Source organism: Acinonyx jubatus, chromosome C1 (genome assembly GCF_027475565.1).
Source record: "Acinonyx jubatus isolate Ajub_Pintada_27869175 chromosome C1, VMU_Ajub_asm_v1.0, whole genome shotgun sequence".
In the NCBI taxonomy this organism is placed as follows: domain Eukaryota; kingdom Metazoa; phylum Chordata; class Mammalia; order Carnivora; family Felidae; genus Acinonyx; species Acinonyx jubatus.
Window position 1 is genome coordinate 100,064,266 of NC_069381.1, and position 72,089 is coordinate 100,136,354.

Sequence of the window (72,089 nt, forward strand, 5' to 3'; positions counted from 1 at the left end):
TCCCATTGCTTATTTTTAAAAATTGTTTCCTACATCGTTAATACAGCAAATGTTTTCAACTTCTATTACATTTACTGCAATTTGTACTCATTAGGTAAAACTTCCTAGTAAATATTCCCAGCATTTCTGTAATATTGGCCATTACACGTAAAAAGGACTTTCATCCTGAACCGGTACAGGATCGGTGCTTTCTTTAGAGAAGCATAGCTAATTGCTATTCGATTGCCAGGAGCCTCTTCTCAAAGATAAAAAAAATACTTCATGACAATTAGAGATTTTTCCTTGGCTAAGACTTCCCTCATACTAAGAGGTAGTCCAGATAATAATAGCACACACTTATTTGGCACTCCTTATATACAATGTACTATTCTAAACTCTACATATATTAACTCATCCAATTTTCACAAGGACCCTTTGAAGTAAGTTCTCTTGTTATCTCCATTGCACACATGAGGAAACTGAGGCCCAAAAAGATTAAGGATTCTTTCCCTTTTTATATGGGAAGGGTAGGGGGAAGTGGCAAGAAGTAGAGTCACAGAGAGCTTAAATTATTTTTTGTTGTCGTACAAAAGAACCCTGGAATTGCCACCATGGAATGCATGGTTTCCAGAGCATAAATTCAAATTCAGTACCCTTGGTTCTCTATTTATACCCTTATGGGGTTAGTAGTACCTTCACATGTCTTCAGTATGTTTCCCTAAGAGACCTCATAAGAACCAGAGTTGCTAAGTCCCATGGCCAAATGTCTGTTGAATAATTTAAATTTGTGAAGCGTTTATAGAAATCAGGAACAAAAGATGGTGGACAGTGATCGATGTCAATAAGCACTGCAGTGATAAGAAAAGATCAGTCAAACAGCATCATCAACAAAACACATTATCTATCTATCACCCTGTTTGGGGATAAGTACAAAGTATACAGTCATAGTTCCTCTTTTTTGGGAAGTTTACAAAATAAAAAATGCATGAACATCAGTATTACATATGAAAATTAAGCGAACAATGGACGCAAAGAAGAAATAACCAATGTGTATTATGTTTCTGTTATGCCTGCACTTTGCTTCTAGTAGATGAAGGAGTCATTTCCTTACTACATGTTCAGACTAAGATCAAGTTGGTTACTGACATACTCTGTTAGCTCCAACACTTTGCTACATATCTCTAAAATGCCCTCACTCCAAAACAATGTTCAGCATGTTGCCTTTTCAAGTCTTACAAGTCACATGAGATCTTCAAGAATGGAAACCTCTAGTCTCCTAATTCTTCTGCACACCCTTTGAGGGTGACACCACTAGGGCCATATAAACTTCTCATCTGTGGCTCACAGAGTCTCCTTGTGAAATGTAAATCAGGAATTCTTTGGAAGAAAAAATGGGAAAAGGGAACGTTCTAGGCAATGGGCAAAGCAAAAGGGTAAAAGAGTTAAAAGCAGGATTAGGATAATGAAAGTATTGAACAGATTTGCCTAAAATTAGCTAAGAGAAAAGAAAACTACAAAAACTACAAAAACTTGGGTGCATACTAACATGGTACCTTGAAACAGAGCATGAAGAATTAAAACATCTGATTTATAGCATAATGGCAAGTCAACGAGGGGCCCTAGTCACTAGGCCTAGGACTGTGCCCTACAAATAGTAGTCATGCAATAAATATTTCCCTTTTTGAAAACAATGACGGTAATCATGATTTTAAAGAAAAGCAAGGAGGGGGGGCCGGGGTGGCTCAGTTAGTTAAGCTTCTGACTTCGGCTCAGGTCATGATCTCATGGTTCCTGAATTCAAGCCCCACACTGGGCTCTATGCTGACAGCTCAGAGCCTGGAGCCTGCTTCAGATTCTGTGCCTCCCTCTCTCTCTGCCCCTCCCCTGCTCACACTCTGTCTCTGTCTCTCAAGAAGTGAATAAACATTAAAAATATATATATTTAAAGAAAAGCAAGGATGATGCACTCTGGTGTCAAACAGAAAAGTAGCTTTGGCAGTGTGTTTGTTCCCTTTCATTGGGTTTGGAGTGCACTAAAGAAATAAACATTTAGCAGAAACATTTAACACACACACACACACACACACACACACAGGCCTTTAAATGTGCAAACAGGAGTGGTCAGAAATGAAGCTGGAGAGCTGTACAGTTGTGCCCATATCACAACTCGCTTGAACATCACATCTCTGAAGTCAGCCCCTCCTGCTCTCACATTCCAAATAACTCCCACCATACTCTCTGGTTCTCAGCATCTACCATGAAACCTAATTCTACCCTTTACATTCATGCATACATGAGTAGCACCCAACTTCCCCATCATACTGCTGTCATCTTCCAGCTCATCTGGATTTCACCAATGTAGAATGACTGATCATATCCCAGTGGATAAATCCCTAGAATTTTCAGAGAATGAAGGCAATATGAATGCAGTTCAAAGGCTTTTTGCATACAGCACTGTTAAAAATGGAGGAAAAAGATCTGTCAGGGAAGGTAAGATCAAGGCATTGGGTCTTTACCTGGCTGCTTTTGCATACCATAAAACCTGGATTTTAAAATAATGAAAACAGAAAATAATAATAATAATCTTACATCATAATTATGTGGTTGTGGAAATTTTTTATAAACTCAGCCTCTGTAGATACTTGAGGAAATAGTAATAAGGTAAATAGCCTGTTAGATATCAAAAAGAAGATGCCCCCTTGGGGTTGTAGATTACAAAAAACTGAGAGCTATTTGAATGTTAATTAGACCACTGACCCAAGAGCTTAATATATTAAAGAAGCTCACAGGAGTGCCAAGAATGGGACTAATTAAAGAGAAGAAAAATTCAAGCTAAGGAATAGCCATTGGCTTTTAACACATTCAGAGAATATAGAGAGCTGTGAACCATCAGAAGAAATAACTAGCAAATGATAGGATAATTGCAAACAGATGTATCTGAAACTACTGGTGGGATTTAGAATTGTGAATTTTATCAGATGGTAATTTATCCTGGAACAAATGTCAATCAATGAACTATCCCATTCCAAAACCAGGATTTATTTCTATGGTTTGCCAAAATATCATAGGAGAAAAATTATTATTCAGACAGTAACCACTCTCTCAAATAAATGGAATATTCAGGGAATGAGTCATTCTTTTTAAGGGATACTAACTAACTGGGAAACTGAAAATTATCCAGAGAACCCTTGCAATTCGCATCTATATTTTTGGAAATGATTCCCTATGATTTTCCATAAAGGATGGTGAACCTAATGGAGTTTTCCTGCTGTTGGGAAACGTGATGGCTCACTGTTTCTCACTGCCCAGGACTCCAAACGGAAGGTGTAAAGAACTGGGCTGCCTGTGTCCTGGTCCCAAGTCACGCTCGGAGAGCCCCAGCATTGCCCAAGCCCAGGGGAGACCATTCACACTGAAAACTTGGCTCCAGTCACATTGTGAATGAGGTCCCCTGGAGAAACCAGACTCTCTGGCAGTGTTACTGTTATTGTTTTAAACAAAAGCCTGATGTTTGTTTGTTTGTTTGTTGTCATTTGCTTTTTTCTCCATGAGTAGAGAGCTGAGGAGAGACAAAAAGGGATGGGCGTGGTTAATCCACTTGGTCTTCAGCAAGGGCTATTTTGTTCCCCTCAGGGGACATTTGGCAATGTCTGGAGATATTTTTGGATATCATAACCAGGGGGTTGCTACTGGCATCTAGTAGGTAGAGGCCAGGGATGCTGCTGAACATACCACAGTATCCAAGACAACCCCACACACAGAATTATCTAGCCCAAAATGTCAACAGTAATGAAATGGAGAAATCCTGGTCTACAGTTTTATTCATTTCTGGTTGTTTACTTTAATAGGCTATCAAGTGGTGTGTTTATTTCACATGTGAAGAGCCAATTAAAAGAAAGGGATAATCTTAGGAAATGTGGGAAGGTAAGAGTTGAAGGGTAAGAAAAGAACTGTTTTCCTCCAACATTTGAGTACCTGCTATATTGTGACAGTTGTGTGTGGTACATTGCTCGCTTTATCATTCATTATCACTAATCCAAATAACCATGAGACAGATTTTCCTACACTTTCTTTATGAGCAGACTCTTCAACCAAATAATTAACTTCAGGAATTTGTAAGCAGCACTATAGGAAAAGTGAATTTAAGAGGCGAGGCTAGAGGACATTATTTAGATCTCTGACAAAATAGTAAAAGAATCCACTCAATTAAAATCAAAAGGCACCTAAGACATGAACTATCACATGTAGCCTTCAGTCTGGTGGAATTAGCTCTTTTGCCATGTGGGAGAAAGTTCTTTTCATTGCTCAATCACAAGAACAGCCGGCTCCTCAATGCAGGAAGCCTCTAAGCCAGTTGCATACACATTCTGAGTCCTGTCTTGGATTTCTGACCTGTGGTCTAAGCTTGTGGTCTCAAGAAGACTGTTAGAGGAGAATGAAAAACACATTTGTTAATCTGCATGACATTACCCCTGACCACCCTGCAATGGGACAAATACTATCAGTGCCAGGCATCTGCAAACCCACAAACACCAGGATGCCACGATGTTTTTCTGGCTAACTAGGATGCTCTCAAGTTTTCAAATTTATGTCTGTAATGTGCCCACCAGCAATACTGGCTGTAGTGTTGTTCTGGGGATTTTTTAGGTTACTATCCTTTACAGGTTAGATCTACAAAGCAAACCTAGATATGTGCTGTGCTGGCTCCTATGTTCCTATTTCTCTAATTCTGAGGCCACCATAAGGGGCCAGGTTTTGCTGTTAGTGAGAGTCTAGATCCAACATTGCCACGATGGATGACCCAGAGAAGGGGAAAATACACAAAATCCAATTAGTAGTGTTTCTTCTATAAAACTGCTGGTTATTTTTCAAATGATTTTAAAATAGTCTACCTAACAGACCACAAGGAAGAAAGACTGAAAGAAAATACAATCTAGTCGTGGTTATATTCCGTATGCAATTTCTTATGATTAACTTTTAACTTTTATCCTTGCCTTGTCTCTGAGAAGCCTTTTCTTATATTCCTGGTATTGCTTACCTTCAGCTTCTGGATTTCTTTGAGGTTTCTGGGCTTCAGAGCTTTCTATGAAAGTTCAACATTTTAAGACTTCATCAAAACTCATAATGCCTTGTTTCCTTACTTCTTTAGAGAGGACCTTATCTGTTCCTGTGTTCCAGGCTGTCCTTTCCTCCTTCCACAGCTCAGAATTTCCCTTCACAGTCAAGAAAGTAGAGTCCCTCTTCCTTCATACTTCTTATACAGCTCAGTCCATCACACAAGAGATCTGGAGGAAGATGGACCTATACACACATCAGCAGGGCTTCCTCACTGAAGCTGCTGGAGTCCGGAAGTTCTCTGGCCGCCATCTTTCCATGTGGCTCTTCACCCTGATGCATCATGTAGCTAGCCTACTTTACTTCAGCCTTTCTTCTTTTTCTAAAACTGTAACCAATTTTGAGCAAAGCACGATACTTTTAAAACCTATATTAGAGTCCCATCAGTTTTTCAGCATGAACTTCATGTGAGAACTCTTTTGAGTTGGGAAATACAGATGCAATTTTTGAAAATCTAAAGAAATAATCACCCGTACATCAACAAATACATTGCAAATACATGAATAATAATAATAATAATAATAATAATAATAATACAACTCGGTTTCTTGGGGTTTCAAATGCAAAGTGTTTTTTTTTTTCCTTTTCAACAACTGCTAAATGAAAATGTGCAAGGGAAATTAGGTAATTTAAGCAGTTGCAAGTTTCTTTCAAATTGAATCCATGGGAAAAAAAAAACTAAATGAGTAGTGAATACGGTTAATTATACCTCTGAACAAAATAGGTGGCTGCCAACAGAAGTGTGATTTGAAGGATTCCAGAAATACACACTTACCTGAAAAACAAATCTCACCCCCTCTAATCTGCCAGAGTGTTTTTAATGTAGTATTTAGAGGTTTGGGGTTTTTTTTAAGTAAATATTGTCATGTATAAGATACCTATTAAAATGTAAATCACCTTGGTAAATAAATGAGTTAAATGGTTTTGATCATTAATATATTAATGAGATGAGGGGAGCAGGTTGTAACTCAATGGGATGGCATTGAAGAAATGAGACATTTGGGTAAGTGTGATTATGGGACCCCACTCCCACCCCAAAGGCCTAACTACAGCTTAAGAAAATAATGCTGGTACTGGGTAGTGTAGAGGAGAGAGTATAAAGGGCCTAGGTAAACAGGAAAAGACATGAAGGAAAAGGAATCAAGAAAGAGAAATAAGTAAAAACAAGGAGGTAAAAACAGCTAATTCACAATTTTGCACAATCTGGAAAAGTATTATTCTACTCAGCTTTCTCTCCTCTGTCTGACATTGAACCTCTGAGAGTTACTAAAAAAAAAAACGAACACTTTTCCTCCAACTCCTCTTAATACTCTGCTTAAACCCAGCTTAGCACAGTGCCTTTAACTTAGTAAACACTCAGTAAATATTTGATTGATTGATACTCACTCTCCTGTCAGACTTTCATGTTCTACAACTGACACCATATCTCAAGGGACTCTGAAAACGAAATAGAAAATGCTCTTGTTGAATATGAAAGATACAGATATATTCCCATGGTTAAAGCATGCAGCCACACAACTGGGTACGTACAGTGGGACAGAACACCACAATTGCCATTTATATAGTTTACTGAGATGAATGAGAAGCAAATGCAATCTTACCTCTCCTGGGAATAAATATCAGGAGAACTTCCTGACATACATTATTGTGGTCAGAAAAACAGGTTTAATAATCCTATGTTACAGATGTAAGACACCAGCTAATAGAAAATTACAGTATTCAAATGCGTTCTAAGTGAATACAGCCAATGAGCAACAAAACTTGGCCTCCTGAAATTATCCACCCAACTCATAGCTTAGCCTCAATGAAATGGACCAAGAGTCATTAAACTCTAGCTGCCCACATATGGAGGGCTCTGAAAGGATAATGCTGCAGCCCTTTAATATGCTGTAGCATTATGCTATTTGGGAAGTTCCAGACATTTTTCTCTAATGGTACAAATGAAACTGTAAACTGCTGTTGGTGAATAAAACCAGATTGCTCTGGGCACAGAGCCACACCAATCCAGGCCTAATGTGTCAACCAGAACTGAGCCTGGTAGGTAGCCTCTGCAGAGGAAGAAAGTTATATTAAAGAGATGAGAAGCCTACAGCTATTCTATGTGAGCAAATCAGTCTGGCTACTAAGTTGAAAAAGACTGTAAGGGATCCAGGGAAAAAGCATAGAGATCAGTCGGTGACAGCATTGCAGTAATCCAGGCAAGAAAGATATGATAATGGCTTAAACTAGGATGGTAGCAGTAGAAGTAGTGGTAAGACTTCTGGATAGTGTCTAAAGGTGGAACTGAGAGAACCTGGTAATGAACTGAAAGTGGGATAGAAAGGAAACAAGGATGACAACAGTTTTGACCATTTGGATGAATGGAGGTACAATATTTTTAGTGCATGGAAGTGCAAAATTCAAGAAAAAAAGACAGCTGAACTTGTTATAGTTGAAATGCCTTTTAGACATCCAAGTGAAGATGTCAAGTAGACAAATGGATTTACAGCTCTGGATTTCATAGAGGTTTAAACTGGAGATAAAAATGTGGGAGTCATTAGAATATAGATGGTGTTTAAAACTATGAAACTAGATGAAATCACTTGGAGGTTAAGTGTTATAAAAGAGAAGATGTTCAAAGCCTGATCCTGGGATATTTCAGATGAAGATCTTGGCCATATTGATGGAGTTTGCTAGAGGATGGGTATGAGGAGATATTCTAGGACCACTGACCCATAAAGGACCAAACGACAGTTACAACATAGGACTATTTCCATAGTTAGAAAATCAGGTAGGTTAAAAGCTCATAAATTCTCTAAATAAGCATTTTATTGTTTGTAATGCCTACATGGGGAAAACTTAATAAGGAATCATAATTCTGTAAGTAATTATTAAACATTACTAATTTAGCTAAATTTAGTCAATCCATAATCCTCACCTCTTCAAATATTTTTTTTTCATTCTATGTTTCTCTTAAGAAGAGAATTTGGAGACTGAATTGCCTTAATTCTCCATTTCATTTTTTTTGGTTTATACCTGGAGTCTCCATAGCCAAAAATCAGAGTTGATCTATTCATTATCTGGTTAATTTGAATTGTTCAAATTGAGAAAACTTTTAACTGGGACACCTGATTTTGCCTTCAAGCTTAATCATGTTAATCAGATACTATTTTACTTATGTTTTTAAATTCCTGAAAATCATATATCCATTTTACATGATTTAGGAATTGGGATAATGAGAACATAATGTTTTGACCACATAGAAGAGTATTCATCTCTTCGAGATAATGTTGACTGGATGGATGGATGAAAGAAGGAAAGATGAAGTAAAAATACATTGCATAAATTGTCTCTAATGATTAGCGTACATCAAGACCAATGAAACCGAGGTACTTTCTATGACCTTAATTTGAAAAAAAACTTTCTGGTGGCCACACCTACCTGTGGCTCATCTGCATCAATGTGCTTGCTAGTACACCTATAAAATTCATGACAGATAAATATTCAGAAACCATCTCTTTGATTATATCAACGACCTTGATTAAAAACCTCGTTGAGAATGACTTCAGCAAGATAGCAGAATAGGAAGACCTGAACTCTCCTTTCCCTCATGAACATACCAATTCAACAGTAGTACAAGATCAATTCCCTCTGTGAGAAATACAGAAACTAGTTGAAAGGTTCCTGCATCCCAGGCAAATGTGAAACCATCCACATCAAAACTGGTAGGAAAATTTAAGACACCCTCTCTTTCCACACCCAGAACAATAATCAGGAGGAATATAAACAGGAGGAAACCCCCAGCTCCCAGCTTCTCCTTGAGAAGGCAAAGAGTTAGATTGCATATGCGATATTTCAGATTTTGTAGATGATTCCCAAGGGACTAGATTTTATCTTGCCTGTCTTACAGCATTGATGGGACCTGGTAAATGCTAGATTCTTAAGGGCTACAGAGAACAAAGATGGTAGGTTGAACTAGGGAGCAGACACTTGCCACAGGAGGAGTCCTGTCTCAGCACAGAGCAAGCAGGTGGGAGGGAAAAAAGTCTCTCAACTTCTCTCAGGGGAGGAAAAGAGTTGGACCATATATCAAACATTCAGACTTCTGGAGATTGCCCAAGAGACATAATCTAGATGTTTGGAGGCCACTAAGAACAAAGATGGCAGTTTGGACTAGCATGAAGATTTGAGAGGCCCACACAAGCTCTGGCCAGGTTGATTGGTGAAGGTCTTCTGTACATGGCAAATGTGTGAAGACTGGGAGAAATGGCAGACTTTCCTAATATGTACATACCAACACAGAATCGAGGAAAATGAAGTAACTGGGAAACACAATTCAAACAAAGGAATACAATAAAATTCCAGAAAATGATTCTAATGAAACATAGATATATGAAACATTTGACAGAAAATTCAAAATAATCATCATAAAAATTCTCAAGAGGCTCAGGAGAACAATTTATGAACAAAATGAAAATTTCAAGAAAGAGATTAAAAAACATTAAAAAGTACCAAACAGAAATCATGAAGGTGAAGAATAAAGTAACTAAACTGAAAAATTCAATAAAGAGGTTCAACAGCAAACTAGAGCACAGAAAAAAATACTCAACAAATTCAAAGACAGTTCATTTGAAATATCCAATCAGAGAGCAAAAAGAATGAATAAAACTTAAGGGGCTTCTGGTCCATCAAGAAGACCAATATGCATATTATGGAAGTCCAGGAGAAGAAGAGGAAGAAAAAGGATAAAATTATTCAAAGAAATAATCACTGAAAACCCCAAATTTGGGAAGGAAATGGACATCCAGATTTAGGAAGCCCAAATGATCCCAAATAAAATGAACCCAAAGGAATCCACACAGAGATACATTATAATCAAATTGTCAAAAGATACAGAAAGACAAAACGCAAATTTTGAAAGCAGCAAGAGAAAAGCAACTTGTTAAGCACAAGGGAAATCCTATAAGATTATTAGTGGGTGTTTCAGCAGAAACCTTGCATGCCAGAGGGAATGGGATGATATATTCAAAGTGCTAAAAGGAAAAAACTGCCAACTGAGAATACTGTACCAGGCAAAACTGTCCCTAAAAAAAATGAAGAGGTGATAAAGATTTTCACCAACAAAAGCTAAAGAAGTTCATCACCACTAGACCTGTCTTACAAGAAATGCTAAAGGAAATTCTTTAACTTAACACTGTCCTTTCATTTCAAGTTGAAGAATTTCCTTTAGCATTTCTTATAAGGCAAGTCTAGTGGTGCAAATGTCTATTGACTGATGAATAGATAAAGAGATGAATGGAATATTACTCAGCCATCAAGAAGAATGAAATCTTGCTATTTGCTACAACATGGATGGAGCTAGAGGATATTATACTAAGTGAAATAAGTCAGAGAAAGACAAATACCATATGATTTCACTCATATGTGGAATTTAAGAAACAAAACAGATGAACATAGGGGGAAAAAGAGAGGGGCAAACCATAAAATAGATTCTTAACTATAGAGAACAAACTGAGGGTTGCTGGAGGAGAGGTGGGTGGGGGATGGGCTACATGGGTGATGGCTATTAGGGATGGTACTTGTTGTGATGAGCCCTGGGTGTTAGTTTCTACTCCTGAAACTAATATTACACTGTATGTTAACTAACTAGAATTTTTAAAAAACTTGAAAAAAAAAAAGAAAGAACACTAATGGGCAATATAGTAGCATTAGAAAGTATAAAATGTGTTGCCAAAAGTAAATATATAGACAGATATAGAATACTGTATTACTATAATGGTGGTGGGTAATTCTAGTTAGTGTATGAGTTAAAAGACAATTCTAGTATATAAGTTAAAAGAAAAAATTGTTAAAAATAACTGACTAAAAATATATTAATAGATATATAATATATACAGTATATGATATGTTTCATATATATGATATGAAACAGATATAAATTATAGCATCAATAACAAAGTATAAGAAGGATATTAGTAAAGTATAGAATTTTTGTTTACTATTGAATTTAAGTTGATATCAGCTTTAGATAGACTGTTATATTTTATGTAAGCCCTATGGTAACCACAAAGAAAATACCTATAGATGTTATACAAAAGAAAAAGAGGAATCAAAGCATATAAAATACAAAATATCAGCAAAACACGAAGAAAAGCATCAAGACAGGAAAAAAACAAAAGACCTATAAGACAAAAAACAATGAACAAAAATGACAATAGTATATTCTTCCCTATCAATAATTACTTTAAATGAAAATGGATTAAACTCCCAAACTAAAAGATGTAGAGTGGCTGAACGAATTATAAAAATAAGGTACAACTATACTGTCTACAAGGTATTTATTTCTAAACACATAAATAAAGACACACATAAGCTTAAAGTGAAGAGATAAGAAAAGGTATTCCATGCAAATAGTAACCAAAAGAGAACAGACATTCTTATATTCTTATATCAGACACAATACACTAAGTCAAAACTTGTCACAAGAGATAGAAAAAGGACATTACGTAATGGTAAAAGGGCCAATTCATCAGTAAGATATAAAAATTATAAATATACATGCACCCAATATCAGAGCACCTAAAGATATAAGGCAAACATGACAGAACTGAAGGGAGAAATAAACAGCAATACAATAACAGTAGGAGACTTCAATACCCCACCTTTAATAGGGATAAAAGAACCAAACAGAAAATCACCACCACCACCACCAACAACAACAACAAACAGCAGACTTGAACAACACTGTAGACCAAATGGACCCTAACAAACATGCAGAACATTCCACCCAATAGTAGCAGAATTCAAATAGACAGTGAGGGGTGGGGAAGGGTGGGGGAGAGAGAGAGAGAGAGATTGAACTTCCATATGATCCAGCAGTCCCACTTCTGGGTATTTATGCAAAAGAAATTAAATCATGATTTGAACAGATACTAGCACTCCAATGTTCATTGTGGCACCATTCACAATAGTCAAGGTGTGAAAATAACCAAATGTTCAATGGTAGATGAATGTATAAAGAAAATAAGCTATATACATACAATGGGATATTATCCTACCTTTAAAAAGAAGGAAATCCTGGGGCGCCTGGGTGGCGCAGTCGGTTAAACGTCCAACTTCAGCCAGGTCACCATCTCGCGGTCCGGGAGTTCGAGCCCCGCGTCAGGCTCTGGGCTGATGGCTCAGAGCCTGGAGCCTGTTTCCGATTCTGTGTCTCCCTCTCTCTCTGCCCCTCCCCCATTCATGCTCTGTCTCTCTCTGTCCCAAAAATAAATAAACGTTGAAAAAAATCATTTAAAAAGAAGGAAATCCTGCAATATGTGACACAATGGATGAACCTGGAGGAAATTATATGCCGAATGAAATAAGTTGATCACAGCAGGACAAAACTGCACTTTTACACATATACGATGTATCTAAAAGAGTCAAACAGATGAAGAAAATAGAATAGTGGTTTCCAGGGGGTAGTAGGGAGGGAGAAATGGGGAGGTACTCATCAATGGGCATAAATTTTCAGAAGTGCAAGATGAGCAAGTTCTAGAGATCTGTACAACATTAGACCTATAGTTAATACAATATTATACGCTTAAAATTTATTAAGAAAGTGAATCTCATGTTGTGTTCTTAGCACAATAAAATTTAAAAAATTTAAATTAAGAAAAATACATCGACTTCTTCCAACTGACTTGAAAAAAATGTTTAAATTCTCTCACCTAGTGTTCAAAGCCCTCTACAGCCTGTTGGCATTCTTCCTCACCTTACTTAGCTCCCACTATTTCCCTGGATGTCTCCTCCCAGGAAGTCACTATCTACTCATCATTTCTGTCTCACCTTGAGCTTTCCTGTGTCTTTGCCTTTACTCATAGCATCTAGGTTCCACTGAAATGACCTTCCTACTCAACTCCATCTGTATGCATTTAGGCTCACTGAAGGCCAAATTTAGCCCTTTTTTACCCACAAAGTCTCTTCTGAACATCACAAGTAAAGTAAATCTCTTCTGAATGTTGGTAGCACAGTAACTATACTCTTTTCAAGGCACTTGTCACTTTCTACCTTGCTCTATACTTATTTCCTCTATTATACACTAATCTTCTTGAAAACAAAATGCACCTATAATTTATATTTGTACCATCTTAAGTAGTAAAAATAGTGCTTGAATGTAGTGGATGCTCAAAAAGACATTTGTTTAGTGAATGAAGCCATCTTGGAGAACTTAACATAAGGAATATATTGGACAAAACAATTGCTAATAGAAAATAATTTATGCTTGGCTTTGGCAAGCATAGATAGGTACATAAGCCAAATTTGTGAGCAATAATTTTCTTTCCTCAGAAACTTCTTTAACTTCTTCAACCATCTTCAGTCCAAAAAAGCCAGGTCATCTGTACAGCCTCTGTGTTTAGTAGTTATAATAGCCAAAAACTGCAGATAAACCATTTTAGATTCCACATTTGCTCTCCTATAGATATAGCCCATATGTCTCAAACTAAGAAGCTCAAGTTCACAGCCTTACCTTTCTGTTGGAACCCACTTCCATCATTTTGTTCCTACTTAGTGTTGCTTCAACCACAGGAGGGGGTCCTCAGATTACTAAAATAATTAGCCAAGTAAACAGTCAATTCTGATGTAAGGAATAACTGACCATTGTGCTTTTCAACAATGTACACAACCATCACACAAAGCCTCAGTGTAAAATGTTAAAAGCCACTGGTTCCAGTCTTTTTCCTTCTTTACTCCTCCACCTTTTCCCGGCCCTGCCCTAGCACCTTTTCCTGCCAAGGAAGCTTGCAGAAGGATTTCCTTACTTCTATTGTATGTGTTATTTTCCATCTTCTCATTTGGAACAAAGGCACGCTATGGTCTTGTTTTAAATTTTGTGTTGGACCAAGGTGGCCATTGGTTGAAGTGGAACAAAGTGAAATCCAGTCTGGAAAATGATAATGCTGCTTTCCAACTTCTCATCACTGCATATTCTGCCCGCCTTGGCTCCAGAAAATTCTCCAGTTATTTCCTTTTGGCAGCACCATTTTAATGCACTTAATAAATCTGGACTTATGAGGGCGTAGAGTAGCCTTCCCAGCAGTTTTTTTTTTTTAACTGTTATGGACATTGCTGTTTCCCTTAGAGAGAGCTAAGTAAAACACCTCCTGCTCTTTGTCATTTCTGGCTCTGCTGTCGGCTGCAGGTTTTGCTGCTCTTGGTGCTGTTCAAGGCAGGCAGAATAAGGGTTCTTCTACCCAACATGATTCAGTAGGGTCCAAGGGAGTCCTGAGGCTCAAAATTCTTTCCCCTCTTGGAAGACAATCAGCTTCACCCTTTAAATGTATTGGGTGCTTAAAATTCCCCCATTATTTATTACCATAGATTATTTATCTCGACTGTCACTTTCTACATGAAGTCTCTCATGATTTCCTCTATTCAATTCAGCCTCCTACTCCAAATACAATAAATCAACCCATTATCTTGTTTTCATGATTAAAACTCATCATATTCTATTACATAATTAGTTTTTTTATGTTTCTGTCTCTCCTACTGGACAGTGGAAGTCTCAAAGGTTAGAACCACGTCTTATTAATCCTTGTTTTCTTAGCATCTGAACAGTAATTAATGTCCCATGAATGAATATGGAATTTTACCACACATCATTTCTTTGGATTCCTTTCCTACAAAGCTTCTTCTTAAATCCATATACTCTTGGGTAGAATATCATGATGTAATACTAATTAGGCAATTGTTACTGGTAAACTATTAAAGCATTTCTCTTGAGAGGGACCAAGATCAGGATGAAAATACTGGAGGCTGGAGAGTCTGCCAAAAGATGATTTAAAAGGGAGAGAAAAGGGCCACAAAGTGAGGCATCAAAGATTATCTACTTGATGATTTTGGTTTTTAGGCCAAATCTATCTCTCAGCTCAAGGCTAATTTACTACAGAGAATTATGCTTTCAAAATTTTTGCCCATAGAAGATGAAGGAGTTGACTGTCACAATTAATCTAGAGATGCATTTGTATCTGCAATATAATAGGGTACATGAAACCTTGCCTAGAGTCAATATGCCTTTAGGCTGGAACTCAATAATGATGCGCCTATAAAAATGTTCCAGCTATTACCAAAAACCCTGGCAAGCTGAGGGTCTCTTTTCACAGCCAGCCCTCTGGGGTTCTCCAGTGACTCAGTGTGCCCCTGCTACACCCCAGCTCATTAAGTTGCTGGGTTATATAGACAGACATTAATTACTCAGAATTAAGTGCCTGTGTCTAAATGCTTATTTTGGATAATTCCAAAGGCTATTCTAAAGAAGTACTATTAACTTCCTAGTAATTTTGACTTACATTCAAAAAGCTTTACTCGGGAAGGCCAGTCACCCCTTGACTGAAATGTTTGCTTTCCAATCTTCTTCCTGGATCTCTTCTCCATAGAATCCTTAACATCTAAAAGGATCATCTTCCCAGAGATTAATTTACACATATATTTCAGGACCCCTGAAAAAAAATGTCTCAATAGATATCTGAATCACTCTCCGACTGGCTGTTGTGTTGCTGGTACAACTTTTGTGAGTAGCCATGTTAAGGTGCTTCCAACAGAGGGCTCACTTAAGAAGCAAGACAGAGGTAAAACTGTGCATACTTCTCTCATCACCACCAGCTACTGCTCTTGGTGCCAGCAGGCTTCCTGAGATGAGACAGTTTTAGGTGTTTGAACATAATCTTTTTGAAAAAGAAAATTCACATTTTAATTTTTCCCCAAAGATACAGTGATTTTTCATTAATATTTGCTTCAAATTTAAAGTTTCCTATTACATGGTGCCCCCCACTCCACCTCACATACTCCCTTTGCCAAGATATTAGCATTAAAATTAATATCTGAGAATTAAACTGTAGAATTCACATATCACATATTCACATAAAGATCTGAAAAGTCATCTTGGTGAGATGATCACTTCCATGATGATGAGACTCTAAACCTGATAGTGGCTATAACCACTACATCATTACACTCAGAAAGCTCATCTTGCTCCTTTACCTTACCTTTGATATGTTACATAACTTTTTGTACCTCAGTTTATTCCTCTTTAAAATAATAATAATATCTATATCATACAATTGTTTGGGGTGTGTGTCAGTTAAAGGATACACTTAACGCAGTATCTGGCTCATAATAGGCACTCAGTAAATGTTAGGAATTATTAACCTCCACTGATAGAATACGTATTCAAATTGAAGCACTGACATGTGCCTTGTACTATGGCTGAAAAAGGCATATAATCATGAAATTTGAGAATGCCAGATATAAAGAAAGGAGTCTAGTAGAAAGGGGAAATCTAGATAACTTACAAGGAATTGGAAATCAGAATAATCTCAGACTTCTCAACAATAACCCTTGAAGCTATAAAAGGATGCCTAATGCCTTAAAAATGTTGAGAGAAAGTGATTTAACTTGGAGTTCTGTGTAGGAACAGTCTACCTATCTAGAGTGATGGGAGAATGATACATTACCATCAGTAGCCTTAGAGAGAAAATATAATGCCTCTGTAAAACAAAAACAGGATGCCATGAAAATGGGAACTAAGTGAACAAAAGGGAAATAGAAAGAACACTTGAAAGGAATTTTTAAGAAAGTTAGTAGGATAACTAAAAATAACTACTGGAACATAAGGTCAAGAAAATATCTTAGAAAAGAAGGGAATTATTAGTCAAAAGAAAAGGCAATAGTGGAAAGAAAATTAACAAATTCAGGAATAACAGTCAACTAATAGTAGCTTCAAAGAAACAGGAGACAGAAAAGGAGGGGGATAAAATTATCAAACAAAAATATACAACTTTATTTATTTATTTATTTATTTATTTATTTATTTATTTATTTATAATTTACATCCAAGTTAGCTATCATGTAGTGCAATAATGATTTCAGGAGTGGGTTTCAGTGATTCATCCCTTATGTATAAACACTCAGTGCTCATCCCCACAAGTGTGTTCCCTAATTCCCCTTACCCATTTAGCCCATCCCTCCTCCCACAACCCCTCTAGCAACCTACAGTTTGTTCTCTGTATTTAAGAGTCTCTTATGTTTTGTTCCCCTCCCTGTTTTTATATTATTTTTGCTTCCCTTCCCTTATGTTCATCTGTTTTGTATCTTAAATTCCACATATGAGTGAATTCATATGATATTTGTCTTTCTCTGACTGACTTATTTAGCTTAGTGTAATACCTTCTAGTTGCATCACATTGTTGCAAATGGCAAGATTTAATTCTTTTTGATTGCCAAGTATACTCCATTCTATATATATACCACAGCTTATTTATCCATTCATCCTTTGATGAGCATTTGGTCTCTTTCCATACTTTGGCTATTGTCGATAGCGCTGCTATAGACATTGGGGTTCATGTGCCCCTTCAAACCAGCACACCTGTGTCCCTTGGATAAATACCTAGTAATGCAATTGCAGGGTCGTAGGGTAGTTCTATTTTTAACTTGTTGAGGAATCTCCATAATGTTTTCCAGAGTGGCTGCACCAGTTTGCATTCTCCCCAGCAGTGCATAAAAAGATCTCTTTCTCTGCATCCTCGCCAACATCTATGTTGCCTGAGTTGTTAATTTCAGCCATTCTGAATGGTGTGAGGTGGTATCTTATTGTGGTTTTAATTTGTATTTCCCTGATGATGAGTGATGTTGAGCATTTTTTCATGTGTCTGTTAGCCATCTGGATGTCTTCTTTGGAAAAGTGTCTATTCATGTCTTTTGCCCATTTCTTCACTGGATTATTTGTTTTTTGGTGTTGAGTTTGATTAAGTTCTTTCTAGGTTTTGGATACTAACCCTTTATCTGATATGTTATTTGCAAATATCTTCTCCCATTCCGTTAGTTGCCTTTTAGTTTTGCTGATTGTTTCCTTCACTGTGCACAAGCTTTTAATCTTGATGAGGTCCCAAGGTGCTTTTGTTTCCCTTACCTCCAGACAAGACACATGTTGAATAAGAAGCTGCTGCAGCCGAGGTCAAAGAAGTTTTTGCCTGCCTTCTCCTCAAGGGTTTTGATGGCTTTCCTGTCTTACGTTAGGGTCTTTCATCCATTTTGAGTTTATTTTTCTGTATGGTGTAAGAAAGTGATCCAAGTTCATTTTTCTGCATGTCACTGTCCAGTTTTCCCAACACCATTTGCTTAAGAGACTGTCTTTATTCCATTGGAAATTCTTTCCTGCTTTGTCAAAGAGAAGTTAGCCATACATTTGTGGGCCCATTTCTGGGTTCTATATTCTGTTCCACTGATGTGAATGTCTGTTTTTGTGCCAGTACCATACTGTCTTGATGATTACAGCTTTGTAGTATAGCTTGAAGTCTGGGACTGTGATGCCTCCAGTTTTGGTTTTCTTTTTCAGGATTGCTTTGGCTATTTGGGGTCTTTTCTGGTTCCATACAAATTTTAGGATTGTTTGTTCTAGCTCTGTGAAGAATGCTGGTGTTATTTTTATAGGAATTAGATTAAATATGTAGGTTGCTTTGGGTAGTATCAACATTATAACAATATTTGTTCTTCCAATACATGAGCATGAAATATTTTTCCATTTTTTGTGTCTTCAATTTCTTTCATAAGCTTGCTATAATTTTCCATGTATACATTTTTCACTTCTTTGGTTAGGTTTATTCTTAGGTATTTTATGGTGTTTGGTGCAATTGTAAATGGGATCGACTCCTTGACTTCTCTTTCTGTTGTGTCATTATTGGTATATAGAAATGCAACCGATTTCTGTGCATTAATTTTATCCTGTGACTTTTCTGAATTCATGGATCAGTTCTAGCAATTTTTTGGTGGAATCTTTTGGGTTTTCTGCATAGAGTATCATGTTGTCTACAAAGACGTGAAAGTTTGACTTCCTCCTTGCCAATTTGGATGGCTTTTATTCCTTTGTGTTGTTTGACTGCTGAGGTTAGGACTTCCAACAGTGGCAAGAGTGGACATCCCTGTCATGTTCCTGACCTTAGAGGGAAAGCTCTCAGTTTTTCCCCATTGAGGATGATGTTAGCAGTGGGTCTTTCATATATGTCTTTTATGATCTTGAGATATGATCCTTCTATCTCTACTTTCTTGAGGGTTTTTATCAAGAAAGGATGCTGTATTTTGTCAAATGCTTTCTCTGAATCTATTGAGAGGATCATGTGGTTCTTGTCCTTTCTTTTATTGATGTGATGTCTCACATTGATTGTTTTGCAGATACTGAACCAGCCCTGCATCCCAGGTATAAATCCCGCTTTGTTGTGAATAATTCTTTTAAGGTATTGTTGGATCCGGTTGGCTACTACCTTGTTGAGGGTTTTTGCATCCACGTTCATCAGGGAAATTGGTCTATAGTTCTGCTTTTTAGTGGGGTCCGGTTGGATCCGGTTGGCTACTACCTTGTTGAGGGTTTTTGCATCCACGTTCATCAGGGAAATTGGTCTATAGTTCTCCTTTTTAGTGGGGTCTTCATCTGGTTTTGGAATCAAGGTAATGTTGACTTCATAGAAAGAGTTTGGAAGTTTTTCTTCCATTTCTATTTTTTTTGGAAGAGCTTCAAAGAAATATGTGTTAACTCTTCCTTAAATGTTTGGTAGAATTCCCCAGGAAAGCCATCTGGCCCTGGACTCTTGTTTTTTGGGAGATTTTTGATTACTAATTCAATTTCTTTACTGGTTATGGGTCTGTTCAAATTTTCTATTTCTTCTTGTTTCAGTTTTGGTGATTTACACATTTCTAGGAATTAGTCCATTTCTCCCAGATTGCTTAATTTATTGGCATAAAATTGCTCATAATATTCTCTTATTATTGTTTGCATTTATGCAGTGTTGGTTGTGATCTCTCCTCTTTCGTTGTTGATTTTATTTATTTGGGTCCTTTACTTTTTCATTTTGATCAAACTGGCCAGGGGTTTACCAATTTTGTTAATTCATTAAAAGAAACAGTTTCTGGTTTCATTGATCTGTTCTACTGTTTTTTGTTGTTTTGTGTTGTTGTTGTTTTTTTATTTCAATGGCATTGATTTCTGTTCTAATCTTTATTATTTCCCATCTTCTGCTGGTTTGGGGTTTTATTTGCTGTTCTTTTTCCAGCTCTTAAAGGTGTAAGGTTAGGTTGTGTATCTGAGACCTTTCTTCCTTCTTCAGGAAGGCCTGGATTGCTATATACTTCCCTCTTATGACCATCTTTGCTGCATCCAGAAGTTTTGGGCTGTATCAATTTCATTGGTTTCCATGTACTTTTTAATTTCCTCTTTGATTTCTTGCTTAGTCCATTCATTCTTTAGTAGGATGTTCTTTAGTCTTCAAGTATTTGTTGTCTTTCCCAATTTTTTCTTGTGGTTGATTTTGAGTTTTGTAGTGTTGTGGTCTGAAAGTATGCACAGTATGATCTCAATCTTTTTCTACTTTTTGAGGGCTTATTTGTATCCCAGTATGTGATCTATTCTGGGGAAAGTTCCGTGTGCACTCAAGATGAATGTGTATTCTGCTGCTTTAGGACAAAATGTTCTGAATACATCTGTTAAGTCCATCCAATCCAGTGTGTCATTCAAAGTCATTGTTTCCTTATTGATTTTCTGTTTAAATAATCTGCCCCTTGACATAAGTGGGGTGTTGAAGGCCCCTACTATTACGGTATTATTATCAATGAGTTTCTGTATGTTTGTGATTAATTGATTTCTATATTTGGGTGTTGACATTGGGGGCATAAATGTTTACAGTTATAAGGTCTTCTTGATGGATAGACCCCTTAATTATGACATAATACCCTTCTTCATCTCTTGTTAGAGTCTTTATTTTAAAATCTAGATTGTTTGATAAGAGCATGGCTACTCCGGCTTCCTTTGGCGACTATTAGCATGATAGATGATTCTCCATTCCCTTTCAATCTGAAGGTATCTTTAGGTGGAAAATGGGTCTCTTGTAAACAGCATATAGATGGAACTTGTTTTCTTATCCATTCTGTTATGCTATGTCTTTTGATTGGAGCGTTTAGTCCTTGACATTTAGAGTGAGTATTGAAAGATATGAATTTATTGCCATTGTGTTGCCTGTAGAGGTGGAGTTTCTGATGGTGTTCTCTCATCCTTTCTCATCTTTGTTGCTTTTGGTCTTTTTTGTTTTGTTTCATCTTTTCTCCCCTCAGAGAGTCCCCTTAAAATTTCTTGTAGGGCTGGTTTAGTGGTTACAAACTCCTTTAGTTTCTGTTTGTCTCAGAAACTTTTTATGTCTTCTTATATTTTGAATGACAACCTTGCTCGATAAAGAATTCTTGGCTGCATATTTTTCTGATTCAGCACACTGAATATATCCTGTCACTCCTTTCTGGCCTCCCAAGTTTCTGTGGATAGGTCTGCTGTGAACCTGACCTGCTTCCCCTGTAGGTTAAGGACGTTTTCCCCCCCTTGCTGTTTTCATGATTCTTTCCTTGTCTTTGTATTTTGTGAATTTGACTATGATATGCCTTGTTGATGGTCGGCTTTTGTAGAATCTAATGGGAGTTTTCTGTGCTTCTTGGATGTTGAAGTCTGTGTCTTTCCCCAGGTTAGGAAAGTTTTCTGCTGTGACTTACATAAACCTTCCACCCCTTTTTCTCTCTCATATTCTGGGACCATGATTCAGATGTTATTGCTTTTTAATGAGTCACTGAGTTCTCTATTTCTTATATTGTGCTCTTTTGCCTTAGTTTCCTTCTTTTTGTCTGCTTCATTATTCTCCATAAGTTTGTCCTCTATATCACTGATTCACTGCTCTGCTGCCTCCATCCTTGCTGCCATGGCAGCCATTCGAGATTGCATCTCAGTTACAACATTTTTAATTTTGTTCTGTCTAGATTTTACTTCTTTTATCTCCGCAGAAAGGAATTCTATGTTTTTTTTCAACCCCAGCTTGTATACTTATCGTGATTCTAAATTCTGGTTCAGATATCTTTCCTGTATCTGTGCTGATTAAGTCCCTGGCTGTCATTTTTTCCTGTTCTTTCTTTTGGGGTGAATTCCACTGTTTTATCATTTTGCAGAAAGAAAAAGAATTAACAAAATAAAAATTAAAATTAAACAATTAAAAACAGTACAAAAAATCAAATAAAGGTTGCTAGATCCTAGGTTTGTTTGGTCTGGTTGTTGAAAGAAGCCTGATAGATTTGAGAAAACAAGTAAAAAAAAAAAGAGAGAAGAAAGAAAGAAAGAAAGAAAGAAAGAAAGAAAGAAAGAAAGAAAGAAAGAAAGAAAGAAAGAAAAGGAAAACATTTGAAAACTTAAAAAATGAATACAATAAAGTAGAACAAAATGAAATGATGAAAGTAAAATAGAATGAAAAAAATTAACAAAAAATAAAAAATATAGTAGAAAAATTTTAAGAAAAATCTTTTTTTAAATTTTTTTTAATGTTTTATTTATTTTTGAGACAGAGAGAGACAGAGCATGAGCAGGGGAGGGGCAGAGAGAGAGGGAGACACAGAATCAGAAGTAGACTCTGGGCTCTGAGATATCAGCACAGAGCCCAACGCGGGGCTTGAACTCACAGACCGTGAGATCATGACCTGAGCCGAAGTGGGATGCTTAACCGACTGAGCCACCCAGGCGCCCCGAAGAAAAATCTTTTTTTATAAAAATGGAAAATAATGACTTTTTTCTCTTTCTTTGTTCATGAATAAGAAAAGAAAAGGGAAAAAATTAAATAGATCAGTGAACAGAATGGAATATAATTGAAATTACATCCAGTTTCCCCTAGAAGTCAAACTATGAAGCACTTTATAGTACATAAACTAAGCAGGTGGATAGACTTGTGGTGTTCGTCTAGAGAGTGGTTGGTGCAGCTGGATGGGGCTTGGTGTAGATGCTCTGTTCTCCATTAGATGCTGCTGCTTAGCTTACTGGGGTGGGTCATTGTGGTGCTTGTAGGTGTGTATGCACATGCATGGGAGGGGTGAAAATGGCGTCACCCAGCTACCCAGTTCTCTGATATCAGAATTCTGTGCTCCTGCTGACTGGCAATCAAGAACCCCTCCTTTGTCTCTGGCCTCCATCCACTCCCCACTTCTACCTTGTCCCCAACGAAGTCATCAGCCTGCCAGGCGGCACCTCCCTCCCAAGTTTTATCTCAGATGGGGCTGTGTTTCCAAACCCCTCACTTCTGAGGGCCCTGTGGCTCTGACCCACTCAGACCCTCTTGGGGAGGCTTGCCAAGCAATGGCTGGATACCGGCCCACCCTCAGGAACATTCACACGACCAGCTGCTGCAGATGCCAAGAGACTGCAGCCGGGTGGCAGCCTACCCCAGAAAAAGTTCACAGGACTGTGTAGCAGCAGCATTTTGGGGGGTTATGATAAACCACAACACACTCTGGTGCCAGGCTTCACTGCCCCTTAATGTCCTTATTCCAACACCAGCAAATGTGGCTGTTCTCCGAGGTCCGCTGTGACCTTTGCCTGTGGGGAAGCTGCACAGCCTCTACCAGATGTCCTCTCATCAGGGGAACGGCCTGTCTCCATGTGACCTGAGGCCCCCTCAGACCTCACTGTATGCTCCTGGAAATTCGCCCTTCCCACCAGAGCTCCACCAGGTATTGAGCTGCAGAGTTTCAGACTCCGCACTCCCCTGTTCATAGAGTCTTAAGTGTATCCAAACCCTCTCCTTTCTCCTTTTTCCTTTTTCCTTTCTCCTTTCTCCTTTCTCCTTTCTCCCTTGCTTGTTAAGTCCCTTATGGGTATTTCCACTCTTTCTCTTTCTCTCCAGCTCCTTTTGAGGGGGGCACTTTTCCTATACTTCCCCCCTCCCTGTCTCCATCCTCTCTCTTCAAGCAAAAATAGCTCCCTACCCTCTGTGGCTTCTTTTTCCCCAAGTTCACCTCTCTGAGCTGTGTACATGCTGAGTTCTGTGGTTCAAGTTATGCAGATTGCTGTGTTAATCCTCAAATCAATTTTCTAGGTGTTCATGATGGTTTGGTGTTCATCTAGCTGCATTTCAGTGACAAGAGACACAAAAACCTTCATGTTGCTCCACCATCTTGGCCCCCTTCATCAAAAATATACAACTTCTTAAACTGAAGGACATGAGCCTCTAGGTTAGAACACTCCATCTGTGCTTTATTGTAGATAGAAAAAAACCCAATGCTATGAATGAAAAATGCATGTAATCAAGAAAATTCAGAAGCATTGGCAGAGGAAAAAAAGCTACATGAATACTGCAATGACTTTAGTTCAACAACTGCTAGAGATAGAGGAAAATGTAATAATACAATAGTGCCTTAAACACTCAGATGTACAACCAATCTATCCATCTCATGTGAGGATAGAATAAACATTTTTTCAGACCTACAGGTCAAAACTTTGATCTCCTCCATACTTTTTGAGGTATATCTACCAAGTATGCTATCCAGCATATGAATGCACACTCCAGTCAAACCAAAACAAAGTGAGATTTGGGATCCAGGATATGGAAGTTCTATTACAATTTAATAACAAAGAAAAGTCCTATTTGACAGAGGAGGAAAGTCCAGGAAGACAGCAGTGAAGCAGGCCTGGAATAAAGGGCAAGTGTAATCAAGAGGATAGATGACTCTAGGAGACTGGTATCTCAGCGGAAATGGAACTGACAGCTTATATGATTGTTTCAGCTTTTGTAAATAAAAAGCAGTTGGCAGATCCACTGGAGCACTTAGGAAAAATCAATGATAGACACATAGAAAACCAAGCAATAAAAATAAAACAACCCAGGGGCGCCTGGGTGGCTCAGTCGGTTAGGCGGCTGACTTCGGCTCAGGTCATGATCTTGCGGTCCATGAGTTCTAGCCACGTGTCGGGCTCTGTGCTGACAGCTCAGAGCCTGGAGCCTACTTCATATTCTGTGTCTCCCTCTCTCTGACCCTCCCCTGTTCATGCTCTGTCTCTCCCTGTCTCGAAGATAAATGAACGTTAAAAAAATTTTTTAAAATAAATAAATAAATAAATAAAACAACCCATATTCAGGTAATGATTTCTAAATACCATTCCCCATTAAAAGGAACTGAAACTCTTAGAGAAATGGCTGATGTTAAGGCCAAGAAGGGAAAATTATATAAGAAGAGACTTGAGCATTTTGTAGTGCCAGAAAGTAGGAAAGTACTCAAAAAACATAAGCATGGGATCATGTCAAAGGGATGCAGGAGTCAGCCTGAAAGAAATCCTCCCAATGGCCAAAGTTGGAATGATTTGAACAACAAAACAAATAACCCAGTATATGATATAATCTAACATATAAAATAAATACCTATGAATTCATCCTGATGTAAATAAATAAGTAAATAAATAGAAGAGACAGATCTTCTTTAAGAAAAAACCCGAATAACTTATGTAGATATCTCCCTCAAGAAGATAAAGCCTAGTTTCAAGAGATGAAGCCTAGTTATGCCCCTCTGTGAATATGAGCCAAACCTTGTGATTTACTTCCAAAGAGTGGATTATAGAGAGCAGGGATAGTAACTTCATACTGGAAAATACTGGTAAATACTTCCTTGGGCAGGTGATCGAGGTTAGCACCACCAGTGATAATTCATGTTGATGTGTTATGTATCCATTAATATGACGAAAAGGGCACTCTATCTCTGAATCTGTTTGTCTCAAAAACCCACAACTCCAACCTTTAAAATTTAACCAAATCCATATTGAGGGACATTTTATAAAACATCTAACCCATACTTCTCAAAACTGTCAAGGTCATGAAAAGCAAGGAAAGACTGAGAAGCTGTAACAGACATGATGGAAGTAAAGGTACATGACAACAATGCAATGTGGTACCTCGGATGGAATTCTGGAACTGAAAAAAGACACTAGTGGAAAAACTGTTGAAACCCTAATAAAGTTTGGAGTTATTAGTAATGTGCCAATGTTGGTTTCTTAGTACTGACAGTGTACCAGGATAATTCAAGATGATATTAGTGGAAACCAGGTGAAAGGTATAGAGAAACACTCTTTACTATCTTTGCAACTTTTCTGGAAATCTAAAATTATTCCAAAATCAAAAGTTTGTTTTTCAAAAAGCACCTGTTTAACTCCAGGAAATCAAACTTTTGTATACAAAGAAAATATAATTCAGTAGACTACCTGGCTCCATAGTAAGCAATACTTATATTATCATGATACCATAATTCTAAATATTGATTTAGCCAAAAATTATAATATCACTATAATGGAAGAATGGGAGGGAAGAAAGTAGAGGAGGTGTGTGAAAGAGATTACAGTCTCGTTACCAGAGGGAGTCAATAGGTAATGTAAAATACTAATAAACTAAGAAATAGCAGTGAAAGGACATTTGGAAGTAAATAACAGTACAAACAATGAAAAGGACTGAAAGTGGTTGGAATTAAGACATAAGAATGGGAAATGGGACTGCTATTTTTTGTACTTGGTGTTTCATTTGATTCAAACAAACAAAAAAACAAACACCTGTCTTCAACAAGCTACCTGGTCTTTTTTTCCCTTCATGAAATGAGAAAAGAGGTTCAAGAAAGAAAATTCTTCGCAAGTACATCTACACAGTATCTAGGAGGGAAGTATCCCAGGTTGTGAAAGACATAGCCTTCCTATGACCAATATCATCCCTGTTTTATGCCTAGTATTATCCTTACATAGGAGGCCCACAGGAAACATTTTTTTAAACAATGCAGTGAGTATGTGAGCCATGGGAGAGGTTGGAGGGAGCTCCCACTCTGTACTGGGCACCAAACGTGCATCATCTTATTTAAATAAATCCACAGTTCTTATTTCTTTTTATAGGTTCACTAATAACTCACAGAAAACTGCATGGTAAATATTATTCCCACTTTATAAGTTATGAAACTGGTGTGATGAGGTTAAATATTTTGTCACATGGTTAATAAATGGCAAATGTGATCTAAACACAGCTTTGTCTGGCACCAAAGCCAAGCTACTTTAGTGCCTCTACCATCCTGCTTCCTATAAACTTTGAGGACAGAACAAGTTAGGGACCAGAATGGCCAGGAGCTAGTCAGAAGAGGCTTCTTGGAGAACTCAACATGAAATAACCAGAAGGAAACAGCAGGGTACTCATAACCCATCAAAACAAAATTCATGAAAGACCCGAGGTGGAAAAGAGTGAGAAATGATATGGTGACTGGCTGGACTGGAGAATCAGAGGAAAAGGGAAATGGTTAATATTTCAAAAGCTTCTTAGTACCAAGCTATGAAGGCTTCAATCACATTTCACCATCTGTCTTTTTTAGCATTAGGTTAAGAGTGGGATTGAAGTTAGACTACCTAATTCAAATCTCAACTCCGCAACTTTAGGAAAAATATTCAACCTTTATATGCTTTGGTTTCTTCATTTGTTAAATCAGGAAAATAATCGTACAATCCTCAGAGCATTGCAATGAGGACTAAATGAGATAAAACATTAAAATTCACAAAGCTATTTCTGGTACCTTAAGTGCCCAATAAATGCTGGCTGTGATTGGTTCTTCTTTGACTAGTCATAAAATAAAGTTGGTGCCCTCCTCCAGCTTGACCAAGTGCATCTTTGCAGTGGAGCTAACTGGTTGGAAACAGGAGACGCTGACATATTTTCATGAAGCCAGACTTAGCAACAAGGAAGGCAGGCTTTTCTAATCTCTCTGTGCCACAGCAAACTGTGATTGGTCCCTCAGCCAGTCTCTCTCTCTTTACCAATAAGAACAACAGGCCATTATTAGACTGCCTCACACCTAAACGTCGACTCTATTACATTAATTTCATTCATTTTTCATCCTTTTATTTGGACAAGACATTTCATCTGCACTTACCATGAGCAAGGAGCTCTGCTAAGCCCTGTGTCAGATGTAAAGATAGAAAGTTTGGACCTCATTACCTCTTGCTTGGGCTCTTGCAACAGCATGATTACTTATCTGCCTGCCTCCTGTCTCTTACTTGTCAAAGTCAATTTATATAAAGCTCCAGACAACTCTTTTTAGAGTATAAAGTTTGAATCAGTTGTTTTCACCTCAAAAATCTTTTCTAAAGGGCTATCCTTTCCAAATAAAGTTCAAACTTACAAATTTGTCATTTACAGCCCTCTGGCACCTAACCTGAATCCACAGTTCTTATTTCTCTTTATAGGTTCACTAATAACTCACATCCACCCTGAACTGCACTGCCTCCAGGGATTTCCACACTCCATTTGAAATCCCTCCAGCCATTGAAATACTATGTATCCTTAAATATCAGCTCAAAAGCCACTTTCCCCTTTAAACCTGCATTCATCCTATCCATATACCCACAAATATATGTTGAGCATTTCCCATGTTCTGGGTACCACATTAATGGCAAGGGATACACTAATGAACGAGGAGGTAAGGCTTCTGCCCTTAAGAAGTTCACCATCTAGTGAATGGGAAGACAAAGTATACTCAAGTAAGACTGATTTGAATAGAAATATTTACACAGTGAAATGGACCAAAAAGGAATTGTCAATGTGATCTGAAAGATCCAGGAGCAGTTTCAAAGAAGAGTTGGCACTTGAGCTAAGTGTTGAATAAGCAGGTAAGCAAGGTGGTAAATGGCCTACAAGGTGGTGAGGAGAGTATAAACCAGAAAACAGGGCATGAAACCATAGGGCAGCACCAGAGACCATCAGTAGACAGGTTTGACATGGAGCGTGAGGAAGCAGCAGGGAAAAGCTGGTCTCATGTGCCATCCTAAGAACACAAGACCTTTTTCTGGGGGCCACGGGAGCCATAAAAGGCTTTAAAACAAGGAGGTGATGTAATGAGATTTCTATTTTAAAACATTCTCTGGCAGCAAGATAAAGGATGAATTGGAGGAGGGGCGCCTGGGTGGCTCAGTCGGTTAAGTGTCCGACTTCGACTCAGGTCACAATCTCGCGGTCTGTGAGTTCGAGCCCCGCGTCGGGCTCTGGGCTGATAGCTCGGAGCCTGGAACCTGCTTCCGATTCTGTGTCTCCCTCTCTCTCTCTGCCCCTCCCCCGTTAATGCTCTGTCTCTCTCTGTCTCAAAAATAAAAAATAAACTTTAAAAAAAATTTTAAGAAAAGGATGAATTGGAGGAACCGTGATGATGGAGGAAGGGAGACCTGTTAGGATTCTATTCCAGTTTTCCAGTAAGGTGAGAAAGGACTAAAGCAGTGACAGCAAGCATACAGTGGAGTGAACTAAATGAGAAACAGTGAAAGGAGAGCAGAGAGGATTTGGTCAGAGTCCAGATAGATGAGGATAAGGGAAATGAGAAGTGGAGGATGACTCCCAAAGCCACCCTCTCCCAGAACTCTGTCTTCTATGTGGGGAGGGCAGCATTTGCAACACAGGAAATAATATAGAAAAAAGTAACAGCACATATCAGCAATAAAGTTTTATAATTAAGAGGAACAATTTCAGTGACTTCTTCAACCCAGAGCCTCTGCTTCAAGGCAATTTCCTGTGTCCAGTTATGCAGAGGGTGGAAAAAGGCTTAAATATCTAAAATTTTACCTTCTATTTCTCCAAATATCCAGTTTAAAATAGCCATATCTTAATGGAGAAGACTGTGCCCTATTCATTTAAGATCCTTCATGGGACTTCATTTCTGAATTTGTGTCCAGTTGGTCTGAAAATTCTCAATTACAAAAATGGCATAGAGCTTACAATTTTCATCAAATGCACTGACTCTTCCATGAGAGGTATCACATCTGCCTATGCCAGTGAACTTAAGGCAAATCTAAACACCAAATATTGTTTGAGCACCTATCAACTTCACCAACTATAAAATATAGCACTAGGACACAACATCCCTTTAAAGTACATTTTTAAAAATTTTATTCATTTTTGAGAGAGACAGCATGAGCAGTGGAAGGGCAGAGAGGGAGACACAGAATCCAAAGCAGGCTCCAGGCTCTGAGCTGTCAGCACAGAGCCCAACGCAGGGCTCGAACTCACAGACCGCGAGATCATGACCTGAGCCAAGATCAGATGCTTAACCGATTGAGCCACCCAGGTGCCCCTAAAGTACATTTAATTGGCACATTAGATACAAAATGAGAACCTGCCCAAGGTCCAATAACAAGCAATTAATGGCAGACACTGAATACAAACCTATCCAAACCGAGTTCCAGGATCCATGTTCTGTTGGTAGCACACACCACTTCTGAAGTCCCGGAACCAGTGTAACAAAACAGGGAACTGGAAGGTCCCTACTGAACGTGATCATGTAAATCAGGTAGCAGATCAGAAAAAGCAAGAGTTTTAGTCACATCATATAAAAGTAGGAACAGGAGAATCATTGGTTTAGGTATTGATAGATACAGCTAAAAACTAGTATCTTTTTGCTAGAAAACAGTATTTGTGGCACATAAAGTGGGTGAAATATTAATAATCAGAATATTTGAAGAACTAAAAGAAAATGGTGATCAACTCATTAAAAAATGAGTAAAAAACATGAATCAGAATTTCATGGATTAGAAAACGCAAATGATCCTTAAATATATCAAGATATTCAACTTCATTAATCATCAGAAAAGATGCAAATTAAAACACCACAGTGATATCAGATTTTATCCACCCCCACCCCCCCCACCCCAGATCAACAAAAATTTGAAAAGTTGAAAGCACCAAGAGGCAGCAAGGATGTAAACCAATTCTTCCTTATTAGAAGAGGGAGTATAAATTGATACAACCACTTTGAAAACGTTTGACATTATCTAGTGAATCTGAACATACTTATACTTTGTGACTAGAAATTCAAGTCCTACATATGTATATACCCTGGAGATAAATTCTTATACATGTGTTTGTGAAGACACATGTACAAATGTCCAAAACAACATTGATCATAGTAACAAAAAGGAAAAACCCAAATTTCTATAAACAATAGAATGGATAAATAAATCGTGGCATTTTCATAAAATGGAGCTCTATGTAATAGTTGAAATAAATTATCCATTGCATTAACGTGGGTCAATCTCAAAAGCAAAGATTTTAGAGAGAAGCAAATAGCAAAGAACACACGCAATATGATACAGTTCATATAAAATTTGAAACCAGGCAAAACTAAAGGATCTGCCTCATGGAGATTCTTATATAGGTGATAAAATTATGTGAAAGCAAGAAAATAGTAACACAAAATTCAAGATAGTGACTATTTCTAGAGTGTGATCAGGAAGGGGCATTGAAAGGGCTTTTGAAAATTCACTGGTAAAAGTTCTAGTGTTTTTTTTTTAATTTTTTTTCAATGTTTTTTATTTATTTTTGGGACAGAGAGAGACAGAGCGTGAACAGGGGAGGGGCAGAGAGAGAGGGAGACACGGAATCAGAAACAGGTTCCAAACTCCGAGCCATCAGCCCAGAGCCTGATGCGGGGCTCGAACCCACGGACTGCGAGATCCTGACCTGGCTGAAGTCGGATGCTTAACCGACTGCGCCACCCAGGTGCCCCTAAAAGTTCTAGTTTTTAAATTGAGAGGTGATTGCGAGATGTTTGCTTTATCATTATTCTCTAAATGGTACATATATATATTTTTTAAAGCCTTTCATAGAATTATTCACAGTGAAAACTTTTAAGCAATAAAAATCTTAACCTAAGGAAGTAACGACTGCACATTTTTACAAAGAATTCCTGTAGATTCTTTGCCAGCATAAGTGGGCTTCAGAAAGTAGGCTCTCCCACAGGTGCCAGCAGGAAAAGGAGAAAGTGTTCATGGCAATTGTCCATGGTGATTAGGATCCAGTGCAGAGAGTTCCTCTCCAGAGCTAAAGTCTCTTTACACCTGTCCCTCATAATCCCAAACCTGAGACAGCAAGCAAGGAACTGAAGTTTGTTGCATTAACATTAATTGAAAATTATGCTTCAAGGCTTCAAAATCAATTCCAAGCTAGGTGCATGTTCTAAAACCCATTAACAGCTGTGGGGCAATAAAAAGAGCCCCAGACTTGGAGTTGGAAGTTCAGCATTTGAGTTCAGGTCTGCTGCCTCCCAGCTATGCTACCTGAACAGATCTCTGTCTCTAGGTCTTACTTCGTGAATGGCTGACTGATTCTTAAGAGTAGGCTGACTCCCTAAAATGGTCTCTAGAAGGACCAAGTAAGAATTGTATGAAATCTCTTTGTAAACTGCTAAACAATGTGTAAATGTAAGTAAGGAGCCTTAATTGTAAGCTTAGACGGTATACCCTGAGTTTCTTTTATAAGAGATCCAGCTGTGAGGTTAGAGATCTTTGTATTCCCTTTCCAGGCCTTAGTTGCTGACTCCAGACAAGAAACATAATCTCTCTGAATTTTGGGTTTTTAAGCTGGAAGATTGGATTGGTTACTACTACCTACCTCTTGGTGTCATTGTAAAGGATTAAATAAAATAATGCATGTAAATATTTAGACCTATCCCTGGAAACTTAAGTGTAAAGTAAACGTTGATTGCTATTGTGTGCAATGAAAATCTTTCATTGGGCTTGTCTACACAAGTTAGACATTCTCTTTTCCTAAGATCATGAGAGTTTTCTCATGAAATTACTGAAAATTGTGTTAGTCTCAAAATTGAAAAATGAATGGCCAATGTACACATATACATAGCTGTATCCAAAAACTAACCTATTCAGTAAATAGTTACCACTTTTGAGCCTACATTCCTGGTGCCAGTCAGTATGTAGACATTTTATAAACAGAAACTAACTTAGTCCTTTCAACAAGCCTACCAGGTGGTTATTTTTGCCTATTCTTAGAAAAGAAAGCTAGACTCAGAGAGGTTACAGAATTTGTGTATGGTCACACCACAAATCAGAGATAAAGCCAAAATTTCAGTTTAAGTATCTCACTGCTGGTCTCATGATCCTCTTTTCCTTTTCTTTCAACTTCTTGTCTTTCACTTTATTCTCAATCCTTCTTCCTTTTCTTTCACTGCTCAAAGGTTTAAAATAACAATGCTCTAACTCAAATGCAAATAGTTTATAATTGATGCTAACTAACACAAGCAAAATCAGTTTGTCCTGAATGTTTGTGCTGTTGGTAGTAGGTAAACTGCTAAACAGATTGAGTAGGCACATAGTCTGTGCTACTTTAACTGCTCATCCTTCCCTGCTTTGATAGATACTAACAAATGAGGTGCTTTTGTAGGGTGTGAGTACTTGCCTTTCTTGTGCCTTCAGCTTCTACATGTTCAGGCCAATCTAGGATCAGTTCAGTCCTATGGATTCCACATATTGAGAAAGAGAACTTTGAGAATTTATAACCACTCATCATCCAAGCATCAATCAAATACTGATTGAAAACCACTTTTGAGGAAGGAGTTGAATGAAGTAATAAAGACAAAAATGAAGCAGACCTTTTTTTTTTTTTAAAGCAAGATGGTGGAGTAGAACCTGACTTCTCACCTTGTACATCATTTGGATGGGGATCTAGATTTTCTGCTTTCTTTTAATGAGGAAGATATACAATGAAAAATAAGTATTATGAGGGAAATCGGATCTTTTTAGTGTTGCTAATGTGGTAAACTCTGCTGTGGATCTCACAAAACCTTTATTTTGATAGTATCTTCATGCTTTGGAAAAAAGAAAAAACAACACAGTTGTTGCACAACTGAGACAACTTCAGGCAGAAATGGAACTAATTGTAAAGATTTTCGAAGATCAAAAAACTACAAAGTAAATGCAGTCAACGAGAGACAGATGGATGCTGTTTGGCAACCTAGCTTTGAACAGGATTTTAAGCAGCATTATTATAGACAGGCTCTCAGGTATGCAAAATTCCAATATGACTGTAGCAATTACTTAGCAATGGCAGGAAATCTTTACTTTTTCAGAGTATATTTCAGTAATGGATAGAAATGCTTTGAGTTCACGCTGAAGAAAACAGTCCTCTGAAATTCTAATGCAGTCATGGAAGGCTTCACATGATGAAGAGGAAACATAGATAAAAATTCTGTCATTCGTCTACTCTTGTCTCATCGTCAGTGAACATGGCCCATTCACTGGTCTCTTTGTTCTTTAATTAGCCCCAAAGCAGTTAATAATATTATTAGTCTTTTCTTTACCAGCCACAATATCTTAAAACAATTCAGACCATGTGTGCCTATATTCTCCACTGTTTGACTACAGCAGTCATAACAAACATGTTGGAAAATACAAGCAGGGACTAAAAGACTATCAAAGTTGTTCAGTGAGAGTCTTTCACATATAAAGACCCTATTTCAGTTTGTTGAAGGAGGAGATGTGAGTAGGTGCTTATGGACTTCTTGCTGGTTGGTCTAGAGGATTTCCTTAAAAACGCTTCTCTTTTCATATTTGAGACCTTTGATTGCATCTAGCAGTGTATCAGCATTAAATATGCTGACAGAGAAACTGAACATGACCCTAGAAGAAGCTGAATTTATTAGAAATACAAGATTGATTCTAAAATAAGGCATGTGGTCTCACCTCATCCACAAGTAATCAAAAAGAACAAAGTCTCTCATTTACAAACCAGATATTGGCCGTAAATATGGAGAAGAAGCTTAATCAGAATGACAGGACAGATGCTCTCAATTGGGCAACTTGGGACTTTGGCTCTATAGTGCACCAGATGTGTCTCCCCCAAAACCCATATATTGAAACCTTAATCCCGATGTTATGATATTTGGAGGTGGGACCTTCAGGAGGTGGTTAGGTCAGGAGGTGGAGCCATTATGAATGGGATTAATGACCTTATAAGAAGAGTCCAAAGAGCTAGCTCACTCCATCATGTGAGGATACAAGAAGTCAGCCATCTGCAATCCTGAAGAAGGCTCTAACCAGAACCTGACCATACTGGCACCATGATCTTGGATTTCCAGTCTCCAGCGCAGTGAGAAATGAATTTCTGTTGTTTATAAGCCACCCTGCCTATGGTGATATAACAGCCTAAACTGACTGACAAGAGTTATAAAAGAAATACATAGAAATTCAGTATTCAGTATTATACATTTTAGAAGTAATGAAAATATTGTGTAGAAATTTGGGGACAGGGAAATAAATCAGACCTGGATCCTATTCTCAAATCATCATCTAATAGAGAATGGAAATTTAAAATGGCATAAAAGATGGTAGAGTTAGATTCTGCAGGATTTCAGGAGATGAGAAAATCCTTTAAGCTGGAGGAATCAATGGAAGATTCATGAAGAAATGGACATTTGATCTGGGCATTGAAGGATGGTAGGATTTGATATATAGAGGAGAGAGGAAAGAGAAAAAAGAAAGCAAAGCTACAGGGGAGACGTGGCTTTTGTAGATCAAACTACCTCTTTGACTTGATTGGAAGCCATGTAAAGAACATTAGCAGGCCATTAGTGCAAGAAGCTAAGCAGAAGTAAATCACAAAGGTCCTGAAGCCTGGTCATAACATGGCACAAAGCAGCCCTCCTCTAGCTCCCCTTTTAGCCTTCTTGCCAACAGGATTCTTTCCAGAAAGTTCCACTTACAGCTCCCCACTCAATGCCATGGCCTTACTTAAATCAGGCCTGACACCCAACACCTCTCTCCTTTCTTCCCCAAGACATTTTCCTTCTAGCTTTGACAGGATGTACGGCTACAGAGCAGTCTGAGCACCAAGTTCCCACTTTTGCAGATCTTACAGAGAAACTTGTGGTGTGGCAACCTGCCAGACCCTGATCACTTAGCCAAGGGAGCCCGCCATGGGGGAGTTAATCTGACGTGCAGAATGAGCTGTGAGGCTCCCTCTCCAAAGACACTACTAGGGCGTCAGTGCTAAATTGTACCTGACATTTAATTCCAGCTTTGGGCAGTTCTGTGTGAAACTTGACTTCACTGAGACATTGATCAGCCCATAGCTCTTCATGAGCTTTGACACAATCAATTTTCTCCAGTGGATTGGGCGATCATTAGCTGACTTACAGAAAGGCCTGGGTCACGCACAGCTTTCTACAGGCCTCGGAACTGCACGCCGTGAGGAAATGATGAAAAATTGCTGCTGGCAAGTGACTGCCCCTTTCCCTGCAGAACATAACCAACCAGAGTCTATGAAGAGCAGACCCACCTTCAACCTCATCATCTCAGAAATCTGGGTCTTTGAGAGGGTTAAGAAAATCATCTAGTTGATTTAGGAAAAGGGGGCAAAGCTGGATGAGACTCTAGGCACTTAAGGTGTCCTTTATACCCATGTCTTATGGTCTCAAATGTTCTAAACCTATTCTCCCCATGTTCACTTATCTAGTACTGTCTAGAAATGAAACAAAAAAGATGGCACTAGTGTGGCTTCATGTAACTTAGTATGAAGTTTTGATCAGTCAGTCAGCAAGCATTTATTGGGTTCTTAGAAACAATGTGAAGGCAAAACACGTTTTTAAGTCACTAATCCCCACCCTTTTATGCAGAACTGCCCTGCAACAAGACAGTATGGATAACCTCCTATATTATATGATTCATAGGATACCAAAAGGCTTGCCCCTCCCAAAACATTAACTATACTTCAGAAAGCATGACTACATTTGCTCCCAATTCTGTGCCGAGTGGTCAGCTAAATACCTGCCACATGGTCAACGTTCATTTAAAAAAAAAAAAAAAATATATATATATATATATATATATATAAAATCAATGAATAATTCAAATGTCATATTCCTGATATTGGAGTGTTTCCTGTGGTGAAAGTGTTACTACAAGTGTTTCTAGAAAGTTCCCACCAAAAACAAAAACACAAATCCTAGCTTATTTGCACACCTGCACAGGTTACCACAGCATGGCATATATTCAGTAAGTGTTTCATGAGTGGCTGAACCTTATTTATTCAGTCATTTGGAATGTGAAGTAAGACAGACAAATTTTAAGATGAAGGAACAGTCTTAGAGCAGTACTACATCTATGTCTCTAGAGACATAGGTACAATCTGCAGGAAGCCCATAGTCACCTGGCTGCAACATTCTTGGGGAATATGTGTGCTGTCCTCTCTACCTGGACAACTGGGGGTTTTATAATCACACAGGAAGCTCCTATCCATTGCCCAGGACTTGAAGGGCTGTGAGTGAGAGTGTTCCCTAAGTATGTCTCCTATTCTTTCCCATTTAAACACACCGGTCCTCATGAGGAGATGCAGCTTTCAATCCTTTGAGGGAAGATGTGTGGGGCCTGAACTGAATGGGCTTTGAATTACCTCCTCCAGGAAAGCTGGCACCATCTAACACAGAATCAATCTGCCAGAAACTGACAAATGGTACAAGACAGGCCAGACTCGGCAATAGCAGGCACTTGGGATTGAAGAAGGCCTGGAACGTACCAGGGACTTAGTAGATATTCAGAAAATTTTGCTGACGGAGTTAATTTCATTTCATTAGGTATTAAAAAATATATTTTATTACTTGTAGAACAGATGTTCTCATATGTCTTAAAACAGCATATTAGAAGGGAAAAAGCTTGGGGCACCTGGGTGGGTCAGTCACTTAAGCATTCGATTCTTGATTTCAGCTCAGGTCATGATCTCACAGTTGGTGGGTTCGAGCCCCACGTCAGGCTCTGTGCTGGCAGTGTGGAGTCTGCTTGGGATTCTCTCTTCTCCCTCTCTCTCTGCCCCTCCCCACTTATGCTCTCTCCCTCTCTCTCTCAAAATAAATAAATACATTTAAAAAAAAAGGGGGGGGAAGCTTTAGGTTTAGAATTAAAAGACAGATTTCAATCCTGGCTCTGCCCAACTTGTCCTTAACTTCTCTGGCCTCAGTTTCCTCAGTTATAAAATGGGCATGATACCTTTGCTGCCTTCCTTGCAGTTTTTATAGGGATTAAACAAGACAACAAATATGAAAGTTCTGTGGAGAACTAATATGCTGGGTAAATAAAATGTAAGCTTTCATTAATAGATATATGATATCATTTAAAATACAAATAACTTATATTTGAAGCTTAAATGGTATTGTTGGTACATAATTTTACATCCACTGCTGAAGAATCCTAAATTAGCGTGATAAGCACACTGGTTAAAGGCAAGTGGCACAGTAGCACTTCAGACAGAATTCTGATCTCAGCTATCCCAACCTCAGTATCATCTTGAAAAAGTCACTTAGCTTCTTCAAGTCTCAATTTCTCTATCTGTTGAAACTGATATATTATTGTGTTTATCTCACATATACTGGTAAGAGTCACTTCAGATGGTAGATGGGAATACACTTTGAACAATAAAAATGTAAGGTACAATTTGTGCTTTCTTTAAAAAATGTCGACTCTTCCCTTGATATGGTCCAATGAAAAAAACTACATTTCCTTCATTGATATGAGTATCCCTTGAATATGGAATCTGGCTCAGGGACTATCTACCTCTGCACATGGCATTCCTGTTCATTAAGAAAGACTGCGAAGCATGCTCACCAATATAGAAAATGTCAGCTATAGGTATTGGTCAGGATACTCAATGCAATGGAAATAAATAGCGCTGACATTCAGGGTCATTTTCAGGTTGCTACCCAAGCACAATGTCTCCCTTAGAAAGGAACAAGTTCACCAGCCATGGGCCACCATACCCATCAGGGTAATAACACCAACAGCTGTAGCAAACCCCCAAATTCCAGTGGCTTACCACAAGAACAGCTTATTTCTTGCTCATATCATAGTCCAATGCAGGTTGAGTGGCTCTCTTAAGCATAGCTCAGGGATCCAGGTTTCCTCTCCTCTGTGGCCCAGGCATGGTTTAATGGTCAGATGAGAGGAAAGAGAGTATATAGAAAGCTGACGATGACCCTCACCATGTCAGCCCTGAAGTGACAAGCATCATTTCTCACAATCCATAGGCTACACTAGTCACATGGCCAAGTAACCGTAAGAGAGACTGGACAATGCAGAAGAGCATAGGGATGGTAGTGGGCACTAATAGTCCCCGTGGGACTCCCTGATTAGAAGCCTTGAGTTCAGCAAACCACTTTCTGGTCCTGAAGTCATAACTGCAGCACAATCCAGCCAGATGGAAACATTTGGTAACGTCGTTCTTTATTAAGAGAGAATGCAATGGGAAGAGATGAGATAAGCTGGGTAGGCTGACTCCTTACAAACACCCACCACCAGCACCTGCACAGTGACTGGTTTATAACAAATGAGCAATCTGTATCTGATGAATAATACAAAAAAAAGAATGACAGGAGAGAGTGACTATTCAAGGAAGTTGTCTGTTTCACAATCATAGACTTAAATTGTGTAGTTCTCAACAGTCTGGGATTGGAAAAGGGTCACTGAGGCTTACGGGTGGAATGAGGTGGAAACATGGTCCACTTCTTTTCTTGGTGGTTTTAATTTGGCTTCACAGTATTCATTCATATATAAAGTACTTTCTTCACTCCACTCTCAAACTTTCCACTCTTTTTCTTTTCTCTCTCCTTCTGCTATCTTTGTCCCCTCCAGTTTTCTCCTCCATATTACACTCCTTGCTTTTCTTTCCCTCTTCTGGTTCAAAAAAGGCATAAGAATTGAAGAAGATGTGATCAAGATCTGACATGTGGTTAATGTTGGACAAATATGGGCACAACTTAAAGTGGGTCAGTCATTAAAGACAATCCTAATAAGTCTAAAGAGGACTCTAAAGATTGTGTAATTCACAGACATGTCATACAATGACAACTTCCTGCCCAACAACTACAATTTAAATCTTATCCATCCATGTTATTTCCTGTGCTAAAAACTTTGAAAAAGAGTGATGTAGACTAGTCCTCTTTTCTATGGATATGAAAAAATGAGCCATAGAAGAGAAAATGGCTTAGCCAAGGTCATACAGAGGGTGAGTGGCCAGGATGGTGTAGAATCTTACTGCCCAATACGATAGCCACTAGCCACATGTTGTGTTGAATTCTTGAAATTTGACCAGTCTGAAGTGTACCATAGTGTAAAATATACACTGAGTTTCAAAGATTTAGTGTAAAAACAACATAAAATATCTCATTTTTTTGCTTTGATTACATGCTGTTATTATACATTTTTATTGTTAGGTTAAATAAAATAAATTATTAAAATTAACTTGTTAATTTATTTTTTAATGGAGCTACTAGAAATTTTAAAATACATTTGTGCTCAGAATATATTTCTATTGTAGCAAATAGGTTATACCTGAACTAGCAGATAGGCCTTTCACTTCTATGAAAGCTGTTTTCCATGCCCAATACTACTTTCATTTGCTTTGTTTGTTTGTTTGTACATTTGTTTGTTTGCTTGGTTACTTTCTTAAGCACCAGTCATAGCCTACTCGGGACCTCATCACTTGTGTCAACCTTAAATCAAAAGAAATTTAAGTAAATGACCTAATCATTCTGCTTTACTCCAAATATGAAAATGCTCTTCTACACAGAAACAGTCTTTCATGTATACTCCTATGTCTCTCTAGTGTTCCTTGCCTGAGATATACATGGCCTTAGAGCATAATAAGCTCCATGTTTTAATCTGCACCCACCCCCAGCCCCAGCAAGGATTCTAGTAAGCCCATACCTGCTGACTCAGTAAGAACTCTTATGCAGGATAGGACCCGGCAAATGCTGAAGCTGTCCATCTGTCCTCAGGAAGAACTGACCTGATGATTTGGGAACTTTGTTGTTATTGAAACAAACAAACTACTACTTGTCCAACTACTCAGTCTTCTCTCCAGTCACAACCTGCTTTTTATATCATCTTTTTATCAAATACCTCTTTGGTACGAATTAAAATAGGTAAGAGCTCATGAGGCTTAGAATCAGTGCTTTTTTATCATGCTGTGAATTCAGAGGGAAATCTAAAGGGAAAGTTACCCGAGATGGAAGGAGAGAAGAAAAGGAAAAGAGCATGTAATTTCTGCTACTGTTGTCTTGCCTTGTGTGTCTACTATTCTGGCTTCTCCCTTACATCTTATTTTGTTCTGAATGATTGTCATTATCAGTTGAGTGATAGAGAGGAAGTGTGTCTATTGATGGAGCCAAAATCAGAAGCTATGTAGTATGCAGAGACAGACCATTTGCTTGCTTTAGCCAATAGGAAAGAGCCTTTCAATCAGACAGAATCTGATTGGCCAACTGGATGTAAAAGGCAAGGTGCTTTGCAGCATACTGTGGGGGAAGAAACTGCCCTCCTACAGCCAGCCCTGCAACATCACTATCCTGTGATATATTCAAAAGTGTTCCATCCAGCCCTGCATTCAGATAAAGTAAAAAAGCCACCTTCTTAAAGAAATTACTTCTGTACACAGTGTCCTGAGAATTCGAGCGCAGTTAGAGATACCTGATCGTGGTCAGCCTTTTTACTTTCATCAATTTCCATCTCATTCATCCTTGTTGTGATCCCTTAATAGGAGTTTCTCTGTGGTAAGGTCATGGATTAGAGTTTGTTTCCACCAAGGAGTATCAGTGTCGTTAGTAAACTCTGCCCTTCTGAGTTTCTGCCTTGTGTCTTTTGAATGTCCTTGTCACCTATTGTTGAGTCCCTCTTTTACTTTTCAGTAGCTTCAAATAGAAGTATTTTTCTTAAGACATATGTTCTGAAGCTTTTAAAGGAAGTCAGGGTGTGTTGCCTGAGTAGGCATTTTTCCTTCCTTCAAAATTTGTTCAGTGAAGACACAAATGTTGCTCGCTTAGCAGCCACTCCTGCCCTTAACCCAAGAAACAACAGACGTGATGCTGGAGATTGAAAGAGAACGAGTCTCAACTCAGCTTTTACTGCTAACCTAAAAGATTCTGTATTCTAAGAATAAACCTAAATCCTGCTCATCAGTCTCTTCCCCCACAAAAACCCAGCAGAACGGATCCTTCCCAGATTGTCAACAAAAGAAGGGCACAAAAAAACAACAGCTGTCACCTGGGTCCCTCGCCCCTAGCTCTCAGCTTCTGCATGCCATCTTGGGTGATCATCAACCACATTTTGTCCCAGGGCTCCAGCACATTCTCCTGAACATTCTGTCACATCACTCCCAAGTGCATCTGTTCAGGGGCATTAATGTCTCACTTTAACTCCAATTATTTTATCCCTCCTTTACTCTGAATAAAAACAGGAAGGAGGTAGATGGAGGGAAAGATGGTGGATTTCTAATAAGAAACATGTTAAGTTAGGGTGTGACTGGCTCAAGGAAGGAGTGGGAACGAAGAGGGAAGAATTGGCAATGAACCCCAGCAAGCCAATTTGATGAATTATCACACAACATCAGGAGTAAGTCTTGATTTTACAGAAAGTATAAAGCAAAGAGTGTAAATCCACCTTTTAGGACACTGTTGGGAATTCAAGTCACTGGTCCCCTGTATTTGCTTTTCTATTACTGTGTAACAAATTATTCTAAAAATTAAAACAACAAACACTTATTATTTCACAGCTTCACTGGGTCAAATCCAGACCTGTCTTAGATGGGTATATCTGGCTCAAATTTTCTCATGAAGTTACAGTCATAGGCCAGGGCTGTGGTCTCATCTGCAGGCTTGGCTATGAGGGATCCACCTGCATTTATGTGATTGTTGGCAAGACTCAATCCCTTACACCAAGAATTCTGCTAGGCCCAATGTCCACTAACTTAGTGAGAACCCCTGTGCGGGAGGGGACTCAGCAAATGCCAAGGCTGTCCACTTGTCCTCAGGAAGACCTGGCCTCATGGTTTGGGGAGTTTGTTATTATTTAAACATAAAAATAATTAATAGTCCAATTATTCAGTCTTCTCTCCAGTCCCAACCTGTTTTTTACATGATCTTTATATGAAGGTCTCTTCACAAGTATATGCCTCATAACATGGCAGCTGGCTTTTCCTTGGGTGAGCAATCTGAAAGATCGCAAAAGAGTATTCCCAAAATGGAATCCACAGTCTTTTTCTTTTTTCCTTCTTCTCCCTTATCTCCCCCATCTCTCTGCCCGCCTCCCCTCAGATAACTGGGGAATATATCTAAGAGTCTGTGTCTTGGTTTGTCTCTCTCTTTTTTTTCCTTTGCTCATTAGTTTTGTTTCTTAAATTCCACATATGAGTGGGATCCCATGGTATTTGTCTTTCTCTGACTTATTTCACTTCACTTTATACTCTCTAACTCCATCCATGTCATTGCAAATGGCAAGATTTTCATTCTTTTTTATGGCTGAATGATATTCCATCATATGTATATACCACATCTTCTTTATCCATTCATCTGTTGATGGATTTCTTCCATATGTAAATAATGCTGCAATAAACAGGGGTGCAAATATCCCTTTGGTGGTGTTTCTGTATTTGAGGGATAAATACCCAGTAATGTGATTACTGGATTGTGAGGTAGTTCTATTTTTAATATTTGGAGGAAACTCCATGCTGTTTTTTCACAGTGGCTGTACCACTACACCTAGGTTAGGATGAGTTCAGGCCTTTAGTCTATATCTAAATTGGGAATTGATGTATAGTTTATGGGAAGAAGCAGCCTTATTCATAAGAGTTGCCAGGTAGAATATCAGGGACATCAAGGAAGGCTCTCACCTAGTAAAATACTAATCCCGTTGCTTGATGGAATAGAGCTTAAATTCCTCTAGAAACAGGCAAAATGTTGTTATATATTTAGAGGAAAAACTTAAAGTGCATACACCCCAGGGAAAGGTAACATACTGGTCTAAATTTGCATCAAGGTGTGAATGATTGGTGACAGATCTTTTCCTGAGAAGAAACTTTCATAGAGGTTGGGCAACAAATAGAAAATGGAAAGACTCTACAAAAAATTATGGGAGAGGCTCCCAGGGAAGTGGAAGTCAAATCACTGACATCACCATTTTTCCAGGACCCACACTTAAACTACAGCAGTTTAAAGAGAGAATTGCAGAAAGCAAGATATAGTAGCCAAAGAATAGTAATGGGTCCTAAAATAAAGTGCAGTTAGGAACTAGTAATTGAAAGAAATGTAATTTTTAGGGACTATGTTATTTTTGCATGTTGATGAATGGTTTCCCCATGCATGCTGCTCTGCTGTGTTAAATCTTTAATAGCTCTTACATAAGTCAGTATCACCAGGAGAACAGAGACAGAGCAGATGGCATGGAGTTCTGTAGAGCTGCAGTTGTCAAACCACACTTGGACCACAAATAAGTTACTGCTGCCACACTTCTACTGGTCCTTTATATAACCTGGAAGTGTCCCAAATGGGCAGAAAAAAATATATACCAACCTTGTCATGTATTCCCACAAATGACTCAAAGCTGGCTGAGTAAAAAGTGTTTTTAGGTCAAGTCCCATGACAATGAGCTTCAGGAAGCATAGAGGGGTGTCCGAATGTTCCCAAGGCCCTGCAATTTGGTTGTATCAAATATTACTCAAGATCACTTCCCAATACCTGAAAACCATCCCAAGGAAATAATCCGTACTTGAACTAATTATGACTTAAGATCTATATCTCACAGACTATAATTTTCAAAAATGTGGATATTGTAATACTTAATTCTTTTGCAATGTCTCCTTTTTCCCTGCCAGAACCAACTATGCTACCATATTCTCTCTTTCCGCTATTAAAAACTGCTTGTTAGCTACTGCCACAGGATATCATTTTTGTCATTACCAGCGAGTGTTCTTGTGGGCCATTTTGCCCACGTGCTACCCCATGCAACCAAATGTTCTATATTTTGACTTTAGAGGAAAATCCATTTATATAATTAGGAATTATATACACACACAAAGGAAAAGAAAAGTTCTTAAATGGAATGCTAACCTAGATAAGAGTGTTTTCCTCAGTAGAGCCCTTCACAACGGAGACACTACTTGTAAAATATTTGTTTCTGGCAAGAATGCATTCTAGGGAATGCAGAACTTGATATAGTAACAACGGTGTCCCTTTTTTCTTCAACTAGACTTTAAAGGACCATGTGTTGCTCACGGTTGTGTCTTGGTAAGTAATGAAATACCTAACATATAACAAATACTCAACAAATATTTACGGAATGAATAAAGGTGGATAAATAAAGTAATCAATGGGTTAATGCAATATAGTATGACTCTTCCCCTTAACTGTGACCTGTTACCCCATAAATCCTATGGAAAACCTATTTTCCAAATCCAAAAATCTAGCCCTCTACCCAAGATTCACCTAGATTCGAAGCACTCTTTCCCATATCTTTACTAACTGGACCAGATTTCCAGACACCCAGACACCTCCCTTCTCCCTTCCCAACTTCCTACTAGTCCCTACTGATCCCCACAGATAAGACAGTTTTCTATTTCCAAATGCAGAGCAAAATTAAAACATGTCCAAGAGAAACTACAGCCCAGGGAAAAAATACCTTCTCACCTTTCTGTGCCCCCACTCAAGCCCTGCTTTCAGTCATTCATACATTCATGTACTAGTTCATTCATTCTGTCAACAAATAATTGAGTGACTTCTGTGCTATTATCCATATCGATTCAAAGACACATCCGGTACAGAACCTCCAGCAGTGATCATAATCCGGAAAAGAATTTGTTCCTAGTGCTAATGTGCCAAGTTACTCCTAGTGCTGAATCCCATTTGCAGTGATGATGATTAAAGAGGAACCAGCATTAGGGAGTTTTTACTGTGTGCCAGGCACTATATTGGACACTTTCCATATGTCATAAAGAACCGTTACTATGGAGCATGGACCATGCCCTTACTTTTATTACATTGGGTCTGCACGTCCTAGAGAGCCCTCTAACTCCTCACACTTTCAGACCCCCTAGCTGCTGTGAAGCCAACAACGGAGTCACAGCTGATAGAAACAACTATAACTATCAAGTCACAGATCTTGCCTGTGTTTGCAGAATTGTGGCCCCACCAGAGTAAACACTGGATTGGTATTAATTAATGTTAGAAGATTAGACCAGCAATATTCCCAGGCTTCAACAAAATATCAAACTTCAAGTTAATCACAGAGGATGACTGAGTATCTGAGAATGAACATTAAAGAAATCAAGAATAAACTCACTGGGATAAGTCATTGACTTTATTAAACCTTGACCAAATGAGTATATCCATCTCTCTTTTTTTTTTTTTTTTCTCATCTGACCCTCTGTCTTTCTTCTCTCCCATCCTGTCTCCCCATCTCTGTATGTGAATGGTTGTTTTCATGCTTCTTAGATTTGGGCACATTGAACACAGCTTGCCATCCAAAATGCTTGTAGGTTTGGAGACCTCCTTCAGAGCGTCAGGAAAGTCGAGGTGGCTTGCCAGGTGTGTGAGTTCTTAGTGTGTGCCAAAGCAATGTGCCAAGTCACTTGGGAAAGAATATAAGATTTTCCAGTGTCCAGATGAGCCAATGAAATATGTTTTAAATTCCTGAAGTATAAATTGACTATATTTTGTGAAAAGATTCTCTGTTATAACTGAAAACTGGCAGAAGGGGGAGTAACCTGAGGGGACTTTCTCCTCTCTGACTTGAAACCCCTGGGGAAATGAGGTTTCACCTTTAAGCAGGTCTGTTTGCCAATGAATTCAGTATGATTGGACTTCACATTTTAAATTCCATGAAATTTCCTTTAAAAAGAAAACTCTTGAAACTTGACCTTTTATAGTCATAAAATTCCACACCATTTAGCGCATTTACCCGCACCTGAAATGACGAGTGAACATCTTGATTCAGTTTAGCATAATAAGAATCTGATAAAATAGGACCCTGAGGGGCATCGCTGAGGTTTTATAATTAGCTTAAGCTGTCATCAACACATTATCTCTGTTGTCTTCCTGATTAATTATGATTGTTACAGCCAAATTCACTGTGGGTGAAATGGTAAAAATAGAAGTATCTACCAAGTATCCCTTTTAAACAGATGAGCAGAAGGAAAAAGGACACATAAAGTCAAAATGCTAGGCGTAAGACGCAGATATGGTTTAGTTTTAAAATGGAGCCACTCTAAAGTGGTACTATTTCATAAAACCTTCTATCGTCTACCACTTCCCCTTACAAAAGCACCAAACGGAAATAAGAAAATAAGGATAAAAGAGTGATACGTCAGAAAGTTGTATAATTATACGGATGTTTGTCTATACTAAATAAAATCACTATTTCAGAGCTTCAAAATATTCTTACCTTGTTTTTATTCCATTCAAGCCCCGATACATAAATACTTACAAAATCATAAAACACGTCTATTGTAGGGGACTGAAGAACTGAAAAAATTCTCCAGATAATTCATTCTAAATCATTATCATCAATAATATGTTCTAGCTCCTCAATTCCTCTTCTATGAAAGAAAACATTATATTTGGATGATGATGGAGAGCTTCACAACCCCAATCACCTTCTACCTCCTTATGCCTGGACAGATCACAAATACAGAAGACTTCTCCCTTCCTTGTTTTCTTCATATGCGTGTAAAACCCTACAAAGAAATTTATCCAAATATTGATAACAATTAACTTTGGATAGTGGAGTAAACTTATGTGTTTTTAATATTTTAGAAAATTTTTTACTAGAATAATGTATCACTTTTCAATTAAGGAAACAGGGTGAAAAAAAGACAGAGGATAGACCAAAAAATACATTAAATTTAAGGAAAGATCCTAGATCCCAGAGTTCCCATTTAATCATATTTTGTCCATTTAGATATATGAGACCCATTTCCTGGAATTCATCTACAGTGGTTTATCTTCACACATGATGAAGGACTCCGAAATCTTTCTATCCAGAGCCCTGAAAACTCTTTCCATCAGCTTTCACCAATCAGCCCCATTTATGAACTAAGGGAATGAAATTTGCTTCTGAATTGCTTCTGGACCTACGTACTTCCTGAGTGAGGGTGAATGTAAGTAGCTAGAATCCCCTCTTCTCCATCCCCTACAAATTTACGCAACAAGACCTTGATCATGTGCATTTATTCAACTCTTATGATTGGGAAATACTAGTTTAGAAGGCTAGGTAGATCCCAGTCTGGCAGCAACATATTCCAGCTCTGTCTCTTGAAACCATGAAGGGATTAGGATACAGAATTCTTCTTCATTCTCTGTCTTCAAGTGCTAGGAAGTTTCTCGGGGGTGAGCTGCCAATTTCCACCTCTCATAGAGACATATGTAGTGGATGGTGAAATGATTCTAATAATGAGAGTTTGATCACAGTGAAAATGTTAAAGTGCTTTGAGATCTTCCAGGAGAGAAACAGCAGCTATTAATAGCCCCTACTTGAAAGAGACAGACTTTATTAGATTTGAAACTTGAACATTCTTCTTAATGGCCATACCTACCAGCTAAATGAGGTGGAGAAAAGGAAAGTGAGAGGAATAGATTCAGCAAAGCACTGGATTTCAAAAAGACCTGTTCAATTGACTGAAGTTTTTAACTTTTTAATCAGTTTGCTGTGATGATTCCTAAACATGTCTCTTCTGGTAGAAAGTAGTAATTGACTTTCTCTGAAGTTGGCTAAGGTCCCCTAGGACTTAATAAAATGATGTGGGTGATACAGCAGTGTTGCTACAGGGGAGCCAAACAGTAAATAATTTTAGAATTAAAATATCTTTCCTTTGTTTGTATCCATATTGGGCATCATGGAATGGATAAGAATATGTGAGAGAGCTCTCCATAATGCCTTCAACCTTTTGTCAGATGCACCTGCTATGATTTTCAAAATATCTCAGAATGCTGACAGATATTAGAAATTACTATTAACATGGACATTAATTAATTACTATGGACACTAATAAATAAGCCTATGAAAACTAAAACTAACTTTTACATTTAGATGCCATAAAAGGTGCATCTTGGTCTGGCTCAGGATTTCTCACGGATTTAAACCTGTGAACCACAGCAGTATTAAAGACGTGCTGGTTATCCTATACTGTGAGAAAAATCCCAATAAAATATAGTGCTGCCTTTGGTGTGACTCAAATAAGATGTTTAGATTTCATTAAACATCAGAAGTAAATCCCTAATTCAGAATAGTAGCATCAAATTTATATTACAAAAAATATAAGGGCACCTGGGTGGCTCAGTCAGTTGGACATCCAGCTTAGGCTCAGGTCTTTATCTCGTGGTTAGTGAGTTCGAGCCTTGCGGCAGGCTCTGTGCTGACAGCTCAGAGCCTGGAGCCTGTTTTGGATTCTGCATCTACCTCTCTCTGCTCCTCTCCCACTCACACTCTGTCTCCCTCTCTCTCAAAAATAAATAGACATTTAAAAATATATATGTATTATATTATTATAATATATATTATATATATAATTCCTATATATATAATATGCATATAAATGCTACCTGAGATCAACCTCCAGACTACCTGGAAGCATCTCAAGATAGTACTACAAGAATCATAGATCTAAAGGAGGGAATACAAAATGAAAAACCTAGAAAACAGAAGTCTATGCTGGATCTCACTTTGCTTATGATCTCACATGGTCATCTCACTTTAATCAGATAGACCTAACTGTTCCTGTAGAGACAAAGGGTTCATACACTTCTACCCTAATGCGTGATTCAAGGGGAAGAAAATGGACCTCTGGTCCCAAATTACACACCTGGATCATGTGGACATCCATCCCCATATTTGAAGGGAATGACACAACTCAACACTGGGAAGGATGGGAAAGTAGCTGTTGTATGATTGTTCAAGGTTAGAGTAAATATCAACCCTGATATTTATTCTTTTTTAAATATTTTATCATAAGACTAGATCCTGTAGTTTGTCCCGTAAAAAAACTCTTCCTAAGAGTTCCAGCTTCAAGTATTTATTAGATCATAAAGACATGTGTCAGTAGAAATAACTACTCTTTCTCCATAAAGGAAGCTCAGGAAAAAAGACCTCTCTGGAAGTTGTAAAATCTCCAGATGAAGCACCCACTTCAGTAAACATTATTTGAGTGTTACAATTGTATGCATGGAATTTTCCCCCAGATATTTTTTCAACTGAAAGCTACCTCTCCATGGTGAAACGGGAGAAGCCAAGAGTTAAGAGCAGTTAGGGTTAATTCTGACTCCAGATGGATTTCTGGTCTACACTGATAGGTGGACCATCAACATTGCTCATCTTCCTGCATAAATTACATAGACTTCCACTAGATAGATGTAAACCACACTTAGGTGAAAATTAAATCACTTATAGAAAGGTCTGGGAAAAAACACTAACTGAATACCACAGCCAGGAAGACATCTGAAAGGATTGTACCATAAGGAAAGAATTCCTAATTATCAGCACAGAGCATTCTAGACAACACTTAGCCAGGCATGTATATAAAACCCTCCCACTCCTGTAGAAAATAACATTTGAAGTAACAAAATGGTTCCACTTTGAAGGAAAGCTACTTACCAGTATTTCTGAATATGTGTAAGTTAGTAGAGCAACTAGTAGGAAAATAAATAACTGGAGCATCGAAGTATGATTCATGAAATCCATGATGTTTTGACAGAAAACTCTGCCTTTGAAAACTGATCTTTGCACTGTCTTGAAGAAAAGAAGGATTTTTCAATGACCTTGATTAGTACATCAGCTATATACAAAAATTAGGCTTGCATAGGACAGAGATCAACATGAACTAGAATAAAGCATGAAAGTACATCATTAGATGTGCTCTGCTTTTTTTCTAGCTTCATATAATCATATAAGTCCTATATGGACATATCCGTATATACCCACACAAAGAATATTTTAATTTTTTTTTTTTTACAAAGTGGAATCATACTGTATACGTTTTCCCCTACATTTTGTTTCTTTCTTACACAACAATGCTTTATGGAAAACCTTCAAGTAAACTGATACAGCTTTAATTCATTCTTTTTTACAATTTATTACATAACATACCAGTATGTCAATATACAGCTTAGTTAATCATACCATAAAGATGGTTGTTTGTTTTGTTTCCATACTTTGCTCATACTAAATAAATATAATAAATAAGCATCCTTTATTTTGATGAGATGGATTCCCAAAACTAAAATTGCTAGTTAAAGGAGTTTATCTTTAATTTCCAGTAGAGTCCTAATGCTTCTACTAGAAAAGACTTTTTCCATACATCTCTTCTAGCAATTCTTACTAGAGTTCTTTTCTTTTATTTTTTTAGTGTTTACTTATTTTTGAGAGAGAGAAAGAGAGAGAGGCAGAGAGAGAGAAGGAGACACAGAATCCAAAGCAGGCTCCAGGCTCTGAGCTGTCAGCACAGAGCCTGACGCGGGGCTCAAACTCACGAACCATGAGGTCATAACCTGAGCCGAAGTCAGACACTCAACTGACTGAGCCACCCAGGCGCCCCATTACTAGAGTTCTTTTAAATTTTGCTTGTCTGATGGATGGTCCCAATTTAATATCTCATTATTACTTGAATTTGTATTTACCTGACTACTAGTGAATTTAACATTGTTGTAATAATTTTAGCCATTTGGATTTACTCTTAATTATTAGAATTTTTAATTGTAAAAAATGAAAGCAATCAAAAAGTAAAAGCAAAGTTAATGTAGCAGACACCAAAATACCCACTCTCCAGACTTAATACATTAACATTTGGCCTGATTGGCTTCTTATTTTTTTAAATAAATAAAATGTTGCAAATGTGGTTGATGAATTCCCCCCTCCTCACTACACCCCCACCTCACTACATGTCATTCCTTTCCCCTCCTTCTAGGAAATAACCAATAACCTAAAGTTGGTATGTGCTCTTTTTCTCAATGTTTTTATACTTTTACCAAAAATAGAGTAATTTGGATTTCCTTTTTTTTTTTTTAATTTCACTACTGGTCAGGATGTTACTTTATAACTATTCTTTTCATGGGTACCATCTGTTTTTAACATGCATGTTTGAGGGGCACGTGGGTAGCTCAGTCAGTTAAGCATCCGACTTGGGCTCAGGTCGTGATCTCAGTTTGTGGGTTCAAGCCCCGCATCAGACTCTAAGCCTGCTTCGGATTCTGTGTCTCCCTCTCTCTCTGCCCCTCCCCTGCTTGTGCTCTCGCTCTCGCTCTCTCTCTCTCTCTCTCTCTCTCTCAAAAATAAATAAATACTAAAACAACATGTGCATTGACATAAAGTCTAAAGTTAATCAATATCTGTGTCCTTCAGAAAAATGCAGGACCCTAAGTGCCTTAACTATGATACCTACCTCCCCTATTTTGCAAGTTTTTTAAATCTACATGTTTACTAATTTGTTTGCCTCATGTTCTTCTTACAACTCTCCCTACCTTCTGAATTCCTTATTTCTAAAAAGCATGTAATATACATGGTCAATACTCTTAAATAAGACTTTAGAATTCTAGGCTGAAACAATTTCTGGGGTTTTTTCCTTAGCTCTTTAAGTGTTGTAATCTATTAACCTTTTATCCGGTTTTTCTTTTAGGCAACTTCTTCAGTCTCTGGTTACATTTAATTGATTCTTTTACTCTTTGTAATATGGTTTTACTGTAGGTAAAACTTGTAAGGTATGGACATATTTTTCTTGGTCCTGCTGAAGTCTCATTGTGCTTCTTCAAACAGGTGTTCACATCTGGAATTTTAGCTATTATTTATCTTTGGATATTACCTTTCCCTAGTCTCTCAATCTTCTCTCTTTCAAACTCCTATTAAATATATATTACCTTTTAATTCTAACCATCACGTTTATTAATCTCTTGCTCATATTTTCTAGCCTTTCGCTGCATCCTGGACAATCTCCTCATCTCTACTCTTCCTATGCAGGGGTTTACACTTCAGGTTTTGCTTTCATGAGTCTACAGTTTTGTCTCATATTGCCTGATGTGTTACCAACACTTCAGCTTCTCATTTCTTGGGCCTGTTTCTGAGTCTAATAGTCCTCTCTAATTCCAATAAGTCATGCATGTCAGTATGTATAAGGTAGAGATGCTCAGACAGGATGGGCCAGTATGGTGACAGACCTTAAAATCAAATCCACTGGAGGAGTTTTTTGGTCTGGAAAAATCTTGTTTCATTCCCATTCTTGAACTAATAACACTTTTACTAGGTGAGGAGTTCTTGGTTTACATTTTTCCTCCTCAAAATTTTGAGGAATTTGACATGCAGAGAAGACTAAATGTGGAAAATATAGATTGTCTTGAAATATCTGAAGAGTTCTCCTGTAGAATAATTACACTTTCCATGTCACCTTGCAGTAGAACTAGGGATACTAGGTGCCTGTGAAAAGGAAAAGGCTTCTGGTCCACATAGGAAGAATCTTCCAAAATGCAGAACTGTCAAAGATGGCATGGACATGCTCAAGAGGTACCGAGATCTCCATCTTTGGAAAGATTTTCATGTATAAAGAGGACAATTAAAACAGACAGATATTTGGCCCGGATGTTTTAGAGGGCATTCAAACATCATATGATTGATGAAATGATTGTGCTTTGAGGTTTCTTTCAGAACTGTAGACCTCTAATCCCTTCACGTGACCTAGGTATAATTCCATAGTATTTGCCATGTACCAACAGTTTTTCAGTGTTTACTGGTTAGGTGAAGATTTCTGTGTTCTTCAGACCCCCAAATCTTAGTGCCTTGTAATAACACACATTCATTTCTTTGCTCATATCACACATGGGTTGCAGCTTGCCTGTGCTCTGCCAGGCTCTGCTGAGATCAGCTCAACTTAGGTGGCTCCATGTGTCTTCTCATGCTGGGACCCAGGCTGAAGGATCAGCCACTAACTGGGACACATCATTCTCAAAGTAGAGGGCACAAGCTCAAAGGAGGTGGAGATAGCAGCGCCAAACCATACAAGCATATTTAAACCTTTGCTTGGATATGGATTGTGTTATCCACTTATATCCCATTGGCCAACACAAACCATATGGCCAATCACAAAGGCAATGGAAGAGGAGACTAAAAACCTCTTATAGGAAAGCTTAACAGGACAGGAAAGAACCAATGGTGTGTTGGACCCAGCTCACTCTGGTATGCAACAGCTAATTTTTTAATTTCAGGAATTTGTCCAACTGGTTGTTAAACCATCCGTATCTTGAAATCAGCCATGATGGAAATATTTACAGCATAAAAGCTGGAAAATGCTACAAATCAGACTTTTCTCCCCAACCAGGAGCCAGTTGTTAAACATTTACCAGCACACTGATAGAAGCAACCAAAGCAACCAATAGTTGTAAACAAATAGAATGGTCTACCATTGCTTCTTTGGTAACCAGGGCCTCTAGGAGCCCAACAGTAGCAATGGATGTATAATATCTAAAAATCCTTCAAGGTGTGTCTCTTCTCCATACCAAGAGGTCATAGCACTGGTTTTCTTAGCTCACAAGAAGAATTCAGTGTCATTTATACCCTCTTGAATCACCTTCTGGCACAGCAAGTGGAAGCAAAACCAAGAAGGTAAAAACCCATTCACCCTCCACGATCTTTAACGAGCTCAGTTTAGGGTCTTCTGTTTCCTTGGCAACATACCTGACACTAAAACTACTTCCAGTTCCCACTTTTCTCAGCTACTTTGAGTGTTTCCAGTAAAATACTTCCATGCCTTTCTGCTTTCTTGGCACACTCTATTGCTGTCACCCCACATGAGCTCTAGGGATGGTTTCCAGGCTGGGCCCCCCACTTTAGCACACAGTCCCTTCCTTAAGCTGAACTCTAATTGAGTCCAACATTTTCTTTCCTGCAGTGTGGGCTGGAAAGTCTAAGTGCTGTCACTTAAGGAACCCCAGGTGCAAAGGCTGGGCCTCCCCCAACCCCATACTGTCATCTGTCCACCTCCCACACTCACCAATTGACCTACATTGTCAAGATCTCCTAAGCCAGCGCCTGAAGTCAGGGGTATTTGTGGGTTCCCCTTGGAGACTATCCCATCCTAAAGATGATGAAAGGATTAAGGCGAAACCAACTTGAAACGATACCAATAGGTTTCAGCAGAAATGCCTCCGGAAAACACCAAGGCTGTGTTTCTGCACAAAATCCGTGGCCATTCACCCCTTTGTTTTTTCTCTATTGCTCCCAATTTCCCTCTCTTGGCCTTCAAGCCCCTGCCCCACCCCCACTGCTCCAGAGGGCTGGTTCCAATTGCAAGGCCATTCCCGCAACAATCTCTGGCAACTGGAGTGAAAGGTGCCGACAAAGAGGCCCTCTCCACAGCTCCCTTTTCACAAGAAGCATGTATCCAATTAAAGGATTTTAATTAAAATGCTTTCTGTAGCATCCTGTTTCTACTCACTGTTATAAATTAAACTTGACATTCTCTGATTTAACAGGTGGGTGAGATTATTCTGAAAGCTGCCAGATGAGAGGAAATAGAAGCTAGGCTGAAGCAAGCTGTGTGCCTGGGAGCATGAGCATGTGTGTGTGAAAATGTGTGTGTGTGTGTGTGTGCGCGCGCGCACGTGCTGTGTGCACATGTGCCCTCATACTTGCGTGAGTGCGCAATTAGGTGTGCATGTGTCTATCTTTAAATTGGTTTGAAATTGTTCTATTTTAAATGGAAAAGTCGTGACACAACAAGGGGGACACCAAGAGAAAACAGAAGCTCCATCGAAAAAATTCGATTCTCATGCAACATCCGTAAAATCTCCATCAGCTCCACCCATTGGCACATTTCTTGTGGGTGACATTCTTTTCTAAGTGTCAGCTCAGAAAAATCTGTAACCTCCATTTGTTCTTTCCTATAAATGATGTCTTAATCCACACTATTTCTTTATGCAAAGTGATAAGGAGGGAGGGAGTTTTGGTTACAGGTTACAGGTTACACCTCCACAGTGCCTTATAGTCATTGCTCAAATTAAACGCTCCAAGGAGTCCTTATACATTGTGCATCACACCTTTGTATGTAAACCGGCCACCTCAAGGACCCTCTTTGTTCCAACCAAAGTAAGTTCCCCACAAAACTGTCACAGCATATGTCATCTAAACTCCACACTGTTGTCCCTGTCATTCTCCCTGCCTCGACTTCTTCTCTCCAAAACTGCCTCTTCCTTCCAGACTCAGCTGCTGTTTCTACTCCCCCATGACACTCTTCTTGACCACCATAGCCATACTTTCTGCTTTAAGAACTTACACATTCATGTATTTATTTAGCAGGACCAAGCAGTGCCATAGATGTGGAAGGTACAGCAGTGAACAATAAGAAAATAAGCAAATATAAAATTTGTTCATCTGGATACAGATTCGGAAGAAAAATAAGACAAATTGATGTGGACAGAGTGTTATTTGTGTTTTTATCGAATTCTATCATTTAAAGTTTTATAGGTTTATATCACATTTCCCCAATTGGATTATAATTCCCTTGAGGATGGGAATAATATCTAATACCTAGGGGTACATTCAAAATATTTAACAGCTAGTACAATAGAGAAACTAACCAATGAGAGTGGACCTCAGCCATCCTAGTGTGTCCCAGCGGAACATGATCCCTGGTAAACTTCATTGTATCCTCCAGGTTACAGTGTTACTCAATATATTTTGATCCGCATATTGATTTCATATGATTTGGTTTCTCATATTATCTAAATGGTTCTCTAGTGACCTGAAAGAGTAAATGTATTTCAATCAAAGATTCTAACTTATTTTTTTATAATGTTTATTTATTTTTTGAAAGAGAGAGAAAAAAAGAGCGTGCGCATGCACATGCATCAAGTGGGGGAGGGGCAGAGAGAGAAGGAGAGAATCCCAAGCAGGTTCCATGCTGTCAGTGCAGAGCCTGACATCGGGCTTGATCCCATGAACTGTGAGATCATGACCTGGGCAGAAATCAAGTGTCCAACAAGTAACCACCTGAGCTGCCCAGGCGCCCCTAACATTTTTTTTTAACGTTTATTTATTATTTAAAAAAAATTTTTTTAATGTTTATTTATTTTTGACAGAGAGAAAGAGAGAGACAGAGCATGAGCGGGGGAGGGGCAGAGAGAGAGGGAGACACAGAATCCAAAGCAGGCTCCAGGCTCTGAGCTGTCAGCACAGAGCCCAACACAAGGGTTGAACTCACAAACCGCGAGATCACAACCTGAGCCGAAGTCAGACACTTAACCGACTAAGCCTCCCAGGTGCCCAGCCCCTAACTTATTTTTAAAGAATATGCAGGTTGAGGGGTGCCTGGGTGGCTCAGTCAGTTAAGCCTCCAACTTCGGCTCTGTCTCCACCTCTCTGTCTCTGCCCCTACCACCCCCTCAAAAATAAATAAACATTTAAAAAATTAAAAAAAAAAAAAAAAAGAATATGCAGCTGAGCACTCCTCAAGCAGGACCAGACAGTTACCACTGAGCAGGATGAGTGAATTTCCTTTCAGTCTTGACAACTCATCTGATGTCCTGCTCACCTAGGAAAGATTTTTCAGGAAAAACAGGCCCTTCAAAGCCTTATCTCTGCTGGAAAAGTCCTCATTTGCAGCTTTCCCATTTTAGTTCCCAAGGATAAATGTTTTATTGTGTATTAGAAAGATCATGGACTTTGGTTTAAAAAGTTTTTTTAAGTTTATGTATTTTAAGAGAGAGAGCATGGGAGGGACAGAAAGATAGGGAGAGAGAGAATCCCACACAGGGTTCAATGCCATAAACCATGAGACCATGACCCAAACTGAAAGCAAGAGTCAGATGCCCAACTGACTGGGCCACCCAGGTACCCCTGGACTTTGTATTTAAAACAGATCTGAGTTTGGGGAGCCTGGGTGGCTCAGTCTGTTGAGCATCAGATTCTTGATTTCGGCTCAGGTCATGATCCCAGAGTCGTGGGATCGAGCCCCACATTGGCCTCCTCACTGGGCATGGAGCCTGCTTAAGATTCACTCTCTTTCTCCCTCTGCCCCTCTTCTGCTTTCTCTCTCTCAAATTAAAAAGCAAACAAAAAACAAAAACAAAAAACCAGATCTGAGTTTAAATCATGGCTTCGCCTGCCATTTGTTTCAGGTACTAAGTTAGCCTGGTTAATGAACTTTTCTGAGGCTTGGTAATGTTTACTGTAAAACAGAAAGCATAATACCAACCTTGCAGTGTTTTTGTAGCAAATTTAATGAAACAAACTGAAAAAGTGCATGGTACTTACCTGATACAAAATCTATGAAATCCATGATTTGTGAATGATTGCTATTGTAGGTGTTGTCATTATCAAAAATGGTACAATCATACATGTGGTCAGATAGTATATTATACAGATACAGATCACCCTCACATGTTGGTGATATTAAAAAATGAAATTCAAATGAGTAAGCTTGAAATCTAATTTGTGTGTGTGTGTGTGTGAGAGAGAGAGAGAGAGAGAGATAGTGCACAGGAGCAGGGGAGGGGCAGAGAGAAAGAGAGAGAATCTTAAGTAGACTCTACACTCAGCACAGAGCCCAATGTAGGGCTCCATCCCATGACCCTGGGATCATGACCTGAGCTAAAATCAAGAGTCTGATGCTCAACCAACTGAGCCACCCAGGCGCCCCCCAAAAATCTAATTGGTTTAATTAAGCAATTCATGAATCTGGAAGCATCCCATCTATCAAGTGGATGCTCCGAGTAGTTACACCTTAACGGAAGGTTTTTATAGGAAGGAGGGTGGGACAAGGAAGTCGACGGCAAAAGAGAAGAAAGACTTGTTTTAGACCACGACAGCTTTTGTGGGGGAAAGGACTGACAGGATTTTTATCATGCAGACTACCTCACTGGTGCTGATCAGGACATTTAAGATTGTTAAAAAGCTGCATTCCGAGGATAGGCTGAAACTATACTTAAGTCTTGGTTTGCTATTGTAGGGGCAAATGACTCCATTTTGGGTTTGTTTCTTTTTTTAACAGTGGACACCTATGTATGTCTTATACTCCAAAATGCTCAGAGTTCCACTTTTACTCTGCTTCCACGACCTCATATCCAGGAAAGAGAAGAGGCATGTTCAGCTCAAATACACAGCGTCCTGCAAGCTCCTTGAGGACACGTCATCCCAACTTCCATCTAATCTGTATCCCACCTCTTCCCAACCTATTTCTGTGCCAAGCTGGCATAAGGCTCCACCCACAAGCTGAAACAGAACAGGAAGCTGCAGAACTGGAGAAGAGTAATCCAAACGATTGAAGAGCTGTGGGGCAGGTAATCGGATGACTTAAGACTTCTGAGCGAGACTGAAGGAGAGCATTCTAGAGTCTACTGAATCATAAGCCTGCCCATCCAGTGAACACACTCTTTCATTAGGAGACCCTGGCTCGAGCTGGAAAGAGGCAAACCTAGAGGGAATAAATAAATATGTCCTTTTCCATGACAGATTTTATGATTATGGAACTCATTACTCCCGTGAAGCGATGCGAGCCAAAACTATAAATGGCTGCAAAAAACGAAGGAGAAAAGCCCACGGAAACCCAACCTATCTCGGGGTACATTAAAGGGAATTAGACCATTTGCGGCATAGTGGCAACAAGCACTTGCAACAAGCACTTGCTGGAGCCCCTCGGTGCCAGGACTTGTGCCAAGCGCAGATAGAGAAGCAAAGGAGTAGAGACAAGGCCCCAGGCCTGAAGGCTCTCACAAAACAGGGGAGGTGGGCTGTGCCGGCAAACGGCTACAGGGCGAGTTAGAGTCCATCGACAGCAATGAAGCGCTAGGCAAAACAAAAAGGGGAGAGCTGTGGCTTCTAATTTGAAGGCTTCAGTGAAGAGGTAGCATTCGGATACGCACTGAAGAGGAGGTGAAGGGGCACCGGGGGGCTCCGTCGGTGCCGACTTCGGCTCAGGTCATGATCTCACAGTTCGTGAGTTCGAGCCCCTCGTCGGACTCTGCGCTGACTGACCGCTCAGAGCCCGGAGCCTGCTTCGGATTGTGTCTCCCTCACTCCCTGCCCCTCCCCCACTCACCCGCTCTTTTGCACACGCGTGCTCTCTCTCTCAAAAATAAACAATTAAAAAAAAAAAAAAGAGGTGGAACAGGGGCAGTGGGAATTAGAGGCAGAGCCGCTGACAGGGGATATGGGAGGTGGGCTGAGGGAGGATGGACTGAGAGTGATCTTCAGTGTAATGGCCCAACCATTCCCCCTCCCTTCCCTGCTTGGCGGAGGCAGGGAAGGGACTATAGAAGCAGAAAAGTTCAGGCAAAGAGAAGAAAAGGAAAATGACAAGAAGGTTATGTGTCTATTGAATAATAGGGGAAGGGATGTTTGAAAAGATGACATCTAAAATCTCTGGCAGCTCCCGAAGAGCCTTAATTTATTTTATATCTAACTCTTGCCCCAAAGGAGTTAACACCCTGCCCACACCACCCCACTCCCTCAACACGCTTACACAATAAACTCTAAGGGGCTTAATAAATTCCATTTCTTAAATAAACTTATAGTCTCATTTTGGGGAGATTGGTATATGGTCTCACAAACATGAAGAAACTAAGCAACTAGCACACTGGAGAAGGACAGCCAGCACTGGGACCAGATCAGAGGGGGCCAAGTAAGGACTGAACACCAAACAGATGGAGACACAAATAAATACATGCTTTCAGTCCGTGACACAAACCTTACAGAAAGAGATTGTGTCAGGATGGGAGAGGGTGACTGAGGGGTGACAGTAAAGATTTCTGTCCCTCTTCATGGGAGATGTCTAAATTTATCTCAGATGTCACATTTAGCTTCTCAGACGATTTCCCATCCCTATCTCCCAGCTCATTTTCAGCCCCTGGGCATTTAAATACTACTTTCACATACATCACCTCTTTACAGCATATATAAAAGAACATATAGAAGCATGGTTGAGAAAACCATCATTGTAAAGCCAAAAGCCAAGTTTTAGAGCATAGCTGGGCACGCACTAAGCATCTACCCTTTAAGTCCCTGGGGTGGAATCTATATATGGGTCAAAACATTTTCCCCAAAGCACCCAAGGAGATGAACTTTCCCAAGAACTCTCCCCCAAGATGCACCGCACCTTTCATCCCAGGAGGAAGCCTCCTTACAGACGAGTCCACGTTTGACTTGCTGGTAAAAGAGGAATTTGTTGAGCAGTTACGTGGGACACCCTGTCATCTCTTCTGGCATCGAGTAAGAAAGGCATAAAATATTCTGTTTCCTCATGCAGGGACTCAGTTATTACCCATCAATTTCTTGCTGCGAAAACACGGGCAGCAAAGGCCAGAAACCTAGGCCCAGACTATCAAGATTGAGCAGGGGAGCGTTCAGGCACCCTACGAAACATTTGCCCATCTTCTGTGAAAGATGAATCAGCTGTTAAAATGCTCAAGGAACCAGGGCGCCTGCCTAGCTGAATCGGAAGAGCACATGACTCTTGATCTCAAGATCATAAGTTCAAGCCCCATGCTGGGTGTAGAGCTTACATTAAGTGGGAAGAAAAAAATGCTTAAGGGAACTATGGGAATGCCCTGAAGTTAAAACAGAAAAGGTTTGACCAGACCTTTCCTATGGATACACACCAAGAAACTGCATTTTATTTCTCAGTAGAAGTAACAAAGAGGGTCCTTTCAGGATAATTTCTTCAGTTCTCAACTGCCTTTTGCCCCAGCAGGCCCACCCAAACAGTGGTTTGGCCAAGCATAGATTTAACAACTGCTGTCTTTCAGACATAGAATGTAAGCCTGTTCTTACTCTGGAATACTTGCTGATGGCATCTCAGAGACACGGAAGAGAACGGTAATCCTTTCTTCTGCTGGTCCTCTTACAGGCACAGTAACTGCTGTGGCCCTCCCTGGGACTGACCTCCTAGCACTGAAGATTCTAGCACCTAGCACTGAAAATCTCACATCCCAGGGAACCCCTTGGTCCCAGGTAAGTCAAGGTTGGTGATCCTTTTAGAGCACACCAAGTCAAGTCCTGACCCACCACTGAGGCACAGTGCTGGGGAGTAGCATGGAAATGCTGACTGAAACAACATAATAGACACTCCCAGACTCCTCCTGGGGCCCGGGCCTTGACTGAAGAGAAGCTTTAACTGTTACATTCTTTGGCACTAAACAGTATAAAAATTACCAAATGGGAGCAATATCCAAAACTTTTCCTTATTCTGGATAAATTAAGATGCTCATGACAAGAACATATAAAATGAAAATTTTATTCTTCATATTAATTGTTTTAAATGGAAAACAACTAGCCATTTGTGGTGAAACAGTGGAGCCATTGAAAATATCTCAGAGAAGTCTTGGCTTTCTGTTTCATGAGTAGCAGAAAGTAAAAATACAATCCCTCAACTATAAATTGTACCTTGAATAAGTGGAGAGGTTGAAAAACAGTCTGAAATGAATGCAGAAAGAAAATTGTTAGTTCCTGTTGAGCTTCTATCTAATAATCAAGGAGAATGTTCTGAAAACTGGGAAGAATAGAACAAGCACCATTAAGAAGGAAATCCGGGGTGGGGGGTACATCTGGGTGGCTCAGTCGGCTGAGTGTTTGACTTCGGCTCAGGTCATGATCTTGCAGTTCGTGAGTTCAAGCCCCGCCTCGGGCTGCTATCAGCGCAGAGCCCACTTCAGATCCTCTGTCCCCCTCCCTCTCTGCTCCTTCCCCACTCACGCTCTCTGTATCAAAAATAAATGAATATTTTAAAAAAAGAAGAAGAAGAAGAAGGAAGAAATCTGTTCTCAGGAGAGAAGGCAATAAAAGATAACTTATATCTCTCATTCCCAAATGTTCTACCATGGAGATTGGCTATAATAAAATCGCTTGGAAAACTTGTTAAAGACACAGATTCCAAGCCCCAAGTCTAACAGTGATTTGGGTCTGGGTGGACCAGGGAATCTGACTTTAACAAGCTCTCTAGGCGATTCTGATGAACAGCTAGTTTTGGAATCATTGACTCAGATGATTAAAACGGTTTAATGTCAAATTCACATGGATTGTTCTCCAGACATCTCCTCAGCAGGCAATATAGTTTGATGGTTAAGAGTTTGGGATCTCTTAGGGTATAAAAGGTCCTAAACAACCTAGGATAGAATTCTGGCTCTGTAACTTGTTAGCTACATGAACTTGGAAAAGTAAATAAGTGTCTTTGTTTCTCAATTTCCCCTTCTAAATATGGGGATAATAATAGTAACCTCCCAGAGTTGTTGTAAGGTTAAATTCAGGCATACTTCATTTTATTATGCTTTGCTTTATCTTGCATTGCCAATGTGGCATTTTTTTACAAATTGGAAGTTTGAGGGCAACCCTGCGTTGAGCAAATCCATAGGTGCCATTTTTCCAACAGCATTTCCTCACTTAATGTTTCTGTGTCACATCTTGGTAATTCTCACACTCGCTCCAACTTTTAAACTATTTACATTTGTTATGGTGATCTGTGATCAGTGATTATGACTTGCTGAAATCTCAGGCGATAGTTTGCATTCCTTAGCTACAAAGTATTTTTCAATTAAGGTAGGTACACTGGTTTTTTTTAGACATACTACTATACATGTGTAATCGACTCCTATTGGAGTCATGCATACATAACTTTTGTATGCAGAAGGAAACAAAAAAATTCTTGACTTGCTTTATTGCAGTATGTACTTTATTACAATGATCTAGAAGCAAACCCACAATATTTTCAATGTATGCCTGTGAGTGACACATGTCACACTCTTAGAAAAGTGTGCCACATGGTAAGCTCAGTGCATGTGAGGAGTTCTTATTATTGTTGAAAAAAATGATACATGAGGGCTCAGAATCACCACTGGTGATTCTATATGCATTCACAATACAAGAAAAATGGCAAAGAGTAAAGACAGTCATACTAACTAATCTTCAAAGAGAGCAAAATGATTTCTAACAAAATTCTAGAGCAGAAGAGTGTGTTCGATTATTGTGAGTACTCACGTGAAACACAATCACTAGAAGCCAGTCTGAGTTCACCCACGATATGTAACACGCATACTTCAATTCAGACATTTCGATCGTCTTTAAAAGCTGCTCTTTTATTTTTATTCCAGGAATTCTTTCCTAATATTTTCAGGGCATGGCATGAGGAGTTTGGAGCTCAGGTAAGAGGAATCTCCAGGTGAACATATTCAGAACAGCACTCAATTCCCCCTTGTGCCTCCTAAGTGAACTCTACCCAGCTTTCCCCCATCTCAGAAACGGTACCACCATTTACACAGAAACTTGGGAATTGTCCTGAGTTTTTATCCCCACATAGACACAAACAATTCATCAAATAAGTCACATAAATTCTACCTTCAAAAAGAATCTTGAATCTATCCACCTGTCTTCATCCTCACAGCTATCACCATGGTGCATCTCACCATCCTCTTTCATCTAGAAGCTCCCAACAATCCCCTAACTGACCATCTTATCTCTGCTCCGGGTCCCTACAGGGCATTCTCTATACAGCAGCCAGAGTGGACTTTTTTAAAAATATTCTTTGGGTACCTGGGTGGCTCAGTTGGTTGAGGGTCCGACTCTTGATTTCGGCTCAGGTCAGGATCCCTGGGTCATAGGATCAAGCCCCACATTGGGATTTTCGCTGAGCTTGGAGCCTGCTTGGGATTCTGTCTCTCCCTTTCTTTCTGCCTCCCTGTCCCTGCTCACGTGCACATGCATGGTCTCTCTCTCTCAAAATAAACAAATAAGCATTTAAAAATACACCTCATGTTACTCCCCTGCTTAAAATTCTTCAATTTTAACTGACTGGCTCAGTCAGTTAAGCATCCGACTTTGGCCTAGGTCATGATCTCATAGTTCGTGAGTTCGAGCCCTGCATTGGGCTGACAGTGCAGAGCCAGCTTGGGATTCTCTCTCTCTCTCTCTCTCTCTTTCTCTTTCTCTCTGCCCCTCCTCCCTCCTTTCAAAAAAAAAAAAAAAGAAAAGGAAAGAAAAGGAAAGGAAAGAAAAGAAAAGAAAAGAAAAAAGAAACCTCATCAATGCCTTCCCATTGCCTTTCAAATACTAAGTCAAAATTCCTTGCCATGGTCTATGAAGCCCTGCATAACCTGCCCCCACCCCACCCTTGTCCACATTTACTTCTCCACTAGAGTTGCCCGCCACTCCCCCTTCCTCATACACACGGGCCTTCTTTCAGCTCCTCAGCAGATAAAACTCCCCCCTGAGTCTCTGTGCTTACAGCTTCCCCAGTCTTCATGCTCTTCCTCAGCTTCTCTCTTTCCTCAAGTCTCAGTTTAAATGTCTCTTCCCAGAGAAGGCTTCATTATTCTACATAGCCGCACCCAATTTCTTAGCTTTCTGCTGCTTAACACAACTTGTCATTACCTTTATTTAGCTTATTTGCTTGATTATCTTCCCCAGAAGAATGCAAGCAGTGTGAGAACAGAGACCATGTCTGTTTTATTCAGCAATACATCCCTAGTACTGTATCTGGTTTATATTAGATACTCAAATATATTTGATAAGTGAATACATTCATGAAAGAGGTAAATTCATAGCCAAGTAAATAGCCATACTCAAAGACTTGGCTAATGGGCATGTGTTTTATAAATTTATATGTAAATAATTGATAATATTTATATTATTTATAAATAATGATATACATGGAGTGGGGAATGCTATATGATAAAACTATGTGATCCTTAGAGTACAATTTCAGAAAGCATTAAGGGGCAGCACCTAATGAGTTGTCCTGAAATCTTGCATAGTTGTCTTTTACTTACCCTAAGGCCAAACCTGTGAACATTGTTTAATCTGAATCTTCACTCTGACCTTGCACAATGCTTGGCCGGATCCAGTTAATGGAATTAACTAAATTGGCCACCAGTGAACTGTATTAAAGTGCCACAGAGCAGGACAACAGTTAATGCAACTAACACTTAATGATGAGTGGCATCCGTTTAAGGGGGTGTTGGGAGTGGGAGAGGCAGAGCTGGGGAGCTCAGCTGAGCAAAATCCACATTTGCTAGGGATTCGCTACCTTGTCTCTAAACTACTCCTCCCAAGGAAACCTACATAAGAGCTGTTGGCAAGGAGCCAGAAGGGCTGATGAGAGTTCCACACCCACTAGCTCCTTTCCCCAGCCCAGGTCTCTGGAAGAGGTGCTAATGAGCAGTAAAAAGGCCAGAAGGTGAGGAGGAGGAGGGGGTAAGAGAGCCTGGATTATCCATGACCTGTATAATCAGTCCCTGAAGATTTGGTTTAACTAGGTTTGCAGAATCCCCTTTCTACCCATGAATGTGTGAGAAACCCAGAGGAGATGGTAAAGAACCAGGAGTCGAGACACTGCCTTGTTAAGTGTGTGCAAACATTGACACAGCTTCTATAAGAAGTGCTTTATGGGGGACAGAGGATAGATGTTGAGTGCTTGTCAATGGGAGCTCTCTAGCTGTAGAATTTTTATAGCTCATTCAGTCACAAAAAAATACTATGACATATTTGGGCAAAGGTTTCTGGAAACTATTTCCCTTCACCACTCCCATGGCTTAATTCTATGGGCTTCCTCTTCAGAGGAGTAGTTTGTCAAAGTACAACATAGAGAGTGGTAAAATCAGGTCTCCAAAGGCAGCAGAAACATCAGTGGGTAGAATTTGCAGATTTTCCACGGTGAAATACTACCAACATGATATCACTGAAGACAGAGTTGGGAAGAAGTAATCAGAATCAGTGGTCGCAAGCTAGTAGAAGCTGGCTTCATCATACGACTGATCTGCACATTGATTTTAGGAGCCAAACAGATTAAGCCCCAGTGCTGGGTCTATCCCTTACTAAGTATGTGACCTTGCCAAATTACTTAACCTCTCAAAGCCTTATATTCCTCGTCTTTTAAACGTGGGTAATGCGAATAAAACTTAGTTTAAAATATATGTTTAAAGAAAATAGTGTTGAGCATATGATAGGCACTCATTAAATGGTGGAAGATGGTGGTATTACTGATGAGTTACTTCAGCTAAAAGATCAATAATTACTGTAAAGACCCAATGAGTAGCCAAGGGTTCCTATATTGGAAATCCTCACAATAACTCCTACAAGCCAAATAAACATAACTATTTAGGCACAAGGGCCTCTAGAAGTATGTATCTTGAGAAGGAATTGAAGAAAGAAGGAATACTATAACTTTTTATTAAAGGTATAGTTTGAATTTTTAACAGCAAGAATTTTTTAAATATTTTAAGTGCATAGTTATTTTTAACTTTTAAGCAAACCATGGAGAAAAAAATTCCAGAACCAATGCTTTCAGCATAGTAGAAACAAGCATTGAACATTAAGATTGCCTGAAAGTTGGCAATTATATACAGTTCATTTACTGTGATCCTTTAGTATAGACCCAGAAAAAATTCCTGGAGAAATCTTATCAGAAACTATGAATTTGGACAGTGGGATACAGCAAAGAAGTAGGTTCAGCAGAATTCCTAGAGTGAATTTTTACAGATGAATTGAGGACATACACTCTAATGGAAATTGTTTTAAAAGAAATGTAATGATCATGTGAAAATTAATAAAAGGAAATCTTCCTGGAGTCAGAAGAAGTCCAGAAGAAGTCAGGAGCTCTTATTCCCTACCACTCATAGTCAATGGCAGACCCCAACAAGAACAAAGTAATTTACATTCCCAACAGGAAGCAGCTTACTTTACTACTCCAGCAAGAGGAAGAAAGATTTTCTCCTTGCCTGGCAACAGCCCAGCCAATAAGAGACTGTCACGACTCAGCCAATGAAAACCCACTACCCTTCAGACTTCTAGTTTACTCCAATGGACTTTTTGCATGTAGCAACCCCTCCCAACTCTGCCTTTCCTCTATAATAGAGCATTCCTCTGCTTTGTTCTCCCAACTTGCCCATGGTTTTACTGCACCTTGCATGTCCTGGACTGTTAGTCCCAATTACACCCATGTTTACTGATAAAATACCTGAGTTTTGTTTTTAAGGTTACAATCACAAAACAAATAAAAAATTCAGTTTGAAAACTATTCATGGTGGAAAAAAAGTGTCTAGATAGTACAGAGTGAAAAACACATTAACCTCATGAAATCACAGTTGACAGATATTAAGTAACAACAACTCACAAAGTTTAGAAAATAGCCTGTGGGGGGGAGTCTTAAGAAAGGAAGGCGTCAGGATGGTGAATTTCAGTGATTGAGCAATGTGATTAGAAAAGGCATATATTTCATAGTTCCATTGTCCCCGAGATCTATGAACAGACATTTCTCAGTGGGGCAGTCAGATCATCTACTCACTTGTATATGATTCACTGAAAGCTGACCAGGAGCCAGAAATCAACTCTGTGTGTGATGTAATACTACCAGCAGTCTCTGGGGTGTCCTGGGATGAGCCTGAATACCACCATCATCCAACTATTTCTCAAAGTCCTGCCTCAGCTCCCTTTGGATCAGGGCTGGAGGCAATACCACCATTATGGTATTTGAACATTTTTTCGCTCACATCTTGAGAACAGTGACATCATGGTCCAAGACTCAGGTGGCTGTGCTATCCCCGACACCTCAACTAGAACCTGGACAGAGGGCCATACTTGTGAAAACTCTTTGGGCTTGGCTTTGTAAAGTACGTCAAAGCATGAGTGCAATAACAAGGGAGGCTGCATGGAATGATGGAAACCAAGACTCAGCCTGATTCAGATGTTGAAATGTAGCTACATGTGTATGCTGGTGGGGTCACTTTAAGAAAAGTCAAGGTATGGAAATCGAAATTGATTTAAAATATAAACCAGCAGCCAATTCCTCTTGTCACAAATGGAATCTTTCTCTATAAAACTGCTCAAAATATGATTATCCTATTCCCTACTACTGTTAAAAATATGCTTGGTTCACAAAAACTAGATCCATCCATCTTTCACTGAATGTACCTTTTACATAAAATACAGCGTAGCTGTATTTAAATGAATTTAAATGAATGAAATATGAGTTTGGTTAATGTGATCTAGGGGATCAACAGTTTTTATAAATATGAGAGTCAGTTCTAGTTCAAACTGTTTCATTAGGAGTATTTTTATTTCTTTGCTGTGTGTGTGTGTGTGTGTGTGTGTGTGTGTGTGTGTGTGTGTGTTGGGGGATTTTTGATCATTATTATTGGAGAAGAAGCTTCAATCCAGTTCAAGGCTCAGAAAGAGATTCATAGGTGGTTTCTGTTTAAATTCAGCAATTCTGCCAGGGATTTCTGATTTCATTCAGTTAAAGCTCATAGATTTGTGTGTGTTGTATGTGTGGATGTGTATGCATCAAGTATGATATAATACCTTGATTTTTATTCAAGCTCATTTCACCAGTCACTAGTCACTTGGCTCTTGGTTATGGAAAGAGACCTCTGGGTGCACAATAAAGTCTGAAAATTCATAAAGAGAGAAACAGCTCCCTGTGGCGGAGTAGGAAGGCCACCAGGGTCAGCAGCCTGGGATGAACGCCTCCTCGACAGCACTGCTCAGGCAGTGTCCTACTGCTCCGACCCCAGCTCTGACCCCATCCTGAGCCCCCATTTCTAGCTAGAAGGGGAGGACAGGGCAATGACCTCTACTACGTTCATCCATTTGGTAGATATTTGAGCATGTTATGAGCCAGGCTCTATTCTAGGCTCCAACGATTCAACACTGAACAAGATAGACACATTTCTTGCTCTCATAGAGCTTGTAGTGGTCTTCACTGAGATACTGGCTTCTTGAGTTCTAATAATTTTCAGCAAATGTATATTTAACTTTTTGAATGATAATATTCACTAACACTTTGGGTACACAGTTTCAGTCTTGCCTCTCTCTAGTCAGAAGTCTATAAATGGCCACCTTACCTGGCATTCGCTATTAAATGAGATGATTTCAAGGGCTCTGAAATGCATCTGAAATGCAGATGATCCTTGAGAGATGTTTAGGTTTATGCTACTTTTATAGCAAGTGTGGGGCTTGCCTTCAAGAGTTATCTGTTAAAAGACCTGGTGTGAATAGATACCATAGTAGATTTGGGGAGAAGGTCACTTACTATAAATCCATTATTCAGTTTGCTACCCAAAAAATATTTATTGAGCCATTATTCTGAGCCAGGCACCTGTGTCTCAGGGCTTATTATAAATGTTGTCATATTCATCACCTGCGATGATTCAGAAAATTGTCCTACGACATAGATATGATAAATCAATCATTGTTATTGTTATTATTGTTATTATTATTATTATTATTCCCATTGTAGCCCTGAGTACCAAGGGTCAAAGGGTTCAAAATGCCTCCTCAATATTGCTTAGCTCAGAAGCAGTGCAGGCAACTAATCAGGGGTTATGAACACAGTCTGGAGTTCTGCTACTTGGGATCAAATTCTGCCTCTGCTGTGTGACCTCAGGCAAGTGACATCTCTGTGCCTTGGTTTCCTCATTGGTACATGGAAAAAGTAATGGTTCCTCATAGAGTTGTTGTGAGAATTAAATTAAATTAAATTAAATTAAATTACAAATTAGACACTTAGGACTGTGTCTGGCAGCTGGCAAGTGCTTAATAAGAGTTTGCCATTATCATCAAACTCAGTCTTATGGGGCAGACACCTCTATCTGCTGCCTCTGTCCATAACTCCTGCCTGATTTTACTTTGCTCAGTGTGTTACTCTCTCAGATCAGAAGCATTTATATTTCAAAGTCTCAAATTCCCCTGGAAATTCAGAGTAAGCCAATCAAAACCATAATGACAAAAAGCCTTAAGACTGGTGGCCATGAACCAATATGGCCTAACAAGTTTTTCACTTTCCATAGGAAAAAAAATAGTTAGATTTTCCAAGTCTCTCTATCTTTCCTTATAGAAACTAAACCGCCTGGAATTCTGGGAAGCATGTATTCTTTTCCTTGAAGCACTGATTATTTTCTTTATATAGCAGAAGTAAAATTTGCCTCTAAGAACTGATACATGCTTTAATATCCTACACCAAGGATCCCTTGAGAATTAAAAAAAGAAGGTTTAGTTTAGTTCAGTTGAAGAGAACTTCTATGATTTTTGTTCTCACACAATGACCCCTGAGCCAGCAGTTAGCACACATTTCCTGAACACTTATCTTATGCTGAGCCCTGCGATAAATACTGGACATTCAAAGATAAGTAAGAAGTGGTTCCTGACATCATGGCCAAAAGGAAATTGGAGAGGCAGCTGCCCTCTAAATGGGTATCCACATGTTGCTATGAGTTACCTTGTTTGAAGAAGTCTGACTTGGAAGGAGCATTTGAAAATTGCATGCTGAGCTCACTTCCTTTGGTGCTTTAAGCAAGTTGAAGGTGCCAAGAAACTGATCAATCTCTTAGGTGCTATGACCTCCATAGCAAACACAGAAAATATTGGATCCATTCTGCCTATAAAGTCACAACTGGGGGAAACCCTGCAGCCTCATGTCCAGAATGGGCAGACACTTTGGCCAGGTGGAGAACCCGATGAAGTGGGCAAACATCCTACAGTAGGGCTCTCAGGCCCAAGATCCATGTTCTCTTGGCAAAACAGCAACTTCCTGCTTCAAAGTAAATAGGTTTAAAGGCTTATGGAAATGGTTCTGAAAGATGCTTGGCTATCCAAAAGTTCTTACAAAATAACATTTTAAAAAGTCAAGTGTAAAAGAATCAGAAACAGATGGATTAAGTTTCCTACAGAATACCTAGGGCTTAACAATTAACAAGGAAAAAAAAGTTTTAAAAAGGGAAGAAGGAAGCCGTGTTTGGCAATTGTCCAAGTCAGAATCCTTGAAGGAGGATTTGGGACGGTCTGTCAAACACCTAGCTTTGTCAGGTCCTTTATTTTCTACCACTCCACAACTGTGGAGCCTCAAATGAAGTTGAGTTTGTATATAGCTGCAGCCTTCACCAAAATCTGAACCATGAAAGATCCAGTCAGATGCCCCTTAGTTGTGGAGATCCATTTCCCAGTATATGTTCCACAAACCTCTGGTTCCACGAGATTCAGACCTCCATGCCTTGCTCATGCCATCCTCTCTGCCAAGGAGGCCCTTCACTGCTGAATTAAACCTTCACGTCTTTCAAGGTGCACCTCAAATGCCAACTTCCTGGAGACATTTTCTTCGATCGTTTTTCAGCTGGGTCTCCCACACAGCACGACAACCATGATTCCTGTTGGGTGGCTCCAGACAGCCGCCACCAAAGAGAGATCCTAGTTGTCCACAAACCAGAGAAAGAGCAAGAACAAGTGAGCACCTCTGAGAACTAAGTCTGCACTCCATCCCCACTGCACAACTCCAGAGGACACTCGTAACCTTGTATTCTGTGAGAATGGCACCTTCTGTAGCGAAGTGCAATTGCACGATGCCTCTTGAGGTACGCAAAAAGGCAGCCATGCTGTACTCATTCATGGCCCTACCTCCTCACACTTAGCCATGTACATAGATGACCATGCTACCCAGGATACAGCAGGAGCAGGAGACACACCGTAGTTTGAAGAAAAATAGGAGAGAAAAATAGGACCTAGGAATTTCCTCGGAAATTCCTAGGAAACCAAAATGTGGAGTGGTGTACACATTGATCCTGATTTAATAATGTTGGCCAGTATTTTC

The 72,089-nt window shown here is 39.1% G+C and overlaps 1 pseudogene; it reads left to right on the top strand.

The window, feature by feature from the left end:
• The first annotated feature begins 2,342 nt into the window (after window positions 1–2,342).
• LOC113599624 (eukaryotic translation initiation factor 3 subunit E-like) lies at window positions 2,343–34,713 on the top strand (annotated as a pseudogene).
• Window positions 34,714–72,089: the final 37,376 nt, after the last annotated feature.